Source organism: Magnolia sinica, chromosome 14 (assembly GCF_029962835.1).
Source record: "Magnolia sinica isolate HGM2019 chromosome 14, MsV1, whole genome shotgun sequence".
In the NCBI taxonomy this organism is placed as follows: Eukaryota; Viridiplantae; Streptophyta; class Magnoliopsida; order Magnoliales; family Magnoliaceae; genus Magnolia; species Magnolia sinica.
The window spans coordinates 81887286-81959374 of record NC_080586.1 but is presented as its reverse complement, the minus strand read 5'-3'; the positions used below and the strand labels follow the sequence as shown (position 1 = coordinate 81959374).

General features: G+C 40.8%; 4 protein-coding genes across 7 annotated transcripts in view; 3 read left to right on the top strand and 1 right to left on the bottom strand.

Moving 5' to 3' along the window:
- LOC131224745 (uncharacterized) overlaps positions 1-1913 on the bottom strand; it is a 6632-nt gene extending 4719 nt beyond the window's left edge. Inside the window, exon 1 of one of the 2 annotated variants that reach the window (XR_009161167.1) lies at positions 1056-1910. The gene's annotated coding sequence lies outside the window, so the exon portion shown is untranslated. Of the gene's footprint in view, positions 1-1055 lie in introns of both variants that reach the window. The other variant, XM_058220071.1, reaches the window with a different exon arrangement.
- A 1508-nt stretch (positions 1914-3421) lies between these two features.
- On the top strand, positions 3422-21068 carry LOC131224744 (glycerol-3-phosphate 2-O-acyltransferase 4-like). 2 transcript variants are annotated; one of them, XM_058220070.1, is made up of 2 exons: positions 3422-4064; positions 20167-21068. In XM_058220070.1, exons 1-2 carry the CDS (start codon positions 3438-3440, stop codon positions 21052-21054), a joined length of 1515 nt encoding a protein of 504 aa, XP_058076053.1. In that variant the 5' UTR covers positions 3422-3437; the 3' UTR covers positions 21055-21068. The 2 variants fall into 2 exon arrangements, with proteins under 2 accessions (XP_058076053.1, XP_058076052.1); XM_058220069.1 differs by lacking the exon at positions 20167-21068 and adding an exon at positions 4714-5606.
- A 14312-nt stretch (positions 21069-35380) lies between these two features.
- On the top strand, positions 35381-36303 carry LOC131225084 (glycerol-3-phosphate 2-O-acyltransferase 6-like). Its single transcript, XM_058220505.1, has one exon. The coding sequence runs from the start codon at positions 35381-35383 to the stop codon at positions 36287-36289; it is 909 nt and encodes a 302-aa protein (XP_058076488.1). The 3' UTR covers positions 36290-36303.
- A 28810-nt stretch (positions 36304-65113) lies between these two features.
- LOC131224743 (probable glycerol-3-phosphate acyltransferase 8) lies at positions 65114-68996 on the top strand. Of its 2 annotated transcripts, none has more exons than XM_058220068.1 (2): positions 65114-65761; positions 67867-68996. In XM_058220068.1, the coding sequence occupies exons 1-2, from the start codon at positions 65144-65146 to the stop codon at positions 68752-68754; spliced, it is 1506 nt and encodes a 501-aa protein (XP_058076051.1). In that variant the 5' UTR covers positions 65114-65143; the 3' UTR covers positions 68755-68996. The 2 variants fall into 2 exon arrangements, with proteins under 2 accessions (XP_058076051.1, XP_058076050.1); XM_058220067.1 differs by having other exon boundaries at positions 67864-68996.
- The last annotated feature ends 3093 nt before the right edge of the window (positions 68997-72089 follow it).

Below are 72089 nucleotides of genomic sequence, written 5' to 3'. Positions count from 1 at the left end.
CATTTTAAGTCGGAAAGCCCTCATAATGTCTTCGAGCTTTCTAATTCCAATTTCCCCCTCATCCTTAGGCGTAGTCATCAAATTCCAAGCCTTCTAGTGAGATGTCTATTTTCCTTCAGACCAACCCCAAAAAAAGTTTGCCATGTGCCTCTCAATAGACTTAAGCACCTGCACATGAATATGAACCGCCGCCATAAAATGAATCGGAATACTTGATAAAACGTTTTACCCACCTAAAGATCTGCTCCAGAGAACACTCCAGATTAAAGGCCATAACATGATAAAGATGTGCAAAGTTTGATCCGATGAGCGTTCCAGGAAGAAAAATCTCCCATGAGCATTTTATCGAACAGTATGTGTGCATCATTAATCTAACAACATTTTACATACATATCAATCAAAGAGGTCCCAACATACAGATCAAACATGAGTTATCAAGTACATGAAAGAAAAAAGTCACAAAGGTGAGGAACTCAATCTAGCAAGTGTAATGTGTCTATGAAATCAACTAATCTAGATCAAGAACTAATAGAACAAACTATCATAAAACTAAAAAGGAAAAAACTAAAGGAAAAATATACTCCAAAAAATCCACATGGAAGAAGCATCAACTAATAATTCCATATCTATACCATTTTATAACTAAAAAAATAAGAAAAAATATACTCCCAAAAATCCACATCAAGAAAATGCGACATATCTCAAACTCTAATACTATAAAAGAAAGAACATTTCTTGCCAACCCAAATCAGCATCGACAGCTTCACATAGACAAAATCATGCCAAGATTATAAATAAATAAAAAATCACCGATTAGAAAAATGGAAACAGAGATGGGTTTTGAAGAAGATCTCCTCTCTTGCTCAGTCGTACCCAGAATCTAAACTTTGGTAACCTTCTCGTCGACGTTCAAGCTCCGAGTTGCGAACTTGACCCCAATCGTCGAACTGAACTCATTCTTAGTGAACCTCGAGAGCAGATTTGACTTCCTAACTCCTGAATCACCGATTAGAATGACAAAAAGATAGGAAAGATAGCGGAATTACACAAAATACCTTGGTAGATCTTCCACAGGCCGCTAGAAAGATGACATTGTTGAGTTCGTTGATGCCAATATAGAACTCGACGGATGCAACCATTTTGCTTTTCATCATTCTTAGAACCCCATAACCGGAAAACCCTAGACTACAAATGGAGAGATAGATAGAGCTTTTGTAGAAATGAAGCTGTTGTTGTAATGGTATAAATGGTTAGGGAGAGAGGTGGCTTGAAGGAGGATGGATATTTCATCAGAGCATGAAGAGGGTTTTTCGATGGAAATGGAAATAAGAGAGGAAAAAACCATAAAAATCGCTAGGAAAGAGAGATCCGGAGTTTTTTCATGATTTTGGGGGTTTTTTGGTAGTGTAGGGACAGTTTAAAACCATTCACATCAGGAACGGCTTAATCCCATTCCTAAACCAAAGATGCAACCGTTCCTAATCAGCGATTTTCGGGTAGTGTGAGATGACAATCAAATAATGTGTAAGTACTATCATTGCATTTCTATCCTACCTATTTAAATACAAAATATGGCATGATGAGAATTCTAAATTAGCATATGAGCCATTCGTTTCAGATGCGAGACACATTAGAAGACTAGATATGTAGATCACTATGCCACGTGTCTGGTAGAAAAATTGCTCCACTGTTTGGCAGTTCTTCACCAATTATCTCCTTTCCCTCACCAGCTCAGCCCAATCCACTAGGTGGGTGAGATCCCTGACTATGGGCCCACCGTGACGTATATGCCTTGTATCCATGCCACGTTTTGGAAACTTATTTTAGGGCATAGATCCAAAAAATGAAGCAGATCTGAACTCAGGTGGAGCATAATACAAGAAAGTTGTCGTGGGTCACAAAAGTCTTGAATCAAAGTGTTATTTATTTAGTCTCTTCATCCAGAACTTGGTGATCTTATCAACAGGTTGGATGGCATTTGAACATTCCAGTGGCCTCATAAAGTTTTTAATGGTGGGGATTCAATCACAACTGTTTCTGTGGTGTTAACCGTGGGAATCAATATTACTGCTGCTTTCTGTAGTGTGGTCCATTTCAGCACTGTAACTGTTTCATATTTGTTCTAACATACTAAAATGATCTGAAAAAATAGTTGAACGGAGTTGATAAAATCCATATATTACGGTGGACCCCACAGAGCCCCTGGACGTATTATCGTCCACGCATGGGCAGGACGCATTCCGAATCCAAATTCTAAGAATGTTGTCATGCGGAAAGGTGATTGTCTTTTTTCACTGCAGGCTACCGGACGCGGATTTCCTGCCAAAGTCTTTTAGTAGTAAGTTTCTGGGCTGAGATGTTAGGGGGGCCACCGTGATGTTTGTAAGAAATTCACACCATCCATCCATCTTGAGAGCTAATTTTAGTACTTGTGACTAAAATTAAGTGGATCGAAAACTCAAGTGGGCAGGTGGGCTGCATGAGATGGTCAGTGACTACCATTTGAAACGTTAGTATGACCACAAAGTTTCATATCAGCTAAGTTTACGGTGTTTTCACTTCATCCAGTGGATCACCTTATAAACGGTTTGGATAGCATATAAACATCAAAGCAGATCCAAAGAAGGTTTAAATGGTAGGAAACTCTTTCCCAGGTTTTCCCCTCGTATGGCCACGTTGAGTTATGAATCCATCTGACTTTTGGTATCACGTGTTAAATTGATCTGGGAAAACGTATGGACGGTGTGGATTTTTCAAAAACATCAAGGTGGGCTCAACATAGCATCCCATAAACTTCCTGAGAAAGACTTTCGGAGTAAATCCGCGTCCCAGGCTACCTCTGTCAACGTCAGATTCCTATGAACCGTTGCAAATTTTCAGGTGCTTTTATCTATTGGCCCATCCTAATTGGACGCGGATTCCGGGAATTTCGCAGGAGGTTCCTTTGCTTGGATGCTAGTTAGGCCACAGTGATATTTGTGACCCGGAGTAGCTTTACTGGGCTCACCTTGATGTTTATATAACATCCAAACCATTTACAATGTCATTCTCACTGGGAATAAGTGAAACAAAAAATATTTAGGCTGATATTAAACTTTTGGGTCCACACAAATGTTTCAACCGTGGTCACTCAATCCCCACGTTTCCCTTTTGTGTATCCCACTTGAGTTTTTTTATCCATCTCATTTTTATTGTAGTTTACTAAAATTATCTCACAAAACGTATGGACAGGTTGGATTTTTCAAAAACATCACAGTGGACCCCACATTGCATCCCAACAGAGGAACTTATTGCGAAAGCCTTTTGCAGGATATCCGCGTCCTAATAGGATGGTACGACCCTTCTGTCCCTATAAAAGCTGCTGTGTCGAAACTCAGTGCTAGTGTTTTTCCCCCCTCCGCCACTCTTCATACGCACACATACACAACACTACAACAATGCCCCCCTGCGTCCCCAACAACTCCTCCATGGCCTCCTGCAGTCCCATCTTCCAAGAAATCCAGACCGTTGTAGCTGATCTTGATGGCGGTCTCCTCATCTCTCCGAATCCCTTCCCTTATTTCATGCTCATCGCCATCGAGGCCGGCAGCCTCCTTCGCGGCCTCCTCCTCCTCCTCCTCTCTCCTCTCATCCACCTACTCTACACGTTCGTATCCGAACCAACAGCAATCCAGCTCATGATCTTCATATCCATGTTTGGATTGAAGATCCGAGACATTAGGACGACCGCACGTGCCGTCCTGCCAAGATTCTATGCGGCGGATGTCCGCGAAGACAGCCGGCAGGCATTCAGTGGCATGTACGGTAGGAGGATTGTTGTGACATCGATCCCGACGGTCATGGTTGAGCCATTCGCGACGGACTTTCTTGGTGCTGATAGAGTGCTGGGAACAGAGATCGACGTACATCCTAAGTCTTTGCGGGCTACGGGGTTCGTTAAAACTCCAGGTGTGTTGGCGGGAAGATGGAAGAAGTCGGCAATTAAGCAAGAGTTCGGCGAGGAATCCCCGGATTTGGGGATTGGATGTGGAGCGTCTGATCATGATTTTGTGTCCCTATGCAAGGTTTGTTCTTTTCTACTCATCTGTTTGTATTCCACTCACTTCAAAACTTGTTGACTCGGTCCCAACTCAATCTAACTCGCTGACACTAGCTAGTGTTTGGTGCTCTGTGGGCCCCACTATAAATTATGTATTTTATCCATGCCGTACATCCTTTTTTTACAGATAATTTTAGGTCTTAGTATAAAAAACGAGAGGGATATAAATCTCAGGTGGACCACACCACAGGAAAACAGTAGTGATTCGATGTCCACCATTAAAATCCTCATAATGCCCATTGTATTGTTTATTTGACATCCAATCTATTGATTAGGTCATACAGACCTAGATCAATGGAAAAAAATAAAGATCATCTTGATCCAAAACTTTTATGTCCCCCAAGAAGTTTTTAATGGTGGACGTTCAATTAACACTGTTTCGTGTAATGTGGTCTACTTGAGATTAGAATATACCTTATTTTTTGATCTTATACGATAAAATGATCTAAAAAATTAAATAGATGGACAGCCTGGAGGAAACACATGCATCATGGTAGGGCCCACAGAGAAACGAGCCCTCATTGTGTAATTGTTACATATTTATAAATACATGCAGTCGTAGCTCCGAAATATTTCTCACAGCTGACTTACATATGTCTACATGGTCCAACCAGGAGGGCTACATTGTGCACCCGGACAACAGTTCAGCCATTCCTGTCAATCCAGACGACCTCAATCTCCGTCTCATCTTTCACGATGGCCTTCTAGTTCAAAGGCCCACCTATCTCAACGCCATCATCACCTACCTATGGAATCCCCTCGGTTTCATCCTAGCCATCATCCGAATCTTTTTCCTAGTACCACTTCCCCTATCCATCATGCACCGTTTATCCAGCTTCTTTGGCCTCAAGCTTATAACCCGCGGCCTACCTCCACCACCACCCTCCTCAGGCCCTCCTGGCTTTCTCTATGTTTGCAATCACCGCACAGCCATCGATCCTCTCGTCATCTCAGTTGCCCTCAAACGCAAGATTTCATGTGTAACTTACAGTCTAGGCCATTTCTCTGAGCTCATGTCCCCCATACGCACGTTCCGATTATCACGTGATCGTGGAACTGTCACTGCTCGCATCTCAGCTCTCCTCAAAGAAGGCGATCTCATCATTTGCCCTGAGGGTACCACATGCCGTCAACCCTTCTTGCTTCGCTTCAGCGCCTTGTTTGCAGAACTAAGCGACCGGATCGTGCCGGTGGCAGTCAACATCAGGCAGGGCATGTTCTTTGGATCGACAGCCAGGGGATGGAAGTCCATGGACCCGTTCTTATTGTTCATGAACCCTAGACCTACGTTTGAGATCACGTTCCTGGACCCGATGCCAACCGAGATGACGTGTACGGGTGGAAGGCCATCGATCGACGTGGCGAATCATGTGCAGAGGATGTTGGGTTGCACACTAGGGTTTGAGTGCACCACACTGACTAGGAAGGATAAGTACATGATGCTAGCGGGCCATGCTGGAGTGGTGGACCATTCATCTAAAATGGAGCCCACCAAGAGCCAGTGAACACTTTGATTATATTAGAGGGTGATTGTGTTTACTTGAAGAATGTATATACTGTTTATAGTAATTTAGAATATATTGTAAGAGTGAATTTTTTTACAATTAATATGGATTGTTCAATTTCCTAGCAATCAATTGGATCACTGGGATGATGTGTTCAAAGCCATTCTTAAGTAAAACATGCAACCAAAAGTGGCCACTTGATGGATGGTCCGGATTGGATGGTTAGGATGATCTGATTCAGTAAATTCTTGTGGAACACATACAATTAATGGTGAGGTTGACATGGTGCATGATTGGATAGATAGGTCGTCTGATTAAAGCAATTCCTGAGAAGGACTAGTAATCAAAAGTGAGACCCATGTAATGGATGGTCCAAAATGATTACCAGATTCACTATGCTATAAACAATATGGACTGTCGGTGATGGTTAATTAGTGTTGTCTAATTGAAACGATGCATGAGAAACCAATGAAATCAAAGGTGTGGCCAACTTAATTGATGGTCCATTTTGATGATTATTATACCCATGTTACTACGAAGTAACAATATGGGTTGAGGCTAAAATTGAAGCATATCCAAATCTCAAGTGGACGCACCACAAGAAACAGTGGGGAAAATGATGTCCACCGTTGAAATTTTCCTAGGGCCCACAGTGATGTTTATTTGTCATCCAACCTGTTCGTAAGGTCACACGCGGAAAATAAAAATACCAGCTTAGGTGATCACACAGACATGAGTAAAAGGAAAACAAAAAATATCAGCTTGATCCAAAACTTTTGTGACCCCTAAGATTTTAATGGTATGTGTTCATTTCACACCGTCTCCTCTAGTGTGGTTCACTTGAGCTTTTGATAGTCTTCGATTTTAAGCTCATACGTTAAAATAAGCTAGTAAAACGGACTGGTGAATGGATATAAGACACATAGCTTATGGCGGGCCCCACAGAGTTTGCTCAGAGTTACCTAGTAAGCAATCCGATTTCATTATCCTAACAGTTGATCAGATGGTTAGGATGATCCAATCCAATCATTTTTTAGGAACTCATCAAATCAAATGTGGAGCCCACATGGTGACGGTCGGGTCCAACTCAATTTGGTTTCCCAGATCGATTGGGTCAGGCTAGCAAGGTTTCGGATCGGGTCGAGTTGAGTTCGGGTTAGGTTCTTGAAAAAACGGATCGAGTAGAGTTGGACCCAATCCGATCCGACTCAACTCGATGCCACCTCTAATGGATGGGATGAAGCCGAGAGGGATCCATAGGAAGGTGATGATGGCATTGAGATAGGTAGGCCTTTGAACTAGACAGCCATCGTGGAAGATGAGGCGGAGATTGAAGTGGTCTGAATTGACGGGAACGGCTAAACTGTCCGGGTGCACAATGTAGCCGTCCTGGTTGGACCATGTAGACATAAGTCAGCTGTGAGAAATATTTCATGACCTATTACTACAAGTAGTTATAAATCTTTTGTGTGCCCCAGTTTGTAGTTGTGGGGTCATGGTTGGTTTTTCCAAGACACTAATCTTAGTGCCCTATGGAAACGTCCGGGCAGGGCTCTATGGGACCCACCGTGATGTAAGTGTTTTATCTATGCCGTTCATCACTTTTCTCGGATCATTTTAAGGTTTCTTCCCAAAAAAGAGGCAGGTCCACACGTCCAGTGGACCACACCAAAGGAAGCTACTTTGATAGTAACATCCGTGCCGTTGAAACCTTTCTAAGGGCTGCAGTGATGTTTTTTTTACCATCCAACCTATTCATGAGATCTTGTAGACGTGGATGAAGTGAAAACACAAATATAGTCTTAATCCGAAACTTCTCCAGCTCTCAAGAAGTTTTTAATGGTGGAAGTTCAATCCCCACTCTGTGGTTCAATTCAACCTTCGACCTGCCTCATTTTTTGAATAGTATCTTAGAATGATAAGAGGAAAACGATGAACCACGCGGATAAAACACTTACATCATGGTGGGCCCCACAGATCCCTGCCCGGACGGTAATTCTTCCGGGCTAGGGTAGGACGCAATCAAGTCCCATGGAAACGGATTAGTTACTCACCCTGCCATGGCTAGTGGTCGGTGTTCCGTGGACCCCACCATGATGTATTTCTTTCATCCACTCCGTCCACCCATTCTTCCATTTCATTTATGCTATGAACCCAAAAAATGAGGTTGATCCAAATCTCAAGTGAACCGCACGGTATTTATTGAACACCCACCATTAAAAACTTCTTAGGGGCCACGAAAGTTTTTGATCGAGCTAATATTTGTGCTTTCTCATCATTGAGGTCTATGTGACCTAATTAACAGATTGGATGGAAAATAAATATTACAGTGTACCCATTGAAATCAAAATCGCCTTATTTCTTGCCGTGCTATCATAATTATGCAGAGGGGTAAAGTATGTCCTCTCTTGCTATCATTAGGCGGAGGCGTAAAATGGACTTTTGGGTGAGAGAAACTGAAGCTTTTAGGGCGCGTTTGGGCAGCGGGATTAGAAGGGATTAAGTGGGATGGGATTCATCTGGTCCTGTGCCAATTCCACTCCATGTTTGGGAGGAATGGAAAAGCTTGGAATTAGATTAGATGGAATTGCATTGGGTCCGTCCTAATTTCACTTAATGTTAGCAAGTTGTGTAGGTTCCACCATGATGTGTGGCCTATATCGACACTGTCGATCCATTTTTCGAGATTATTTTAGAGCATGGGCCAAAAAATCAGGTAAATCTAAAGCTTAAGTGGACCCCACCATAGAAAGCGACGGGGATTGAATACTTACCATTGAAAACTTCTTTGAGACTACATAAGTTTTGGATATACCCATTTTTAGGCCCATGCCATAAAATGAGGTTACAAAACAAATGAACGGTTTAGATATAACACGTGTGTTATTCTTAGTATTTCAAATGATGGTTGGTATATCCATTTAATGTACTACCGTATTACCAACAAAGCATAGCATTAATCTTACCCCGTGGCAACATAGGACAATCCCCGCCATGGGTAATAATTATGTTTTTTGAATCCCATCCCACCGCCCAAACACGCCCTAAATGAAATTGCATTTGGCCCCATGTAATTCCATCCCGCATTTGGACAAGATGGGAAAGGTTGGGATTAGGTGAATTGGAATTGCGTTTACCTCCATGGAATTGCATTTGATCTCATACAGGAATTATATGGATTTTGATATTCACTATCACATGTAGGCCTTACATTGATGCATGCTTTTATCCATGTCGCCCATCCATGTAGGCCTTACATTGATGCATGCATTTATCCATGTCACCCATCCATATACACCATTTACTCGTGACATTCTGGTTATATATATGTGTACCAGTGAATGACATTCATTGTGAATTTGATCCGTTGATTACAATTTTATATTCCACCAAACATGATTTTGCTTAAACCAGAGTTTTCCATAGCAAAAATTTTATTCCTAACATGGGATTGGATGGCTACGATACCATGGTATTTCCATACATGCAATCATTGTGCAATAGTGATGTTAATCCCATCTAATGCAATTCAATACTATTCAATTTCAATGACCAAACACAGGCCTAAGTGACTCAAAGTCTATTAAGCTATTATTTCACTGTAGTTTTAAAAATGCAGCTTCTGATATGAAAATAATCTAAAAGCAAGTACTTATTTGTCAGTGGTTCAAAACAAAGGTGGCAAGATGACAATAATTATAATTATTAAATTGTCAAGTCAAGTTAGCGAGTCAACCCAACCTCAGGTGGATATGAATCCAGTCCAAACAGTTAGATATGCCACACACAAATTTAGGTATGGGCAAAAAAATCAGACCGATCAGTGATTCAGGTGGGCCACATGAAGGGAAACAGTTTGGAGGGTCATTGTTGCCTTATACATTGTTTTTAAGATGTGGTCCATCAGATGGGTTGTTTTTCAGTGCTCGCCTATAGCTAAATGGTTGGAGTGGATGTTTGACATACATGATGGTACCCGAGAGGGCTAAACCACCCATTCCATAAATGATGTTTACTTGGATTGAAAGCTAGCCTCCCCGTAGTAGTGGAAAAGCCCTGCAGGCACACCATGGTGCATCTGTTTTATCAACGCTGCAATTTTTTCAGATCATTTTACGGAACTACCCCAAAAAATGAGGAAGATCTAAATCTCAGGTGGACCACATCACACGAAGCAGTAGTGATTGAATACCTACCATTCAACTATTCCTAGAGCGTATTGTAAATTTTACTTGCCATAAAACCTGAGGATAAGGTCATACAAACATGGATGAATGGAAAACAAAAATATAACCTTGATCCAAAACTTTTGGGCCTGAAGTTTTTAATGGTGAGCCTTGGTGCACTATTGTTTCCTATGGCATGGTACACTTGAAATTTAGATCTGCCTCCTCTTTTTAGTCATGTTGATAGTGAGCTAATAAAGTGGATGGACGACGTTGATAAAACATATGCATTACGTATTACGGTGCGCTCGCAGAGCAAGTTAGTGAATGGTGCTACCTAGAAGGCATTTTGGTAATGGGGTTGTTTAGCTCGGTGGGCCCAACACCATGTATTTCAAACATCCACTTCAATCATTAGGTGGGTGACCTAACTTTAGTTGTAGGGCTAAATAACTAATGATTTAGGTAGATTAGGCTATTAAAAATTAGGCACCACTCTCGCCCTCTAAATTGCCTCCCTTTTTGTGGCACAGTTGTATTATGGATAGGGTTTTATTTTTGGAACCTAGGTTCATACTTTAGCATGTCATGTAATGGTTGGAGCGGATTACACGTAATCATCACCATTGTGTCTAAATTTTATTTTTATTTTTTTATAAAAAAAAAGAGAAAAAAAAGTCATGGATAGATGTCTCCTCCAACTGGTTCCTTACCAAGCTGAATTTTGGGCCCTACTGTTATAAAGTGCCTCGCCTGATGATCGGAGTAGATTTTACTCGTCGTGGTGAGCTCTACATCAGCCGGGCACACTTTAAGACCCTATATAAGGTCTATATGGTGAGAACCCGCATTGTTCAAATTTCATCCCGTCCATCCATTCATTTTGCTACCTCATGTTAAGACATGAGCTCATAATTGAGATAGATCTAAAATTCAAGTGGGACATATGACATAAAACAGTGCGGATTGAATACCCACCCTTGAAACATTCACTGGGCGCTAGCTAATCTATTCAGTTTTCAGTTCATCCAAGTGGGAATGACCTCACGGACATTTTGGATGGAAACGGATTGGCTACTCCCCCCGCCACCCGCCAATGGCTGGTGGTGGGTGCTATGTGGGCCGCACCATGATGTATGTGTTTCATCCATGCTGTCTGTTTATTTTTCTAGATCATTTTATGGTATGAGACCAAAAAATGAAGTATATCCTAATCTCAAGTGAACCACATCACAAGAAATAGTGTTGAATGAATGTCCTCTATTAAAAACTTTTTGGGGCGATAAAAGTTTTGGAGTAAGCTGATCTTTGTCTTCTCCCTTCATCAGGGCCTATATGACCTAATCAACAGATTGGATGTGAAACAAACAGTACAGTGGGCCTTAGGAGGATTTTAATGGTGGATATCCCATCGTTGTTTTCATGTGGTGTGTTCCACCTGAGATTGATATCCCTCTCATTTTTGAGATCATGGATGAATGGAATGGATGAAACACATACATCATGGTGGGGCCCACAGAGCACCACCAGCCACGGGGCTGGTGGCAGGGGAGTAGCCAATCCGACCGTTTCTATTTTGGATGGCATATAAATGTCATGGTCTGACACCCGAGAAGATGATATTAGCATTTTCCTCACCACCTTTTTTCCATCGTACGGCCCATTGAGTTTTGGATCTACCTCATTTTATGTACTGATGTACTAACATGAGCAGGAAAAATGGATGGACCGGTGGATTTGTCATAGACATCATGGTGGCGCCACCTAAACTTCATGCGGTCCGGTTGATGTGTCCATTCATAAGAGATTTGCCAATCACACGCGCGTAGACAAGACAGCTAATGCCCATGCAAAGTCATATGCCAACATAGCAAACACGTGCAATATTTAAGCCATCCATCAGAAAGATACCACCATCGCTCACCTACTGAATGGACCACCTTTGTCTTTGGACACCAACATCTATGCTGTGAGGTCGACCCGATGTATGGCTTGGATATTTCACCTGTCTACTGAGCTGGCATATGTGGCTGCTTGTGCATTGGTTGACCCGACCACGACCGAATATCTTACCAGATCAAACGGACCCACACCCGTTAAAATCGACTCTGTGGCTCAACCAAACCCAACTGGTTGACAGCGTCATTCAGCAACTTGGAAAGCTGCCGATAGCAACTCTAAATAAAAGCATGCTCAGCCAAATCCATCGTTGTTGCCTGACAAGCACGATCTCAGTCATTAATTGCTGTGTCCTGAGAAAGAGGTGAAAGATAACGACCACTATCAACTCAGGCCATCAATAGCTTTGAATAATATAGCCAGACAACATACCATGCAAACTCAAAATTTTAAAGCTCATGAAACCTAAACCCTAAGGTGGTACTCTTCTATAAATTATTTCTTCAAAATCCAAGTGTGGCCTAAGGCTCAAAAATCGATTTGTGATTCAAGTGGGCTACACCAAGAGACATAGTTTGGAAGGTGAGTGTCCCCAGTACACTTTCCAATCATGTGATCCACTTAGCCACCAACACAGTTTTTCATCCTAAGTTCTAAAATTAGGTAACTGACCTGCTGATTTGAGTGGATTTCAAAAATTCATGATGGTGGAGCCCACCCCAACTACATCATCCTTTCCTTCAAATTTAGGCTGAAGTCTTTACATGGACTGCATTTGTACAGTGAGGCAGTCACCACTCACCATCATTTACTGTGGTGCTAAGAGTGGAGCCCGTCCTGACATACGGGTCTTATCTACGCCATCCATAGATTTCTCCAGCTGATTTTAGGGCATGATCCCAACATTGAAGTATTTCCAAACCCCAACTGTACCACACCACAAAACGGCCATTGATAATGACCTATGTTCACCATTGAAACCATCATAGGGCGCACAGTACTGATATTTATTTGTCACCCAAACTTTTCGTCAAGTCACACATACCTAGATAAATGGAAAACACAAATATCGACTTGATCCAAAGCTTTTGTGGCCCCCAGAAGATTTCAATGGTAGGTGTTTGATTTCTATTGTTTTGTTTGGTGTGGTCCACTTGAGCTCAGGAAATGCTTCAATCCCAAAATGAGCTGGAGAAATTTATGGAAGGCATGTATAAAACACATACATCATGGTGGCCCCATAGACTCTTCACACCAAGTCGAAGGGGGTAGCCACAACCCTCTACAATAAAAGTCCCGGCTTGGGTCCCACCATCATGTATTTTTAAAATCCACTCCAACCAATAGATCAGTGACCTAATTTTTAAACCTGCAGATGAAAAACCAGCCTCACACGTGTTTCATATAGTCTGCACAATTTATTTATTTTTTTAAATGTGTGTATAATGTTACAACATTCACCCTCCAAACTGTTTCCCTTAGTCCGGTCCACTCAAATTACAAATAGGGCTGATATTTAGGCCTTGGGCCCAATATGGGATGATGCATTTGGCGGTCACTAGTATTTCACATAAACATTGTAGTGGAGCTCACTTTAACCGGCCAGTTACTAACCATAAATAGACATTTACAGCCCAGTGCACTGGAGACCATGGCACTCTACGTGTACACACCCCTCAGGGTAAGCTTCCCATGAGGTCAAGATCTGTGGGCCCTACTGTGATCTATGTCAGATATCGTTACCATCCATTTAATGAGTCCCTCCTAGACTATGGGATATCCCAAAAATCAATTGTATCTTGAAGTCAAGTGGGCCACAGCACCTAAAACCATGTAAACCCACAAGTTCCGAATATAGGTGAAAGTGTGACCCTACACACAATAAATGGCCAGAATGTCATAACCATATTTTAGTGGGCCCTATAACTGATCATGATGGTTTCCATGGATGGGTATCTACTTTCAACTATTGTAAATGATTTGGTCCATGTAAATCATAGATTGGCCTGAGTTTTAGGCATGTGGCCTACCATGGATGGGTGCATCTAAATAGATGAGGTGGATAACTGACATAGATCAAAGTGGGGCAACATACCTCGACTTGATAGGAAGCTTTTATGAGGTCGAACACTTCATATAAAACCTTCAAGAGAGGAGAAAATTACCACTGTAGACCCCACCTTTTACCACCGTCTTTTATAAAAAATCCAAAACTTACCTTCCCAACTCACACCTTGCACGCACGAGCAAAGCATTTGAGGACGAAAATACCCCTGCTTTCGTAGTGATATTTCGTTTGTTAGGACCTATAGCTACGGATTATAACCGTAGCTATAGATAAAGTAAGCATGAGTATTGCTGTCCTAAAATGCTCTGTACGTACATGCAAGGTCTAAGTTGGGAAGTTCAGTTTTGGATCCTTCGTAAAAGATGCTGGATAAAAGGTGGGGCTTACAGTGGTAATTTTCTCTTAAGAGTTTTCACTCTCTGTCTTCGTACTCTTAGAAAGTCCACACATGCTAGAATTACCCTCCACATGATCACATCATAATTCGGTCTCACCAGCATGCTCAGCCCCCACATTCAAGTTGAGTCTACCCATTTTGTTTTTCTTTCATCCTGACCATAGGTGTTGGACCTCGGTCCAAGTTACAGTGAACCACACCTGTTACATGATGGGCCTGACTGTGGAATATGGGTGTTATACCTTGGAGGATCCCATAAATGACCCTCAAAACAATGGTTAAATGAGATGTGCCATTTTCTAATTAAAATAATAAAATTATCAAAAGGTTGAAATACTCTAACATGAGAGATATCCAGGTATCCTCCATCCATAATGAGGCCTATCATATAAACGGCTTGGATCATTGGAACACGATCCTAGATCCAACGGCTACAGCTACACGTAAAAATTTGCATTACATAGGGTTATAATGTAGAAAACCTCCATGGATGATCTATCCATCTACCAAAGTATGCAATAATAAGACATGACAATGAAAAGATATGATGGGCCCCACATATAGCTTAACATCAGACAAGTGGCACATATGGTTGAGTGATCTGTTCCATTGATCTGGTGAGGCCCCAACATCTGGCATTGGCCTAAAAATGAGGTAGATCCAAAACTTATGTGGCCCCAAAGAAGTTTTGAATGGTAAGTATTCAATCCCCGTTGCTTTCTTTGGTGGGGTCCACTTGAGCTTTAGATTTACCTGATTTTTTGGCCCATGCTCTAAAATAATCTCGAAAAATGGGTGGACGGTGTGGATATAGCCTACACATCATGGTGGGACCTACACAACTTGCTAACATTGAGTGAAATTGGCACGAGACCCAATGCAATTCCATCTAATCTAATTCCAAGCTTTTCCATTCTTCCTAAACATGGAGTTTCTTCTCAAACATGGAGTGGAACTGGCACAGGACCAGATGAATCCCATCCCACCGAATCCCTTCTAATCCCACTGCCCAAACAGGCCCTGAGGGATTACAAAAGAAAATAGCTTGGGTGAGGGCTTCATTCCTAAAAGCTTTGTGCAATGTAGTTTATCATAGGCCCTCAGATCAAATCCATCTGTTGAAATGGTGGTACTCTATTGATTCACTGGGCCAAGAATCAGGTTAATCTAATGGTTAGATGGGCCACTGTTTTGAAAAGAAATGTGTACGTCTTTGAAATATTTGGCTGAGGTTTTCTAACCCATCTAACTGTTTCTAATACTGGGGCCCACATATTGAGTGAACCAGATTGATTTTTGGTAAAACACGGACAAGGTTGGCAGAATCTGAAGACGTAGAAGTGCTGAGATGTCGAGTGCACAGTAAATCACATCTACAAGCAGAACCTCCCTTCTACAAGCTTCCTCTCTCTCTCTCTCTCTCTCTCTCTCTCTCTCTCACACACACACACCTTTGATAGCCCTAAACCCTTTAGCAAACCCTTACATAGCTTTAGGAAACCCTCTTGCATTCACTAGAAAAATCCTATGAACTCCTATTTATAGTTTAGGCAACTCCTTTCCGCACCATGGCGAAAGTCGCCTCAAATTTACACTATCCACATAAAATGCGGACATGAATCTATGTAACCTCGACTGGTCGAGCGGACTCCTCGACTGGTTAAGCAGCATGGAAGAATAAACTCAATTTGTCGCTAGACTTTGAGTCGAGCATCACTCGACAGGTCGAGCGACGAGGAGAAAATCTCCATCAAAACTCTCCCTTTTCGACTCAGGAGGAATTCACACTTTTCAAGCTAGCCCGGTTTCTACAAACCTCAAATTTGCCCTTCAGCAAAGCCTTGATCATCATGTCTGACCCATTATCGTCCATGTGGACCTTCTCAAGCTGTAACATCTTCTATTCCAAAGTATTCTTGATCCAGTGATACCGAATCTCTATGTGCTTCGACATAGAGTGTTAACTTGGATTCTTACTCAAGTATATATCACTTTTACTATCGCAATAAACCACGTGTTATTCTTGCTTCAGGTTAAGTTCCTGTAGGAACCTCTTTATCCAAAGCATCTCTTTACATGCCTCTGTAACTGAAATGTACTCGGCCTCTGCCGTCGACAATGTTACGACCTTCTGTAGCTTGATCTTCCAAGAGACCACTCTCCCTGCAAACGTGAACATGAACCCCGATGTACACTTTCTAGAGTCCATGTCACCTGCCATATCTGCATTTGTGTAGCCCTCTAACATAAGTTTTCTGTTACCATAGCATAGGCTCAACCTGAATGAGCCTCTTAGATACCGTAGTATTCATTTCACCGTATCATAGGTATGGTTTTTATGTAAGGATTTCATCTCCTCTTGCATAACTTTCAACCACTCCCCCTTATGCTCATTGGTTAGGGTTTCAGAATAATCTTCTGACTCTCCCCCATCAGTGAGCATAATGTACTCATGCGGCGAGTACCTATTGGACAAATGTCTGTCCCTAAATGACCTTCTCAACTGTGGCTCAAGAGGTGAATCAAGTAGGGGCTACTCCCCCTAACCATCTTCTGTAGGAACTTCCTCGTCCTCTGCACCTTACTGTACTTCCCCATCATCAAGCACCACGGGAGGAATAACTGGATCCATGTCTTCTAGCTCACCTGGACTAGGCTAGTTCTTCTCTGGCTTATCAATGTCTTCTATACACTGATCTTCAAAGAAAACCATATCTCTGCTCCTGATGAGCTTCTTCTCGGTCGGATTAGTCAGTAACCAAACTTTTCGTCACCGTACCACAAGAGCACGCACTGCCTGATTTTCATATCGAGCTTGGACCTCTCGTCCTTTTGTACGTGAACGGATGCCCTACATCCAAACACCCAGAGATTACTGTACAATGGATCCTTTCCAGTACACACGTTCTTGGGTACTTCTCCATTCAATGGGGCTGATGGAGACCTGTTTATCAAATATATTGTCATGTTCATTGCTTCTCCCCAGAACGTCTTGGGCAACTTTGAATGGGATAACATGCATCTGATTCTCTCAACAATGGTGCGATTCATTCGCTCAGCTACACCATTATGTAGGGGAGTCTTGGGAATTGTCTGTTCATGCCGTATACCTAGGGACTTACAATACTCATGAAAGTCACCGATGTATTCACCACCATTGTCAGTACAGATACACTTCAATGATCTACCTGTCTCTCTCTCCACTAGAGCTGTACACGAGTCGAGTCGAGTCGAGTATCGCCCTACTCGTACTCTGCTCTTAACGCGCGAGTGCTGCTCGTACTCGGCTCTACTCGGCCAACGAGTATGGACTCCCTGCTCGTACTTTACTCGCCCGACTATGAGCCGAGTACGAGTAGTAAATGAGTCAAGTCGAGTCCGAGTTTTCGAGGTGAGTTCGAGTACGAGCAGAAATCGAGTTGAGTAGAGTGTGAGTTTTCGAGGTGAGCTCAAGTCAATTGGAATTCGAAGTTAAACTAAACAATAAAATATATAAAATGCACATAATTTATAATTAAAAAACTTCGATAATTACATTAGCATATTTACATTACATTGTTCACTTCAAAATGACAATTTATTACTAATAACCTCCATAAGATGAGTGTCTTCTTGTATTGTTATCTGATCCATCGAAATTGCTATCTATTTTTTCATATATAAATTGGTTCACTTCCTCTGAGTCAGAAGGCGAAGAGATTTTTCCTTCGTGCTCTTCTACACTTTGAACTAGATTTTTTAACTTATTTTATGTGAAGAATTGTATGTAGTACCCAATGCCTTATAAAATTCACCGAGACGAGTCAGAAATTTGAATTTGTTACTCTTTTTCTTCTTCTTGTTTGTCGTACTCTAGTAACTCGACCCTGCTTCAACATTGGGTTGTCTATGACTCGAATATCGCTGAAGTCTAGAAACGTCTTTCATACTGCGTTTTAAGGCGAGTTGGAATTGTTCTTCCTCCAAAGCTTTTAATCTGGCTTCCTCCTCTACATCTTCAGTGGATGTCATTCGTGTACTAAATCCAGAAGCAAAAGGTTTGGATGGAGTGGAAGGTTTTCTATTCGAATCTAACAGAGCTTAAAAAAGAATTTGGACATCCTTGAGGGCATTGGGGCATGGTTTTGCATCACCACCTCGACATGACAAGTATAAGCGAAAGCGATTAGTCTTGTTTACTGTTAAGGGTCAAATATTGCATATCAAACCCCAGTTATTACCTGCTTTTACGAACATAATATTGTTTAATGTCTTATTTTAATCGTGTTTGTGGTGCAAGGTGAATTTAGGAAGCTTGGACTGAAAATGATGCTGAATGCATGGAATTGACGTTCCGAAGCTACCAAGGCAAGGGACGGACCCCAAGGGACTGAGATCGATGGATTTACATGCTAGAGATCCGAGAAAATCGAGAAACTGAAGCTCAAGTGGCCAGAAATTGGTCCAGAATGTAAGATTATAGGGTTCCCACCATCTGGTTGGCTCGAAACTTCATACATGGCCTGAGGACCATAAATTAACCGTACACGTCGAATTTCAGCCATTCGATCCCTGTGAAAGTGACCTAGTGGACAGATCATCTCATAAACCATTGATTTTGGGCCCGCCTGATATCTGGATATGCTTCAAAATTGGTATCAATAGTTTAAATGAGATGAGAAAAAGGATGGACGGATCAGATCTCTCAAAAGCAGCGCAGTGGATCCCACCTATGTTGGGTGTGCATGGTGCACAAGGGTACACCCATGTGCACTAAACAAGAGACCAGGTCAAACTGACGTTGACCCGATCTCTTTCAAAAAAGGAAAGAGGCATTTTTGGCTGCGAAACAGAGATCATGAATGATGTTTCGTGGGCCTCCAAGATCCATGTTCTGGATGATTGGGACCGTCAATCAGGCTTGAAAGGGCCCTATGATCATGGCCTAGGTGACGAAATCACAGAAGGCAGTGAATAACAGTTATTAATCTTCCAAACACAAGATAGATGATGGAACTATTTGATTCCATGGGCCACACCGAATTCGATCGGACACTGACCATGTCCGAATGGTTTTTCGAAGAGAACGCAATGGACGGAGTGGATTAATATTAGGATATACCTTATTTCTTGAGCTCATACCATATATATATATATATATATATATATATATATATATATATATATATATATATATATATATATATATATATATATATATAGGGGAAAAGGTACTGTGTGCTCAACCTCACGATAAGCTCCCATGAGGTGAGCTGTGTAGGCCCCACCGTAATGCGTGTCGACCATCAACACTGTGCATTTGATGGGTCCCCTCTAAATTATGGGATATCCAAAAATCAGGCATATACGGAACTCAGGTGGGCCATACCATCTACAATCATGTGAAGACACCATTAAAACATATAAAAGCACTTGGTGGGGCCCACCCGCGTTTTGAATGCTGCTGAAACTTTGTATGAACCCTCATCCAAGTGGGACACACATAATGGATGGGCTGGATTTGCAAACCACATTTCGGTGGGCCCAAAAAATGATTATGAATGTTTTAATGGTGCACAGCCCCTCCCCACTTTTGTATGTGGTGTGGCCCACAAAAGTCACAGATTGACTTTATTTTTGAGACCTAGGCCCACGATGCAATGGTGCATCTGATTGATGGGGTAGATGTTTGAAACGCATCACGGTGGGGCCCACACAGCTTGACCTCATGGGACGTTCCCATCAGCTCGAGCGCTAGTACCTTTTCCCTATATATATATATATATATATATATATATATATATATATATATATATATATATATATATAGATGGACAGCATACATGAAACACATACATCATGGTGGGGTGGGGCCCACATAGCACCGACCACTGAACATTGGCTAGTGGCAGGGTAACTAGCTAGTCACGCTCTCACACAAAAGAAATAAGCCCTCATCGTGTGATTGTTACATATTTGATTATAACTACCTGTAGTGGTAGCTCACGAAATATTTCTCACAGCTTACTTACATGTCTACATGGTCCAACCAGGAGGGCTACATTGTGCACCCGGACAATTCAGCCGTCCCTGTCAATCCAGACCACCTCAATCTCCGTCTCATCTTCCACGATGGCCGCCTAGTTCAAAGGCCCACCTATCTCAACGCCATCATCAACTACCTATGGATTCCCCTCGGTTTCATCCTAGCCATCATCCGAATCTTTTTCCTAGTACCACTTCCCCTATCCATCATGCCCCGTTTATCCAGCTTCTTCGGCCTCAAGCTTATAACCCGCGGCCTACCTCCACCACCACCCTCCTCAGGCTCTCCTGGCTTTCTCTATGTATGCAATCACCGCACAGCAATCGATCCTCTCGTCATCTCAGTTGCCCTCAAACGCAAGATTTCATGTGTAACTTACAGCCTAGGCCATTTCTCTGAGCTCATGTCCCCCATACGTACGTTCCGATTATCACGTGATCGTGCAACTGACACTGCTCGCATCTCAGCTCTCCTCAAAGAAGGCGATCTCATCATTTGCCCTGAGGGTACCACATGCCGTCAACCCTTCTTGCTTCGCTTCAGCGCCTTGTTTGCAGAACTAAGCGACCGGATCGTGCCGGTGGCAGTCAACATCAGGCAGGGCATGTTCTTTGGATCGACAGCCAGGGGATGGGAGTCCATGGACCCGTTCTTCTTGTTCATGAACCCTAGACCTACGTTTGAGATCACGTTCCTGGACCCGATGCCAACCGAGATGACGTGTACTGGTGGAAGGCCATCGATCGACGTGGCGAATCATGTGCAGAGGATGTTGGGTTGCACACTAGGGTTTGAGTCCACCACATTGACTAGGAAGGATAAGTACATGATGCTAACGGGCCATGCTGGAGTGGTGGACCATTCATCTAAAATGGAGCCCACCAAGAGTCAGTGAACACTTTGATTATATTAGAGGGTGATTGTGTTTACTTGAAGAATGTATATACTGTTTATAGTAATTTAGAATATATTTTAAGAGTGAATTTTTTTACAATTAATATGGATTGTTCAATTTCCTAGCAATCAATTGGATCACTGGGATGATGTGGTCAAAGCCATTCCTGAGTAAAACATGCAACCAAAAGTGGCCACTTGATGGATGGTCCGGATTGGATGGTTAGGATGATCTGATTGAGTAAATTCTTGTAGAACACATACAATTAATGGTGAGGTTGACATGGTGCATGGTTGGACAGATAGGTCGTCTGATTAAAGCAATTCCTGAGAAGTACTAGTAATCAAAAGTGAGACCCATGTAATGGATGGTCCAAATTGATTACCAGATTCACTATACTATAAACAATATATATGGACGGTCGGTGACGGTTAGTGTGGTCTAATTGAAACGATTCATGAGAAACCCATGCAATCAAAGGTGGGGCCAACTTAATTGATGGTCCAGAGTAACAATATGGGTTGAGCCTAAAATTGAAGCATATCTAAATCTCAAGTGGACCCACCACAAGAAACAGTGGGGAAAATGATGTCCACCGTTGGAATCTTCCTAGGGCCCACAGTGATGTTTATTTGTCATCCAACTTGTTCATAAGGTTACACCGTGAATAAAAGGGAAATAAAAATATCAGCTTGATACAAAACTTTTGTAACCCCTAAGATTTTAATGGCAGGTGTTCAATTCACAGTCTCCATTAGTGTGGTCCACTTGAGCTTTGGGTATGCTTCGATTTTGGGCACATACCTTCAAATAAGCTGGTAAAACGGACAGGTGAATGGACATAAGACACAACTTATGATGGGCCCCACAGAGTTTGCTCAAAGTTACCCAGTACACAATCCGATTTCATTATCCTAACAGTTGATCAGATAGTTAGGATTTGATCCGATCAAATCATTTTAGGAAGTCATTAAATCAAATGTGGAGCCCACATGGTGGCGGTCCGGATGGATGATTGGAGCCATGTTCCTGCGAACGGTGTAGGACGTTTATAAGCTTGAGACCGCGAGTAATAAGCTTCGGGCTGAAGAAGCTCGACAAATGGTGCATGATGTATATGGGAAGCGGAACTAGGGGATGCGGATTGCGTCCTACCCCCGCCCGGACGGTAACCGTCCGGGAAGGGCTCTGTGGGGCCCACCATGATGTAAGTGTTTCATCCACCCGTTCATAATTTACCGTCCGGGCAGGGCTCTGTGGGGCCCACTGTGATGTAATTGTTTCATCCACCCGTTCATAATATTTATCGGATTATTTTAATGTATGATCCAAAAAGTGAGGCAGGTCCAGGACGTAAGTGGACCACAAAGTGGGGATTGAACGTCCACCACTAAAAATTTCATGGGAGCTGGAGAAATTTCGGATCAAGCAGATATTTGTTTTTTCACTGTGGCCCTTAGAAAGGTTTCAACGGTAGGTGTCATTATCACTGCAGCTTCCTTTGGTGTGGTACACTGGAGCTATGGACGTGCTTCATTTTTAGGACTATATCTTAAAATGATCTGATAAAATCGATGAACGGCGTAGATAAAACACTTACATCACAGTGGGCCCCACAGATCCCTGCCCCGCATACTGAGTAAACTCTGTGGGTTCCACCGTGATTTAAATATTTTATCTACTCCGTCCATCCATTTTATCAGATAATTTGAGGGCTTGACTCCAAAAATGAAATATATCCAAATATAGAGTGGACCTCACCATGGGAAACAGTGTGAATTGAAATTCGTTGAAAATTTCTTGGGGCCCACAGAAGTTTTGGATCAAGCCGATCTTTGTGTTTTGCCCTCCATCTATGTCTTTGTGATCTTATGAACAGGTTGGATGACAAATAAACATTACTGTAGACCCTAGCAAGGTTTCAACGGTGGAAGTCATTATTCCCACTGTTTCCTTTGGTGTGGTACACTTAAGCTTGGCATATTTATATTTTGTACTCAACCACTAAAATGATATGGAAAAATGGATGGACGGCGTTGATAGCCCACACGCATTCATATAGGCCAACTGAGTTTACTCAGTACAATAAAAGGGTACTGAGTAACTCAGTACGCAATCCGATTTTGGTGATTATGGCGTTGAGATAGGTGGGCCTTTGAACTAGACGGCCATCGTGGAAGATGAGATGGAGATTGAGCTGGTCTGGATTGATGGGAACGGCTGACTGTCTGGGTGCACAATGTAGCCCTTGTGGTTGAACCATGTAGACATTAGTCAGCTGTGAGAAATATTTCCTGGGCTATTACTATAGGTAGTTATAAATTTTTTGTGTGCCCCAGTTTGTTTTTGTGGGCCTGGTTGGTTTATCCAAGACACTAATCTTACGGCCCTATGGAAACGGATGGGCTACTCACCCTGGTCGGTGCTCTGTGGGTCCCACCATGATGTATTTGTTTCGTCTTTTCCTCCACTCATTCTTCCGGATCATTTTATAGTACAAGCCCAAAAATGAGGTTGATCCAAATCTCAAGTGGACCGCACGGTTTTATTGAACGCCAACCGTTAAAAACTTCTTAGAGGCCACAAAAAGTTTTGGATCAAGCTAATATTTGTGCTTTCTGTTCATCGAAGCCTATGTGACCTTATTAATAGATTGGATGGAAAATAAATATCACAGTGGACCCCATTGAAATCAAAATCACCATATTTCTTGTCGTGCTATCATAATTATGCAGAGGGGTAAAGTATGTCCTCTCTTGCTATAGTCTATTTGACCTAATTAATAGATTCGTTGGAAAATAAATATCACAGTGCACCCCATTGAAATCAAAATCACCATATTTCTTGTCTTGCTATCATAATTATGCGGAGGGGTAAGGTATGTCCTCTCTTGCTATCATTAGGCGGAGGAGTAAAATGGACTTTTAGTGAGAAAAACTGAAGCTTTTGGCGCAAAGTATTAGATGAGATTAGGTGGGATAGAATTGCATTTGGTCCCCTACAATTCCATCCAGCATTTGGACAGGATGGGAAAGGTTGGGATTACGTGGAATTGCATTTAGTCCCATGGAATTACATTTGATCTTATGCAGGAATTCCGTGGATTTTGATATTCACTACACATGTGGGCTTTACATTGATGCATGCACTTATCCATGTTGTCCATCCATATACACCATTTACTCATGACATTCTGGTTATATATGTGTACAAGTGAACGACATCCATTGTGAATTTGATCCGTTGATTACAATTCTATAGTCCACAGAACATGATTTTGCTTAAACCAGTGTTCTCCATACATGGGATTGGATGGCTACAATACCATGGTATTTCCATACATACAATCATTGTGCAATAGTGATGTTAATCCCATCTAATGCAATTCAATACTATTCAATTCCAATGACCAAACACAGACCTAAGTGACTCAAAGTCTATTAAGCTATTATTTCACAGTAGTTTTAAAAAGGCAGGTTCTGATATTAAAATAATCTAAAAGCAAGTACTTATTTGTCAGTGGTTCAAAATATAGGTGGCAAGATGACAATAATTATAATTATTAAATGTCAAGTCAAGTTAGCGTGTCAACCCAACCTCTGGTGGATATGAATCCAGTTCAAACTGTTAGATATGCCACACACAAATTTAGGTATGGGCCAAAAAAATCACACCGATCCATGATTCAGGTGGGCCACATGAAGGGAAACAGTTTGGAGGGTCATTGTTGCGTTATACATTGTTTTTAACATGTGGTCCATCTATGGGTTGTTTTTCAGTGCTCACATAAATGGTTGGAGTGGATGTTTGACATAGATGATAGTACCCAGGCGGGCTATACTTGGATTGAAAGCTAGCCTCCTCGTAGTACTTCGGTGGAAAAGCCCTGGAGGCACACCAAGGTGTATCTGTTTCATCAACGCTGCAATCTTTTCAGATCATTTTACGGAACTAGCCCAAAAAATGAGGAAGACCCAAATCTCAGGTGGACCACATCACACGAACCAGTAGTGATTGAATGCCTACCAATCAAATATTCCTAGAGCATATTGTAATTTCTATTTGCCATAAAACCTGTGGATAAGGTCATATAGATATGGATGAATGGGAAACACAAATATAACCTTGATCCAAAACTTTTGGGCCCCCAATGAAGTTTTTAATGGTGGGCCTTGGTGCACTATTGTTTCTTATGGTATGGTCCACTTGAGATTTAGATCTGCCTCCTCTTTTTAGTCATGTTGATAGTGAGCTAATAAAGTGGATGGATGACGTAGATAAAACATATGCATTACACATTACGGTGCGCTCACAGAGCAAGTTAGTGAATGGTGCTACCTAGAAGGCATTTTGGTAATGGGGTTGTTTAGCTCGGTGGGCCCAACACATGTATTTCAAACATCCACTTCAATCATTAGGTGGGTGACCTAAATTTAGTTGTAGGGCTGAATAACTAATGATTTAGGTAGATTATGCAATTAAAAATTAGGCACCACTTTCCTCCTCTAAATTGCCTCCCTTTGTGTGGCACAATTGTATTATGGATAGGGTTTTATTTTTGGAACCTAGGTTTATATTTTAGCATGTCATGTAATGGTTGGAGCGGATTACATGTAATCATCACCATTGTGTCTAAATTTTATTTTTATTTTAAAAAAAAAAAAAGGAGAAAAAAAAGTTATGGATAGATGTCTCCTCCAACTGGTGCCTTACCAAGCTGAATTTTGGGCCCTACTGTTATAAAGTGCCTCGCCTGATGATTGGAGTAGATTTTACTCGTCGTGGGGAGCTCTACATCAGCCGGGCACACTTTAAGACCCTATATAAGGTCTATATGGTGAGAACCCCGCATTGTTCAAATTTCATCCCGTCCATCCATTCATTTTGCTAGCTCATGTTAAGACATGAGCTCATAATTGAGGTAGATCTAAAATTCAAGTGGGACATATGACATAAAACAGCACGGATTGAATACCCACCCTTGAAACATTCACTAGGCGCTAGCTAATCTATTCAGTTTTCAGTTCATCCAAGTGGGAATGACCTCACGGACATTTTGGATGGAAACGGATCGGCTACTCCCCTGCCACCCGCCGATGGCTGGTGGTGGGTGCTATGTGGGCCGCACCATGATGTATGTGTTTCATCCATGCCGTCTGTTTATTTTTCTAGATCATTTTATGGTATGAGACAAAAAAATGAAGTATATCCTAATCTCAAGTGAACCACATCACAAGAAATAGTGTTGAATGAATGTCCACTATTAAAAACTTTTTGGGGCGATAAAAGTTTTGGAGTAAGCTGATCTTTGTCTTCTCCCTTCATCAGGGCCTATATGACCTAATCAACAGATTGGATGTGAAACAAACAGTACAGTGGGCCTTAGGAGGATTTTAATGGTGGATATCCCATCGTTGTTTTCATGTGGTGTGTTCCACCTGAGATTTATATCCCTCTCATTTTTGGGATCATGGATGAATGGAATGGATGAAACACATACATCATGGTGGGGCCCACAGAGCACCACCAGCCACGGAGCTGGTGGCAGGGGAGTAGCCAATCCGACCGTTTCTATTTTGGATGACATATAAATGTCATGGTCTGACACCCGAGAAGATGTTCCCTCACCACCTTTTTTCCATCGTACGGCCCATTGAGTTTTGAATCTACCTCATTTTATGTACTAATGTATTAACATGAGCAGGAAAAATGGATGGACCGGTGGATTTGTCATAGACATCATGGTGGCGCCACCTAAACTTCATGCGGTCCGGTTGATGTGTCCATTCATAAGAGATTTGCCAATCACACGCGCGTAGACAAGACAGCTAATGCACATGCAAAGTCATATGCCAACATAGCAAACACGTGCAATATTTAAGCCATCCATCAGAAAGATACCACCATCGCTCACCTACTGAATGGACCACCTTTGTCTTTGGACACCAACATCTATGCTGTGAGGTCGACCCGATGTATGGCTTGGATATTTCACCTGTCTACTGAGCTGGCATATGTGGCTGCTTGTGCATTGGTTGACCCGACCACGACCGAATATCTTACCAGATCAAACGGACCCACACCCGTTAAAATCGACTCTGTGGCTCAACCAAACCCAACTGGTTGACAGCGTCAATCAGCAACTTGGAAAGCTGCCGATAGCAACTCTAAATAAAAGCATGCTCAGCCAAATCCATCGTTGTTGCCTGACAAGCACGATCTCAGTCATTAATTGCTGTGTCCTGAGAAAGAGGTGAAAGATAACGACCACTATCAACTCAGGCCATCAATAGCTTCGAATAATATAGCCAGACAACATACCATGCAAACTCAAAATTTTAAAGCTCATGAAACCTAAACCCTAGGGTGGTACTCTTCTATAAATTATTTCTTCAAAATCCAAGTGTGGCCTAAGGCTCAAAAATCGATTTGTGTTTCAAGTGGGCTACACCAAGAGACAGTTTGGAAGGTGAGTGTCCCCAGTACACTTTCCAATCATGTGATCCACTTAGCCACCAACACAGTTTTTCATCCTAAGTTCTAAAATTAGGTAACTGACATGCTGATTTGAGTGGATTTCAAAAATTCATGATGGTAGAGCCCACCCCAACTACATCATCCTTTCCTTCAAATTTAGGCTGAAGTCTTTACATGGACTGCATTTGTACAGTGAGGCAGTCACCACTCACCATCATTTACCGTGGTGCTAAGAGTGGAGCCCGTCCTGACATACGGGTCTTATCTACGCCATCCATAGATTTCTCCAGCTGATTTTAGGGCATGATCCCAACATTGAAGTATTTCCAAACCCCAACTGTACCACACCACAAAACGGCCATTGATAACGACCTATGTTCACCATTGAAACCATCATAGGGCGCACAGTACTGATATTTATTTGTCACCCAAACTTTTCGTCAAGTCACACATACCTAGATGAATGGAAAACACAAATATCGACTTGATCCAAAGCTTTTGTGGCCCCCAGAAGATTTCAATGGTAGGTGTTTGATTTCTATTGTTTTGTTTGGTGTGGTCCACTTGAGCTCAGGAAATGCTTCAATCCCAAAATGAGCTGGAGAAATTTATGGACGGCATGTATAAAACACATACATCATGGTGGCCCCATAGACTCTTCACACCAAGTCGAAGGGGGTAGCCACAACCCTCTACAATAAAAGTCCTGGCTTGGGTCCCACCATCATGTATTTTTAAAATCCACTCCAACCAATAGATCAGTGACCTAATTTTTAAACCTGCAGATGAAAAACCAGCCTCACACGTGATTCATATAGTCTGCACAATTTATTTATTTTTTTAAATGTGTGTATAATGTTACAACATTCACCCTCCAAACTGTTTCCCTTAGTCCGGCCCACTCAAATTACAAATAGGGCTGATATTTAGGCCTTGGGCCCAATATGGGATGATGCATTTGGCAGTCACTAGTATTTCACATAAACATTGTAGTGGAGCTCACTTTAACCGGCCAGTTACTAACCATAAATAGACATTTACAGCACAGTGCACTGGAGACCATGGCACTCTACGTGTACACACCCCTCAGGGTAAGCTTCCCATGAGGTCAAGATCTGTGGGCCCTACTGTGATCTATGTCAGATATCGTTACCATCCATTTAATGAGTCCCTCCTAGACTATGGGTATTCCCAAAAATCAATTGTATCTTGAAGTCAAGTGGGCCACAGCACCTAAAACCATGTAAACCCACAAGTTCCGAATATAGGTGAAAGTGTGACCCTACACACAATAAATGGCCAGAATGTCATAACCATATTTTAGTAGGCCCTATAACTGATCATGATGGTTTCCATGGATGGGTATCTACTTTCAACTATTGTAAATGATTTGGTCCATGTAAATCATAGATTGGCCTGAGTTTTAGGCATGTGGCCTACCATGGATGGGTGCATCTAAATAGATGAGGTGGATAACTGACATAGATCAAAGTGGGGCAACATACCTCGACTTGATAGGAAGCTTTTATGAGGTCGAACACTTCATATAAAACCTTTAAGAGAGGAGAAAATTACCACTGTAGACCCCACCTTTTACCACCGTCTTTTATAAAAAATCCAAAACTTACCTTCCCAACTCACACCTTGCACGTACGAGCAAAGCATTTGAGGACGAAAATACCCATGCTTTCGATGTGATATTTCGTTTCTTAGGACCTATAGCTACGGATTATAACCGTAGCTATAGATCAAGTAAGCACGAGTATTGTTGTCCTAAAATGCTCTGTCCGTACATGCAAGGTCTAAGTTGGGAAGTTCAGTTTTGGATCCTTCGTAAAAGATGCTGGATAAAAGGTGGGGCTTACAGTGGTAATTTTCTCTTAAGAGTTTTCACTCTCTGTCTTCGTACTCTTAGAAAGTCCACACATGCTAGAATTACCCTCCACATGATCACATCATAATTCGGTCTCACCAGCATGCTCAGCCCCCACATTCAAGTTGAGTCTACCCATTTTGTTTTTCTTTCATCCTGACCATAGGTATTGGACCTCGGTCCAAGTTACAGTGAACCACACCTGTTATATAATGGGCCTGACTGTGGAATATGGGTGTTATACCTTGGAGGATCCCATAAATGACCCTCAAAACAATGGTTAAATGAGATGTGCCATTTTCTAATTAAAATAATAAAATTATCAAAAGGTTGAAATACTCTAACATGAGAGATATCCAGGTATCCTCCATCCATAATGAGGCCTATCATATAAACGGCTTGGATCATTGGAACACGATCCTAGATCCAACGGCTACGGCTACACGTAAAAATTTGCATTACATAGGGTTATAATGTAGAAAACCTCCATGGATGATCTATCCATCTACCAAAGTATGCAATAATAAGACATGACAATGAAAAGATATGATGGGCCCCACATATAGCTTAACATCAGACAAGTGGCACATATGGTTGAGTGATCTGTTCCATTGATCTGGTGAGGCCCCAACATCTGGCATTGGCCTAAAAATGAGGTAGATCCAAAACTTATGTGGTCCCAAAGAAGTTTTGAATGGTAAGTATTCAATCCCTGTTGCTTTCTTTGGTGGGGTCCACTTGAGCTTTAGATTTACTTGATTTTTTGGCCCATGCTCTAAAATAATCTCGAAAAATGGGTGGACGGTGTGGATATAGCCTACACATCATGGTGGGACCTACACAACTTGCTAACATTGAGTGAAATTGGCACAGGACCCAATGCAATTCCATCTAATCTAATTCCAAGCTTTTCCATTCTTCCCAAACATGGAGTTTCTTCTCAAACATGGAGTGGAACTGGCACCAGGACCAGATGAATCCCATCCCACCGAATCCCTTCTAATCCCACTGCCCAAACAGGCCCTGAAGGATTACAAAAGAAAATAGCTTGGGTGAGGGCTTCATTCCTAAAAGCTTTGTGCAATGTAGTTTATCATAGGCCCTCAGATAAAATCCATCTGTTGAAATGGTGGTACTGTATTGATTCACTGGGCCAAGAATCAGGTTAATCTAATGGTTAGATGGGCCACGGTTTTGAAAAGAAATGTGTACGTCTTTGAAATATTTGGCTGAGGTTTTCTAACCCATCTAACTGTTTCTAATACTGGGGCCCACATATTGAGTGAACCAGATTGATTTTTGGTAAAACACGGACAAGGTTGGCAGAATCTGAAGACGTAGAAGCGCTGAGATGTCGAGTGCACAGTAAATCACATCTACAAGCAGAACCTCCCTTCTACAAGCTTCCTCTCTCTCTCTCTCTCTCTCACACACACACACACACACACACACACACACCCACACCTTTGATAGCCCTAAACCCTTTAGCAAACCCTTACATAGCTTTAGGAAACCCTCTTGCATTCACTAGAAAAATCCTATGAACTCCTATTTATAGTTTAGGCAACTCCTTTCCGCACCATGGCGAAAGCCGCCTCAAATTTACACAATCCACATAAAATGCGGACATGAATCTATGTAACCTCGACTGCTCGAGCGGACTCCTCGACTGGTTGAGCAGCATAGAAGAATAAACTCAATTTGTCGCTAGACTTTGAGTCGAGCACCACTCGACAGGTCGAGCGACGAGGAGAAAATCTCCATCAAAACTCTCCCTTTTCGACTCAGGAGGAATTCACACTTTTCAAGCTAGCCCGGTTTCTACAAACCTCAAATTTGCCCTTCAGCAAAGCCTTGATCATCATGTCTGACCCATTATCGTCCGTGTGGACCTTCTCAAGCTGTAACATCTTCTATTCCAAAGTATTCTTGATCCAGTGATACCGAATCTCTATGTGCTTCGACATAGAGTGTTAACTTGGATTCTTGCTCAAGTATATAGCACTTTTACTATCGCAATAAACCACGTGTTATTCTTGCTTCAGGTTAAGTTCCTGTAGGAACCTCTTTATCCAAAACATCTCTTTACATGCCTCTGTAACTGAAATGTACTCGGCCTCTGCCGTCGACAATGTTACGACCTTCTGTAGCTTGATCTTCCAAGAGACCACTCCCCCTACAAACGTGAACATGAACCCCGATGTACACTTTCTGGAGTCCATGTCACCTGCCATATCTGCATTTGTGTAGCCCTCTAACATAGGTTTTCTGTTACCAAAGCATAGGCTCAACCTGAATGAGCCTCTTAGATACCGTAGTATCCATTTCACTGTATCATAGGTATGGTTCTTATGTAAGGATTTCATCTCCTCTTGCATAACTTTCAACCACTCCCCCTTATGCTCATCGGTTAGGGTTTCAGAATAATCTTCTGACTCTCCCCCATCAGTGAGCATAATGTACTCATGCGGCGAGTACCTATTGGACAAATGTCTGTCCCTAAATGACCTTCTCAACTGTGGCTCAAGAGGTGAATCAAGTGGGGGCTACTCCCCCTATCCATCTTCTGTAGGAACTTCCTCGTCCTCTGCACCTTACTGTACTTCCCCATCATCAAGCACCACGGGAGGAATAACTGGATCCATGTCTTCTAGCTCACCTAAACTAGGCTAGTTCTTCTCTGGCTTATCAATGTCTTCTATACACTGATCTTCAAAGAAAACCATATCTCTGCTCCTGATGAGCTTCTTCTCGGTCGGATTAGTCAGTAACCAAACTTTTCGTCACCGTACCACAAGAGCACGCACTGCCTGATTTTCATATCGAGCTTGGACCTCTCGTCCTTTTGTGCGTGAACGGATGCCCTACATCCAAACACCCAGAGATTACTGTACGATGGATCCTTTCCAGTACACACGTTCTTGGGTACTTCTCCATTCAATGGGGCTGATGGAGACATGTTTATCAAATATATTGTCATGTTTATTGCTTCTCTCCAGAACGTCTTGGGCAACTTTGCATGGGATAACATGCATCTGATTCTCTCAACAATGGTGCGATTCATTCGCTCAACCACACCATTATGTAGGGGAGTCTTGGGAACTGTCTGTTCATGCCGTATACCTAGGGACTTACAATACTCATGAAAGTCACCGATGTATTCACCACCATTGTCAGTACAGATACACTTCAATGATCTACCTGTCTCTCTCTCCACTAGAGCTGTACACGAGTCGAGTCGAGTCGAGTATCGCTCTACTCGTACTCTGCTCTTAACGCCCGAGTGCTGCTCGTACTCGGCTCTACTCGGCCAACGAGTATGGACTCCCTGCTCGTACTTTACTCGCCCGAGTATGAGCCGAGTACGAGTAGTAAATGAGTCAAGTCGAGTCCGAGTTTTCGAGGTGAGTTCGAGTACGGGCAGAAATCGAGTTGAATAGAGTGTGAGTTTTCGAGGTGAGTTCAAGTCAATTGGAATTCAAAGTTAAACTAAACAATAAAATATATAAAATGCACATAATTTATAATTAAAAAACTTCGATAATTACATTAGCATATTTACATTACATTGTTCACTTCAAAATGACAATTTATTACTAATAACCTCCATAAGATGAGTGTCTTCTTGTATTGCCATCTGATCCATCGGAATTGCTATCTATTTTTTCATATATAAATTGGTTCACTTCCTCTGAGTCAGAAGGCGAAGAGATTTTTCCTTCGTGCTCTTCTACACTTTGAACTAGATTTTTTAACTTGTTTTATGTGAAGAATTGTATGTAGTACCCAATGCCCTATAAAATTCACCGAGACGAGTCAGAAATTTGAATTTGTTACTCTTCTTCTTCTTCTTGTTTGTCGTACTCTAGTAACTCGACCCTGCATCAACATTGGGTTGTCTATGACTCGAATATCGCTGAAGTCTAGAAACGTCTTTCATACTGCGTTTTAAGGCGAGTTGGAATTGTTCTTCCTCCAAAGCTTTTAATCTGGCTTCCTCCTCTGCATCTTCGGTGGATGTCATCCGTGTACTAGATCCAGAAGCAAAAGGTTTGGATGGAGTGGAAGGTTTTCTATTCGAATCTAACAGAGCTTAAAAAAGAATTTGGACATCCTTGGGGGCATTGGGGCATGGTTTTGCATCACCACCTCGACATGACAAGTATAAGCGAAAGCGATTAGTCTTGTTTACTGTTAAGGGTCAAATATTGCATATCAGACTCCAGTTATTACCTGCTTTTACGAACATGATATTGTTTAATGTCTTATTTTAATCGTGTTTGTGGTGCAAGGTGAATTTAGGAAGCTTGGACTGAAAATGATGCTGAATGCATGGAATTGACGTTCCGAAGCTACCAAGGCAAGGGACGGACCCCAAGGGACTGAGATCGATGGATTTACATGCCAGAGATCCGAGAAAATCGAGAAACTGAAGCTCAAGTGGCCCGAAATTGGTCCAGAATGCAAGATCATAGGGTTCCCACCATCTAGTTGGCTCGAAACTTCATACATGGCCTGAGGACCATAAATTAACCGTACACGTCGAATTTCAGCCATTCGATCCCTGTGAAAGTGACCTAGTGGACAGATCATCTCATAAACCATTGATTTTGGGCCCGCCTGATATCTGGATATGCTTCAAAATTAGTATCAATAGTTTAAATGAGATGAGAAAAAGGATGGACAGATCAGATCTCTCAAAAGCAGCACAGTGGATCCCACCTATGTTGGGTGTGCATGGTGCACAAGGGTACACCCATGTGCACTAAACAAGAGACCAGGTCAAACTGACGTTGACCCGATCTCTTTCAAAAAAGGAAAGAGGCATTTTCTGCTGCGAAACAGACATCATGAATGATGTTTCGTGGGCCTCCAAGATCCATGTTCTGGATGATTGGGACCGTCAATCAGGCTTGAAAGGGCCCTATGATCATGGCCTAGGTGACGAAATCACATAAGGCAGTGAATAACAGTTATTAATCTTCCAAACACAAGATAGATGATGAAACTATTTGATTCCATGGGCCACACCGAATTCGATCGAACACTCACCATGTCCGAATGGTTTTTCGAAGAGAACGCAATGGACGGAGTGGATTAATATTAGGATATACCTTATTTCTTGAGCTCATACCATTATATATATATATATATATATATAGGGGAAAAGGTACTGTGTGCTCGACCTCACGATAAGCTCCCATGATGTGAGCTGTGTAGGCCCCACCGTAATGCGTGTCGACCATCAACACTGTGCATTTGATGGGTCCCCTCTAAATTATGGGATATCCAAAAAATCAGGCATATACGGAACTCAGGTGGGCCATACCATCTACAATCATGTGAAGACACCATTAAAACATATAAAAGCACTTGGTGGGGCCCACCTGCGTTTTGAATGCTGCTGAAACTTTGTACGAACCCTCATCCAAGTGGGACACACATAATGGATGGGCTGGATTTGCAAACCACATCTCGGTGGGCCCAAAAAATGATTATGAATGTTTTAATGGTGCACAGCCCCTCCCCACTTTTGTATGTGGTGTGGCCCACAAAAGTCACAGATTGACTTTATTTTTGAGACCTAGGCACACGATGCAATGGTGCATCTGATTGATGGGGTAGATGTTTGAAACGCATCACAGTGGGGCCCACACAGCTTGACCTCATTGGACATTCCCATCAGCTCGAGCGCTAGTACCTTTTCCCTATATATATATATATATATATATATATATATATATATATATATATATATATATATATATATATAGATGGACAGCATACATGAAACACATACATCATGGTGGGGTGGGGCCCACATAGCACCGACCACTGAACATTGGCTAGTGGCAGGGTAACTAGCTAGTCACGCTCTCACACAAAAGAAATAAGCCCTCATCGTGTGATTGTTACATATTTGATTATAACTACCTGTAGTAGTAGCTCACGAAATATTTCTCACAGCTTACTTACATGTCTACATGGTCCAACCAGGAGGGCTACATTGTGCACCCGGACAATTCAGCCGTCCCTGTCAATCCAGACAACCTCAATCTCCGTCTCATCTTGCACGATGGCCGTCTAGTTCAAAGGCCCACCTATCTCAACGCCATCATCAACTACCTATGGATTCCCCTCGGTTTCATCCTAGCCATCATCCGAATCTTTTTCCTAGTACCACTTCCCCTATCCATCATGCCCCGTTTATCCAGCTTCTTCGGCCTCAAGCTTATAACCCGCGGCCTACCTCCACCACCACCCTCCTCAGGCTCTCCTGGCTTTCTCTATGTATGCAATCACCGCACAGCAATCGATCCTCTCGTCATCTCAGTTGCCCTCAAACGCAAGATTTCATGTGTAACTTACAGCCTAGGCCATTTCTCTGAGCTCATGTCCCCCATACGTACGTTCCGATTATCACGTGATCGTGCAACTGACACTGCTCGCATCTCAGCTCTCCTCAAAGAAGGCGATCTCATCATTTGCCCTGAGGGTACCACATGCCGTCAACCCTTCTTGCTTCGCTTCAGCGCCTTGTTTGCAGAACTAAGCGACCGGATCGTGCCGGTGGCAGTCAACATCAGGCAGGGCATGTTCTTTGGATCGACAGCCAGGGGATGGGAGTCCATGGACCCGTTCTTCTTGTTCATGAACCCTAGACCTACGTTTGAGATCACGTTCCTGGACCCGATGCCAACCGAGATGACGTGTACTGGTGGAAGGCCATCGATCGACGTGGCGAATCATGTGCAGAGGATGTTGGGTTGCACACTAGGGTTTGAGTCCACCACATTGACTAGGAAGGATAAGTACATGATGCTAACGGGCCATGCTGGAGTGGTGGACCATTCATCTAAAATGGAGCCCACCAAGAGTCAGTGAACACTTTGATTATATTAGAGGGTGATTGTGTTTACTTGAAGAATGTATATACTGTTTATAGTAATTTAGAATATATTTTAAGAGTGAATTTTTTTACAATTAATATGGATTGTTCAATTTCCTAGCAATCAATTGGATCACTGGGATGATGTGGTCAAAGCCATTCCTGAGTAAAACATGCAACCAAAAGTGGCCACTTGATGGATGGTCCGGATTGGATGTTTAGGATGATCTGATTGAGTAAATTCTTGTAGAACACATACAATTAATGGTGAGGTTGACATGGTGCATGGTTGGACAGATAGGTCGTCTGATTAAAGCAATTCCTGAGAAGTACTAGTAATCAAAAGTGAGACCCATGTAATGGATGGTCCAAATTGATTACCAGATTCACTATACTATAAACAATATATATGGACGGTTGGTGACGGTTAGTGTGGTCTAATTGAAACGATTCATGAGAAACCCATGCAATCAAAGGTGGGGCAAACTTAATTGATGGTCCAGAGTAACGATATGAGTTGAGCTTAAAATTGAAGCATATCTAAATCTCAAGTGGACCCACCACAGGAAACAGTGGGGAAAATGATGTCCACCATTGGAAACTTCCTAAGGCCCACGTTGATGTTTGTTTGTCATCCAACTTGTTCATAAGGTCACATGGTATGAATAAAGGGAAAATAAAAATATCTGCTTGATCCAAAACATTTGTAACCCCTCAGATTTTAATGGTTGGTGTTCAATCCACAGAGTCTCCATTAGTGTGGTCCACTTGAGCTTTGGGTATGCTTCGATTTTGGGCTCATACCTTAAAATAAGCTGGTAAAACGGATAGATGAATGGATATAAGACACATAACTTATGGTGGGCCCCACAGAGTTTGCTCAAAGTTACCCAGTACTTAATCCGATTTCATTATCCTAAGAGTTGATCAGATGGTTAGGATATGATCCAATCAAATCAGTTTTTAGGAAGTCATTAAATCAAATGTGGAGCCCACATGGTGGCGGTCCGGATGGATGATTGGAGCCATGTTCCTGCGAACGGTGTAGGACGTTTATAAGCTTGAGACCGCGAGTTATAAGCTTCGGGCTGAAGAAGCTGGACAAATGGTGCGTGATGTATATGGGAAGCGGAACTAGGGGACGCGGATTGCGTCCTACCCCCGCCCGGACGGTAACCGTCCGGGAAGGGCTCTGTGGGGCCCACCATGATGTAAGTGTTTCATCCACCCGTTCATAATTTACCGTCCGGGCAGGGCTCTGTGGGGCCCACTGTGATGTAATTGTTTCATCCACCCGTTCATAATATTTATCGGATTATTTTAATGTATGATCCAAAAAGTGAGGCAGGTCCAGGACGTAAGTGGACCACAAAGTGGGGATTGAACGTCCACCACTAAAAATTTCATGGGAGCTGGAGAAATTTCGGATCAAGCAGATATTTGTTTTTTCACGGTGGCCCTTAGAAAGGTTTCAACGGTAGGTGTCATTATCACTGCATCTTCCTTTGGTGTGGTCCACTGGAGCTATGGACCTGCTTCATTTTTAGGGTTATACCTTAAAATGATCTAATAAAATCGATGAACGGCGTAGATAAAACACTTACATCATGGTGGGCCCCACAGATCCCTACCCTGCATACTGAGTAAACTCTGTGTGTTCCACTGTGATTTAAATATTTTATCTACTCCGTCCATCCGTTTTATCAGAAAATTTGAGGGCTTGACCCCAAAAATGAAATATATCCAAATATAGATTGGACCTCACCATAGGAAACAGTGTGAATTGAAATTCTACCGTGGAAAATTTCTTGGGGCCCACAGAAGTTTTGGATCAAGCCGATATTTGTGTTTTGCCCTCCATCTATGTCTTTGTGATCTTATGAACAGGTTGGATGACAAATAAACATTATTGTAGACCCTAGCAAGGTTTCAACGGTAGAAGTCATTGTTCCCACTGTTTCCTATGGTGTGGTACACTTAAGCTTGGCATATTTATATTTTGTACTCAACCACTAAAATGATATGGAAAAGCGGATGGACGGCGTTGATAGCCCACACGCATTCACATAGGCCAACTGACTTTACTCAGTACAATAAAAGGGTACTGAGTAACTCAGTAGGCAATCCGATTTCGGTGATGATGGCGTTGAGATAGGTGGGCCTTTGAACTACACGGCCACCGTGGAAGATGAGATGGAGATTGAGGTGGTCTGGATTGACGGGAACGGCTGAACTGTCCGGGTGCACAATGTAGCCCTCCTGGTTGAACCATGTAGACATTAGTCAGCTGTGAGAAATATTTCCTGAGCTATTACTACACGTAGTTATAAATTTTTTGTGTGCCCCAGTTTGTATTTGTGGGCGTGTTTGGTTTATCCAAGACACTAATCTTGCGGCCCTATGGAAACGGATGGGCTACTCACCCTGGTCGGTGCTCTGTGGGCCCCACCATGATGTATTTGTTTCGTCTATTCCTCCACTCATTCTTCCAGATCATTTTATAGTACAAGCCCAAAAATGAGGTTGATCCAAATCTCAAGTGGACCGCACAGTTTTATTAAACGCCAACTGTTAAAAACTTCCTAGAGGCCACAAAAAGTTTTGGATCAAGCTAATATTTGTGCTTTCTCTTCATCGAAGTCTATGTGACCTGATTAATAGATTGGATAGAAAATAAATATCACAGTGGACCCCAGTGAAATCAAAATCACCATATTTCTTGTCGTGCTATCATAATTATGCAGAGGGGTAAAGTATGTCCTCTCTTGCTATAGTCTATTTGACCTAATTAATAGATCCGATGAAAAATAAATATCACAGTGCACCCCATTGAAATCAAAATCACCATATTTCTTGTCTTGCTATCATAATTATGCGGAGGGGTAAGGTATGTCCTCTCTTGCTATCATTAGGCGGAGGAGTAAAATGGACTTTTAGTGAGAAAAGCTGAAGCTTTTGGCGCAAAGTATTAGATGAGATTAGGTGGGATAGAATTGCATTTGGTCCCATACAATTCCATCCAGCATTTGGACAGGATAGGAAAGGTTGGGATTAGGTGGAATGGAATTGCATTTAGTCCCATGAAATTACATTTGATCTCATGCAGGAGTTCGGTGGTTTTTGATATTCACTACACATGTGGGCTTTACATTGATGCATGCACTTATCCATGTCATCCATCCATATACACCATTTACTCGTGACATTCGGTTATATATATGTACAACTGAAGGACATCCGTTGTGAATTTGATCCGTTGATTACAATTCTATAGTCCACAGAACATGATTTTGCTTAAACTGGCGTTTTCCATAGCAAAAAATTTATTCCAAACATGGGATTGGATGGCTACAATACCATGGTATCTCCGTACATGCAATCATTGTGCAATAGTGATGTTAATCCCATCTAATGCAATTCAATACTATTCAATTCCAATGACCAAACACAAGCCTAAGTGACTCAAAGTCTATTAAGCTATTATTTCACTGTAGTTTTAAAAAGGCAGGTTCTGATATTAAAATAACCTAAAAGCAAGTACTTACTTGTCAGTGGTTCAAAATATAGGTGGCAAGATGACAATAATTATAATTATTAAATTGTCAAGTCAAGTTAGCGAGTCAACCCAACCTCAGGTGGATATGAATCCAGTTCAAACTGTTAGATATGCCACACACAAATTTAGGTATGGGGCAAAAAAATCACACCAATCCGTGATTCAGGTGGGCCACATGAAGAGAAACAGTTTGGAGGGTCATTGTTGCCTTATACATTGTTTTTAACATGTGGTCCATCAGATGGGTTGTTTTTCAGTGCTCACCTAAATGGTTGGAGTGGATGTTTGACATAGATGATAGTACCCAGGAGGGCTAAACCACCCGTTCCATAAATGATGTTTACTTGGATTGAAAGCTAGCCTCCTCGTAGTACTTCGGTGGAAAAGCCCTGCAGGCACACCATGGTGTATCTGTTTCATCAACGCTGCAATCTTTTCAGATCATTTTACCGAACTAGCCCAAAAAATGAGGAAGACCCAAATCTCAGGTGGACCACATCACACGAAACAGTAGTGATTGAATGCCTACCGATCAAATATTCCTAGAGCATATTGTAATTTCTATTTGCCATAAAACCTGTGGATAAGGTCATATAGATATGGATGAATGGAAAACACAAATATAACCTTGATCCAAACTTTTGGGCCCCCAATGAAGTTTTTAATGGTGGGCCTTGGTGCACTATTGTTTCCTATGGTATGGTCCACTTGAGATTTATATCTGCCTCCTCTTTTTAGTCATGTTGATAGTGAGCTAATAAAGTGGATGAATGACGTAGATAAAACATATGCATTACACATTACGGTGCGCTCACAGAGCAAGTTAGTGAATGGTGCTACCTAGAAGGCATTTTGGTAATGGGGTTGTTTAGCTCGGTGGGCCCAACACATGTATTTCAAACATCCACTTCAATCATTAGGTGGGTGACCTAAATTTAGTTGTAGGGCTGAATAACTAATGATTTAGGTAGATTATGCAATTAAAAATTAGGCACCACTTTCCTCCTCTAAATTGCCTCCCTTTGTGTGGCACAATTGTATTATGGATAGGGTTTTATTTTTGGAACCTAGGTTTATATTTTAGCATGTCATGTAATGGTTGGAGCGGATTACATGTAATCATCACCATTGTGTCTAAATTTTATTTTTATTTTAAAAAAAAAAAAAAGGAGAAAAAAAAGTTATGGATAGATGTCTCCTCCAACTGGTGCCTTACCAAGCTGAATTTTGGGCCCTACTGTTATAAAGTGCCTCGCCTGATGATTGGAGTAGATTTTACTCGTCGTGGTGAGCTCTACATCAGCCGGGCACACTTTAAGACCCTATATAAGGTCTATATGGTGAGAACCCGCATTGTTCAAATTTCATCCCGTCCATCCATTCATTTTGCTAGCTCATGTTAAGGCATGAGCTCATAATTGAGGTAGATCTAAAATTCAAGTGGGACATATGACATAAAACAGCGCGGATTGAATACCCACCCTTGAAACATTCACTAGGCGCTAGCTAATCTATTCAGTTTTCAGTTCATCCAAGTGGGAATGACCTCACGGACATTTTGGATGGAAACGGATCGGCTACTCCCCTGCCACCCGCCGATGGCTGGTGGTGGGTGCTATGTGGGCCGCACCATGATGTATGTGTTTCATCCATGCCGTCTGTTTATTTTTCTAGATCATTTTATGGTATGAGACAAAAAATGAAGTATATCCTAATCTCAAGTGAACCACATCACAAGAAATAGTGTTGAATGAATGTCCACTATTAAAAACTTTTTGGGGCGATAAAAGTTTTGGAGTAAGCTGATCTTTGTCTTCTCCCTTCATCAGGGCCTATATGACCTAATCAACAGATTGGATGTGAAACAAACAGTACAATGGGCCTTAGGAGGATTTTAATGGTGGATATCCCATCGTTGTTTTCATGTGGTGTGTTCCACCTGAGATTGATATCCCTCTCATTTTTGAGATCATGGATGAATGGAATGGATGAAACACATACATCATGGTGGGGCCCACAGAGCACCACCAGCCACGGGGCTGGTGGCAGGGGAGTAGCCAATCCGACCGTTTCTATTTTGGATGGCATATAAATGTCATGGTCTGACACCCGAGAAGATGATATTAGCATTTCCCTCACCACCTTTTTTCCATCGTACGGCCCATTGAGTTTTGGATCTACCTCATTTTATGTACTGATGTATTAACATGAGCAGGAAAAATGGATGGACCGGTGGATTTGTCATAAACATCATGGTGGCGCCACCTAAGCTTCATGCGGTCCGGATGATGTGTCCATTCATAAGAGATTTGCCAATCACACGCGCGTAGACAAGACAGCTAATGCACATGCAAAGTCATATGCCAACATAGCAAACACGTGCAATATTTAAGCCATCCATCAGAAAGATACCACCATCGCTCACCTACTGAATGGACCACCTTTGTCTTTGGACACCAACATCTATGCTGTGAGGTCGACCCGATGTATGGCTTGGATATTTCACCTGTCTACTGAGCTGGCATATGTGGCTGCTTGTGCATTGGTTGACCCGACCACGACCGAATATCTTACCAGATCAAACGGACCCACACCCGTTAAAATCGACTCTGTGGCTCAACCAAACCCAACTGGTTGACAGCGTCATTCAGCAACTTGGAAAGCTGCCGATAGCAACTCTAAATAAAAGCATGCTCAGCCAAATCCATCGTTGTTGCCTGACAAGCACGATCTCAGTCATTAATTGCTGTGTCCTGAGAAAGAGGTGAAAGATAACGACCACTATCAACTCAGGCCATCAATAGCTTCGAATAATATAGCCAGACAACATACCATGCAAACTCAAAAATTTAAAGCTCATGAAACCTAAACCCTAGGGTGGTACTCTTCTATAAATTATTTCTTCAAAATCCAAGTGTGGCCTAAGGCTCAAAAATCGATTTGTGATTCAAGTGGGCTACACGAAGAGACATAGTTTGGAAGGTGAGTGTCCCCAGTACACTTTCCAATCATGTGATCCACTTAGCCACCAACATAGTTTTTCATCCTAAGTTCTAAAATTAGGTAACTGACCTGCTGATTTGAGTGGATTTCAAAAATTCATGATGGTAGAGCCCACCCCAACTACATCATCCTTTCCTTCAAATTTAGGCTGAAGTCTTTACATGGACTGCATTTGTACAGTGAGGCAGTCACCACTCACCATCATTTACTGTGGTGCTAAGAGTGGAGCCCGTCCTGACATACGGGTCTTATCTACGCCATCCATAGATTTCTCCAGCTGATTTTAGGGCATGATCCCAACATTGAAGTATTTCCAAACCCCAACTGTACCACACCACAAAACGGCCATTGATAATGACCTATGTTCACCATTGAAACCATCATAGGGCGCACAGTACTGATATTTATTTGTCACCCAAACTTTTCGTCAAGTCACACATACCTAGATGAATGGAAAACACAAATATCGACTTGATCCAAAGCTTTTGTGGCCCCCAGAAGATTTCAATGGTAGGTGTTTGATTTCTATTGTTTTGTTTGGTGTGGTCCACTTGAGCTCAGGAAATGCTTCAATCCCAAAATGAGCTGGAGAAATTTATGGACGGCATGTATAAAACACATACATCATGGTGGTCCCATAGACTCTTCACACCAAGTCGAAGGGGGTAGCCACAACCCTCTACAATAAAAGTCCCGGCTTGGGTCCCACCATCATGTATTTTTAAAATCTACTCCAACCAATAGATCAGTGACCTAATTTTTAAACCTGCAGATGAAAAACCAGCCTCATACCTGATTCATATAGTCTGCACAATTTATTTTATTTTTTTTAAATGTGCGTGTAATGTTACAACATTCATCCTCCAAACTATTTCCCTTAGTATGGTCCACTCAAATTACAAATAGGGTTGATATTTAGGCCTTGGGCCCAATATGGGATGATGCATTTGGCGGTCACGAGTATTTCACATAAACATTGTAGTGGAGCTCACTTTAACAGGCCGGTTACTAACCATAAATAGACATTTACAGCCCGGTGCACCGGAGACCATGGCACTCTACGTGTACACACCCCTCAGGGTAAGCTACCCCTGAGGTCAAGATCTGTGGGCCCTACTGTGATCTATGTCAGATATCAATACCATGCATTTGATCATGAGTCCCTTCTAGGCCATGGGATATCCCAAAAATCAATTGTATGTCGAAGTCAAGTGGACCACAGCACCTAAAACCATGTAAACCCACAAGTTTTGAATATAGGTGAAAGTGTGACCCTACACACAATAAATGGCCAGAATGTCATAACCATATTTTAGTGGGCCCTATAACTGATCATGATGGTTTCCATGGATGGGTATCTACTCTCAACTATTGTCAATGATATGGTCCATGTAAATCATAGATTGGCCTGAGTTTTAGGCATGTGGCCTACCATGGATGGGTGCATCTAAATAGATGAAGTGGATAACTGACATAGATCAAAGTGGGGCCACATAGCTCGGCTTGATAGGAAGCTTCTATGAGGTCGAATACTTCGTAAAAAACCTTTAAGAGAGGAGAAAATTACTACTGTAGACCCTACCTTTTATCCAGCGTCTTTTATGGAAGATCGAAAACTTACCTTTCCAACGTAGACCTTACATGTACGGACAGATTATTTGATGATGAAATTACCCTATAGCTACGGATTATAACCGTAGCTATAGATAGCGTAAGCAGGAGGTAAGCATGAGTATTGTCGTCCTCAAATGCATTGTCCGTACATGCAAGGTCTAAGTTGGGAAGTTAAGTTTTGGATTCTTGATAGAAGATGCTGGATAAAAGGTGGGGTTTACAGAGGTATTTCACATGAACAGTGGTAGAAAGTCTACGCATGCTAGAATTCCCGTCCACATGATCACATCATAGTTCGGTCTCACCAGCATGCTCAGCCCCCACATTCAAGTTGAGTCTACCCATTATGTTTTTCTTTCATCCTGACCATACGTGTTGGACCTCGGTCCAAGTTACAGTGATCACACCTGTTACATGATGGGCCTGCCTGTGGAATATGGGTGTTATACCTTGGAGGATCCCATTAATGGCCCCCAAAACAATGGTTAAATGAGATGTGCCATTTTCTAATTAAAATAGTAAAATTATCAAAAGGTTGAAATACTCTAACATGAGAGATATCCAGGTATCCTCGATCCATAATGAGGCCCATCATATAAACAGCTTGGATCATTGGAACACGATCCTAGATCCAACGGCTACAGCTGCACGTAAAAATTTGCATTACATAGGGTAATAATGTAACCTCCAAGAATGATATATCCATTATCCAAGTATGCAATAATAAGACATGACAATGAAAAGATATGATGGGCCCCACATATAGCTTAACATCAGACAAGTGGCGCATATGGTTGAGTGATCTGTTCCACTGGTGAGCCCCCAACATGGATTGGCATTGGCAAAATAAAATAAAATAAAATAAATTCCTTCCAAGCAGTATAATCAATTAATATTTAGCCGTTGAGAAGATTAAAAAAAAAAGTAACGTGCATGGCTATTAATTGGAGAATTCATATCACCATACCTCGGGACCACGTGTCGTTCTGGTGTGATGCCAACACAATGGTGGCGTTCAATGCCAACTGACACACGACATTATTTTTCAACCGTCTGCGCAGACTCAGCCAACTCCAGCCGAGTCACTTGCCTCGCCAGACGTTTTTGTGTGAGATTTTAACATCACTTACCCTTCAAAAGAGAAGCAAAAAAGAGCAGGAACATTTGATTGCCTATGGCTTGATATATATATATATATATATATATATTTTTATATATATTTCTTTTTATATATATATATATATATATATATATATATATATATATATATATATATATAGAGAGAGAGAGAGAGAGAGAGAGAGAGAGAGAGAGAGAGAGAGAGAGAGAGAGAGAGAGAGAGGTACTATGCTCACGATAAGCTCCTGTGAGGTCGAGCTGTGTAGACCCCACCGTGATGTGTGTCGACCTTCAACACCGTGTATATGATGGGTCCCTTTTAAATTATGGGATATCCCAAAAATCAGCCATATACGGAACTCAGGTGGCCCATACCATCTAAAATCATGTGAAGACATGCCAAAAACATATAAAAGCACTTGGTGAGGCCCACCTGGGTTTTGAATGCTACTGAAACTTAGTCTAAACCCTCATCCAAGTGGGACACACATAATGGATGGGCTAGATTTGCAAACCACATCTCGGTGGACCCAAAAAATGATTATAAATGTTTTAATGGTGCACAGCCCCTCCCCACTTCTGTATGTCATGTGCCCCACACAAGTAATGGATTAACTTGATTTTTGAGACCTAGGCCCACGATGGAATGGTGCATCTGACTAATGGGGTAGATGTTCGAAACGCATCACGGTGGGGCCCACACAACTCAACCTCATGGGACGGTCTCGTGAGGTCGAGCGCATAGTACCCTTATATATATATATCATGTGTACCTTACAAAATGCTTTCAAGAAGGTTATATGTGGTCGGGCTCATGGGAACTTCCCATGAGGTCAACCTGTGTGGGCCCCACCGTGATGCATGCTGAACACCAATACTATGTATTTAATGAGTTCCCTTTAAATTATGAGATATTCCAAAAATCAGCTAGTTATAGAATTCAAGTGAGCCCAACAGATGATTATGAATGTTTTAATGGAGGATTATATGTGTGTGTGTGTGTTTATCACGAGGACATGATGGTCCTTTTTGGGAAGGTTCTTGTCTCTCTTTAGGACATATGTAACTACTATCTAGATCTTAATCAACTCAATCATCAACATATGTACAATTATGTCATTGACTCCACCTGTAGGCATCTATCAGGCTTCATTTCATAACTATCCATGGCTCAAATGATTCTAAACCAAGTATACATGATTATATGGAGATTTGAAGTTAGGTATAAAACACTGGTTATATGGAGATTTGAACTTAGGTTTTCTGTGACAAAATTCTCCACACTTACTACTGATCTGTACAAGTATTTTTCAAAAACTTTTCATATATAATATATTCAATTTTTTCTAAAAGTAAAATATTTTATTTTAAAAAAAAATCGGCAAATATTATATGTACATGCGACATCCAATCATTCCAATAGGTTAGCCCCATCATGAGGATCATATTGTGAAATATCAGTCATTCATTCACTGGGCAGACAAGTCTTGTATTTTTCTATTTAGCAATGGTTAAATATTGTTTTTTTTTTCTTACGGTGTGGACCACTTCCTAAGTAGATAGGACTGTTTTAAAAAAGGTGGGAGGGCACCACCTGTAATGTTGTTGATTTGAAGTTTCATTGGACGACAAGCATTCTGGTGGACCATAACAACCTATTTTACTACACTACCATTAAATACTGAGTCAGTCATGGAAGACTCAATAACCCAGTTCCATATGGGAAACGGATTGGCTACTCCCCCTGCCACTGGCCCGTGGTTGGTGATCAGTGCTCTGTGGGCTCACCATGATGTATGTGTTTCATCCATGCGGTTCACCAATTTTTACAGATCATTTTATGGCTTGATTCCAAAATTTAGAGGGATATAAATCTCAGGTGGACTACACCACAGGAAACAATAGTGATTGGATATCCACCATTAAAATCCTCCTAAGGCCCACTGTACTGTTTATTTGACATCCAATCTGTTGATCAGGTCATACGGACAGACCTGCATGAAGGGAAAAAACAAAGATCATCTTGATCCAAAACTTTTATGGCCTCCATAAAGTTTTTAATGGTTGGCATTCATTCAACACTGTTTCCTGTAATGTGGTCCAATTGAGATTGGTATATATCTCTCTTTTTTTTTCTCATACCATGAAATGATCTAGAAAAATAGATTGACGGCATGGATGAAACACATACATCATGGTGGGCCCCACCAGCCATTAGGTGGTGGCAGGGGTAGTAGCCAATCGGTTTCCTTCGGTATCGGACCGAGTCGGGTTCGGGAGTTCATAAACTATGACAGAACAAGCTCTTTTTGACGTGTACAATCAAACAAAGCACAGAATCGAACATCACTCAACGTCCAGCTCCTCATTCAATGAAGGAAATATATTCAACTACTCCAACTAACTCTGGTTTTGCTAATTCCACACGTGCGTGAGAGCCACACACATCCATGTTTCAGAAGTGCAGGCACACGTACGTATCGCTTCTTGGATTTTCTGGAATAAAATCAGGCCATTTAACATTTACGTGCGCCACAATGTATCTAAAAAAATGAATGGTTACAAGATATGGAACTTGTCAATTTACTTAAATGGTATTTTGTGGCCCACCTGAAGAGTGAAATTGTCTAATTTCTTGGGAATAAAATCTAAGCCATTGGTTCAAACCTCATTAAAAGCTTAGATCTCACACCAATGTTTCATATTTTTTTCGTGGCTCTTGTGTGGACGTGTACAGCTCACAAAGCATGTAGAATTAGCAAGAGAAAAGCTTTGATACTCACTGACTTAGATATTACAGTTAGAAATCACACGTGTCATACAAGTAGTCAAGTTACACGGTGGGACAGGGAAGCCAATCAATTGACCACCGTGGATTGCGTAGCAGGCCATACCATAAGGGAAGGGCAAGCAGATTGCGTGGTGTGCCGCACACCACCGACCTCCGTGGTGGTGTGTTGACGTCACCAAGTTCTGTGGGCCCCACCATGATATATGTGTTATATCCGCACTGTTCATCAACGCTAATTTATTTAGAGCTTTTTAGATAAGTCTAAATCTAATAAGCTTTTTTTTTTTTCCTCTTTACTCTAGCTCTATTTTAAATAAGCTAGTTTAGTAAAATTAGGTTTTTCAAAAAAATAAATAAATAAATAAAAATTATAAGAAATAAGTACATTTGGTTAACCATTTCAATAAGAACTTTTTATAGGAATAGTTGATGTCATTTTTAAAGATTAAAATAAATTTATTATATCAATGCCCACTACCCACCACTTGGAATCCCCATCAAAGGTGTCCATCATGTGGGCCCTACCTTTGAAGTGCGTTGTCCATCATGTAGGGCCCACTTTTGATGTCCACCAAACGCACCTTCTATGTGGATCATCCATAATGTTGGGCCACTTTGGATATGGGGTCATTCATTATGCGAGACCTTGGATGTGGATTGTCCATTAGGTGGGGCCCACTTAATGTGAACTGTCCATCATGAGAGGCCACACTTTGATGTGGGCCATCCATCATGTATGTCCCACCCCGTCCATTATATGGGCCATCATGATGTGGACCATTCATTATTTGGGGCCCCTTTCAATACAGATCATCCATCATGCGGTCCCACTTTTAATATCAACCGTCCATCATGTGGGTCTCACCTTTGATGTGGACCATCCATCTAGTGGGGCCCACTTAACATGGATGGTCCATCATGTTGGGCCATACTTTGATGTGGGTCGTCCATCATATGGGGCCCACCTTGATGTGGACCATTCATCATGTGGGGGGCACCTTTAATATGGGATGTTCATCATGTGGGCCCATCTTTGTTGTCCACCATCCATCAAGTGGGTCCAACCTTTGCTATGGATCGTCCATTATATGGGGCCCGCTTGATGTAGATAGTCTATCATGTGGGGCCACATTTTGATATTCACCATCCATGTGAGCCCACCATTAATGTTTACCATCCATCATGTGGGGCCTAACCTTCAATATGGGCCGTTCATCATGTGGGCCCACCTTTGATATCAATCTTCTATCATGTGGTCCCAACTTCAATGTCCACCATCCATCATGTGGGTCCCCACCTTTGATGTGGGATGTCCACCATCTAGTTCCATACTTTGATGTGGGGCATCCATCATGTGGGGCACAACTTAGATGTGATCATACATTACGTGAGTCCACCTTGATGTAGACCATTCATCACGTGGAGCTCCACCTTTGATATGGATTGCTCATCATGTTGGTCCAGATTGTAAAGAGGAGAGGAGGGTAAGATGGGAATTGCTTAAAAAGTTTAAGGATAAACTTGTAAAAAAATTAATAAAAAATGTATACATGTACATAAACTAAATAAACTTTAAAAAGATTTGCTAGTTTCTAAGGAGACATTCATAAGTTGCTTAAGATAAGCTATTTATTCCACGAGTAGCTTATCTTAGTTTCTACTTATTAAGAAGATAAATATGTTTGGTAGATAACATACTTTTCAGCTTTTCCTCTCTTTCCTCTCTAGTGATGTCTCTTTTAAGCATTTTATTAAAAGTAGAAAAGCTTTTAAAAATTACGTAAGTGATTATGTACTTTTAAGTAAAAAAGTTACTTATAATTGATGATAAACTAAACTTATCTGAAGTAAGTGTTAGGATTCGTCCTGCGAAATCACACAGATATGGATTTAGGATAGCAATCCAAGAGCACGCAACAATCACAAGAAACACAGAGATTTAACGTGGAAAAGCCTTGCGGAAAAAAACCATGACACAAAGCGACAAAAAATTCCACTATAAAAGCACAGATTACAAAGATAGAGGACTTATCCGGCTTAAGCAATCCGCAAACTCACATTTTCTCCACCCCTTGATACCCTAGAATCATTTTAAAAACCCTAGAAAACTTTAGAATTCCCTTGCAATATCTCCTAGTCCCATATGCATGTCTGTTTATAAGTTTAGAAAGAAACCTAAGCAAAATCGGAAACAAATTTTGCAGAATCTGCGTTTCCACAAACGAATTTGCATAAACCTTCTCTGACATCGAACTAGCTTCGATGTCATCGAAGAAGGACAAAAACTATCCAACGACCGAAGCCTACAAATACCATTAAATTCAATTTCATCAAGTTTGCTTTGATGTCATTGAGCTGACTTCGATGTCATCGAAGCTGGTGTTCACAACCCTAAGTGTAGGGTCGCGATGTAGTACTAATTTTGGTAAGACCGAGGTCGAATCCACAGGGAATGAAATTTGTACGTTTCTGAAATTAACTAGAAGTAAACTAGAAAAAGATGTGAAACTAATTCTGAAGTATTTGAGAGAGTAATTATAAATAGAGTAATTAAAATTAAGAATTTAAAGATGAGAACTATAGTGTCAAGGATCCACTTGTAGTGATCAAGGAGCCATCTTGCTTGATTCAAGTAACACAATTAGAATTGGAGTCTCATCCTATCCAATTGGAAAATATATTAATAAAACCAAATTTGAACTTCCATTGACCTAATTCTCAATGAATGAGAAATATAATTGGCAGGGATTCCATCACCAAACCATGCCCAAGAGACAATAACGAACAACATAACTTACCAATCCCATAATCTCACAGCAGAAAAATTGTGAAAATTAAGAAGTATTCTATCACCCTACTATGTCCAAGGGACGATGGTGCACAACAAGACTTAAGAAAAGAAGATACTCAAAGCTATTGCAGATCTACTATAATTTGAGTCATAATAAGTTATTAAAAACTGAAAGCATTCCTTAAATATCAAATTAGAATCCATAAAGTTCAACATAAATATGAATCAAAGTAATAGACACATCCCATCATGCTACAAGCTTCACCTCTTAGCCTTAACTAAGAGGTTTAGCCAACCAAAGACATGATTTGACCAAAGTCTTTTAAGAAAAACATGAAAACAACTAAGGAAGAAGAAAAAAACTCTTAGCGATAGCTTTTCCACCCTTTTGCTCCACCCCTTAAACCCTAGAAGATGCTTAGGAACATCCTAGGGAGTCCTATTTATAGTTGTGGAACTCCAACTTTCGCACCTAGTTGGAAAACTCTAGAAACCACCTCAAATTCACGCAGTTTGATAAAATAGACTTCACTTTGCACAGTTTTCCAAAATAGATTCACTTTGTGCAATTTTACAAAATAACCCCAGAGTTTCAAAATATATTTTTTTAGGATGATTTCAGGATTCCTTTTCTTCACTTCAAATCTTTAATTCTCTTCATTCCTTACTTAATTTTCTTAAATCTTTGGCATGTGAATTCTTCAATCTTGGTCTCCTAAGATCCATCTCTTGCCTTGGTGATTCTTGAGCATCAAATCCATGCTTTTAGCACCTTATTCAATCCAAGCTCTTAAATTCACCTTGCAACACAAACATGAGTAAAATAGAACATTAAGCATTATCATGTTCATAATACCAAGATATAAATGGGGGATAATATGCAATATTTGACCCTCAGCAGCTGGTTCGATGTCATCAAACAGTGTATCTGCAGATTTAAGACATCTGATGACAACAATAAGTCACTTAAATATTGCTTAAGTAAAAAAAAAAAAAAAAGTAACTTATTTAGTGGTATCCAAACAGTCCCTATTTAAAAGAATAAATTCTGAAATTACAGCTTTATCAAATAATTTATTTTGAAACCAAGAGCTTTTTTAAAAAAATAAGCAAATAAACTCTTATTAGATACCAAACGACTGCTAAAATCAATGTTGTGTGGCACTCATGACAAATGTACTGTCATGTGACCTAAAAACTTTACATCAATGTCACGCATCCCACATGAGTCTTCATGTGGCCTAAAAGCTCAATATATATCAATGTCATGTGGCCCACATGTGTTTTTTGATGTCCTAACATTCCATCCATCTAATGCATTAGGTGCACCATCACATTCTCAGCTTGAATCTTTTTCTTTTTTTTTTTTACACATACACACACACCCCCGCACAATCACACCATAGCGGAATTTCACCACCTATGGGTACTCAAACCCTTGACCTGGTGTTGAAACTCTTATGAGTCTACCACTGGGGCAAGAGTAAGGACCCAAAAAAGAAAGAAAATGCACCAACTAGGAATCGAATCCAATCCAAGACCTAGGTGGGCTACACCACACAGGATGGTATAAAATCATACCTAAAACCTAAAAATCAATATGTTGTATTGCCCACATGAGTTCCACACAGTACATTAGTTACACTGCCACATTTTCACCGCTAGCGTACTAGTACACTATAATGTAGCTGATTTTAGGGTGCCAACCCAAATTGAAGCATATTCAATGCTCAAGTGAACCACACCATAGGAATTCGTGTGAATTGAATGTCTACCGTTGAAATTTTATTAAGGGCAACATAAGTTTTGGATCAAGCTGATATTTGTGTTTTCCATTCATCAATGTCCATATAACCTTATGAACAAGTTCGATGACAAATAAACATCATTGTGGGCCCTTGGAAGGTTTTAAAGGTGGACTCATTATCCCCATGTTTCGTGTGGTGTGATCCACTTGAGCTTTGGATATGCTTCGATTTTGGACTCAAGCCTTAAAATAAGCTAGTAAAATTGATGGACGGGGTGGATAATAACACATTCATCACAGTTGGCTCCTCTCTCTCTCTCTCTCTCTCTCTCTCTCTCTCTCTCTCTCTCTCTCTCTCTCTCTCTCTCTCTTTGTGTGTGTGTGTACTGAGCTTCCATTTTCACAATGGATCTTTAAATCAATCCAATCCAAGACTTATGCGGGCTACATAGGGTATATTGTAACACCATCATTTTAATGTCGTGTGGCCTCATAGTCTTGTAATGTGAGTGTGTTGGAGATAATGTATTGAAAATAGTAAATAGTACTCAGAAAAAAAAAAAAAAAGGAAATAAAATAATAAAATAAAGTAAGAAAAGATTGCTTATTTGTTTAAGTCGAGGCATGATTGGGTCAGTCGGTTCGAAACTAAATATGTCATCCTAGGACTGCATCCCAAGTGTAATAGAAATCTTAGATAGTTGGCCTCCAGGATAAAATGACTATTACCCGGTCCCAACAGTGCATTCGTTGTACACGGGCTTGAACAAGTATGCATAACTTAACTAAAGTGCGTGAGTTGACTTAACAACGAATTCAATTAGTAAAACAATATTGAACTAGAGACGAATTTTGAAGAATCAGAGAGAAATCGTTGGTTTTTAATGAATGAATTCGAAAAAGGAGTAAGTTTATATATAGACCATGATTAGGTGTTTAAGACACCGTTTCAAATGAGTTAGGTTCATTGGATTTGAACCTAACCGTGCGACCACTCGAACAGTCGCGTCCCCGATTTGAAATTCACGCAAAACCAATAGATGTGAGTATACTTGTGAAGTATGGAATAAAACCGTTAGTGCAAGGGTACTCTCAGTCCTCACATAGACCCAGACCCGGACTTGGCCCGTCACGACTAGCATGCATGTCCACGATCATGGCTCGACTCAGCGCTCACGCATGTGTAGTCAATGACATAGGTTCGAGCTAATGGCATGTCTCCTTGGGTGGACGGTTGGCACGTCTCCTTAACCCCTACCAAAGAAAAAAATGTGTTCTCTCCTTAGGCTCCCTTCATTTATAATAGATCAGAGAAAGACTCATTGGTTTAAGAGATTGGCATTGACATGTCTGCACTTTACGTGAGCCATCGTGTCCAGGTACCATGTTTATTCTTTGATTTAGAAACTTGATGTTGCTGTAATCAAGGGGTTCTTAGGATGGTCCCTTAATCAAAATTGTTTTAAACATAATTCTGTTAGGCATATATATAAGTGACCCAAAAAGGTTACACTTAGTATGAGATTTATATACCATGCACCTATATTATTAGGATTTATGTCATTGAGAGTGCTCATATTTGTAATTATGTTAGTCTCACTTTGATAAATGTAATGATGATTGTCGTGGTCTCATATTAATAGTATCAATAGTCAGAATTATATAGATTACTGCCTATAATCCACTAAAGATATCTAGTAAAATTTTGAGCTCATAAAGTATGTACTAGATATGCATAATACATTGCACATATTCTAATTTCGTCAATGACCTAAGTGAGATAATGTAAGACTTATGAGCCCCACATGGCATTAGCCCACAGGGAGTGCAATTGACGATTTGGATTAATTGATCCAAAGGGCTGCATATGGGGTCCATAGAAATGGAGGGTGCATAGTGTTACAATGCCCTCATCGAGAGGCGTCAAGTGATGAAATTGATAGTGAGTCCATTGATGTTAGGATTAACTGCTGACCTAAGATATTATAAGAAGGGAGTGCAGTCTCCAAATCTCCACACATGATTGGTGTTTCCCCATCTATTATGTGTGAGGAAGAGGAGAAAGATCCAATGACATAAATCTCCATCTTCAGCAAGCTACCGATACCAAGATTCATGGAGAAAGCAGGCACACATCATTGAATCTAAATCCTTATGGAAAGAATGCATAGATTCAACTAACACAAGCATTAGTTATTTTCTTTTTCATTCTTTTTGGTCACCCAAATGTATATATAAGCCTTTTTGAGTAACAAAGTTACAGGTGGTGAGGTCTCAACTTTTTATTTTTATTTTAAAAAAAAAAAATTAGTTCTAAAATTCGCTGACTTGACTTTAAACTCAGCGAGTCAACTTGACTTAATAAGCTTTTACGCTAAGTGGGGGAAACTTGGTAATAAACTTGACTCAACTTTGACTCCAAACGACTTGATGAGTTGACTTAAAAACTCGACCAAGTTACTCTTAACCATAAATGGGGAAAGCAAGATTGAATTTCCAAATCTCCAATAGGGCTGTACACGAGCCAAGCTAGCTCGAAAAGCTCGCTCGACTTGGCTCGATCTAGCTCGACTTGACTCAACTCGAACGATGACTCAAGGCAATCCAAGCTTCATATGACCCATCTCGTTTTAAAAACAAGCCAAGTTCGAACATAGTAGAGCTTGACTCGACTTGACTCGAACCCGGCTCAGCTCAAAGCTTGAGCTCGGCTTAACTCGAATATAGATTATATTATATTATATTATATATATTATTATATTTAAAAATTTAAAAAAACTAAAACTTAAACCATACCCTACCCATCTGTCCCTTTCTTACCTAACTCGCCGTGCTTGAGCTCCTCTCTCTCTCTCTCTCTCTCTCTCTCTCTCTCTCTCTCTCTCTCTCTCTCTACCACTCGCCCGAGCTTGACTCACTATCTGCCCGACTTATCTCAGCCATACGGCCTACACTCGCCCGAGCGCGCTTCTCTCTCTATTACAACACCAACAACAAGGTACCCTCTATGGCTATATATATATATATATATATATATATATATTGAATATTTAATTTGGGGGTTGGGTCAGTTCAGTCAGGTTGCTGGGTTGAGTCAGGTACGGGTTGGGTGCTGGGTTGGGTCGGATTGGGAGCAGACTCGCCTCAACTTGATCCAATAGCTCGCCTCGAGCTCGACTCGAAAGGATTGGCAAACAAGCCAAGCTCTAATGGTAAGCTCGAGGCCGAGCTCGAGCTTGAACTCAAGGAGAGCACGGATGAGCCAAGCCAAGCTTGACCCACCTCGAATCGACTCGGCTCGATGCACATCCCTAATCTCCAACAATCCCAAGTCACTCTTAACCATATATATAGGGAGAGCAAGATTGAATTTTCAAATCTCCAACAATCGTAACCAGCATGAAAAGTGGTGTTATTGCTTAGGTTTTTGTTTTTTTATTAACCACACTAAATATAACTATTTGAAATATTTATTACTTTTAATATTTTTAATTTATAAAATATATAGTGAGTAGCAAGATGCAAATTTACCCTTGTAATTAGTTTCTTTGAGGGGCGTTTATTTTTTCAATTATATATGCAAATAGGGATAAATGGTTAATAATTATTTTTAAATGGTGTTTGTTTAAAGTGGGAAATACCTCCGTAATTATCCATTTAAAACAACACCTAAAAGTATGAAATGGAATGAGGCTTGGTATCATCAAAATTTATAGGTCCCACATTAATGTATGTATATGATCTATGCTATCCATCCATTTTATCATCTCATTATAGGGCATGATCCTAAAAAATAGGTAGATTGGAAGCTAAAGTGAACCACACCACGGAAGTAAGGGGGTTAATGACATCCACCATTCAAAATTGAAACCTTAATAGGGCTCACAAGAATTTGTCTCTATCATTTAACCTGTTCCTAAGATCACACTAACATGTATGAAGGGTATATACAAATCTTAGCTTGATCCAAAACTTTTGTGGCCTCTAAGAAGTTTTCAACATTAGGCATTTAATTCCCACCATTTCCTATGGTGTGGTCCACATGAGTTTTAGATTTGCCTCATTTTTTGGGCTCATGCCCTAAAATGAGCTTGTAGAATAGATGGACAGTGTGGATATGATACAAACATCATGATGGGCCTCACAATTTTTATACGTGGGACTTGCACGAATTCAATTCTTTGGAATGGAAAACTTTTCAAAGAAGCTCATTGTCAACATCAACTTCCAGATGATGCCCTAATTACATAGGTAATAGTCATTACCCATTTACCAATAAATACATGTGTGTGTGTATATATATATATATATATATATATATATATATATATATATATATATAAACGAACACCCCTAAGGGAGAGAATTTCGAACATTTAAAAGGATATGGGATGACATTTTAAATTAAGTCAATGGTATTTTGATAATTGAAAATTGTAGCTTCTATCCAACATGCATTTCACATATCTCCCCCCGGAGGCCTATATTAGATCTTAGTACTCTCAAGCAATTTGAAAATTTTACTCTTAACTTAGTAATACAAAGAGACTTTCATTTGAGAGTCCAAATGCGCCAAGTCCGGTTGCGTCAATTTTGGGGAATCAGACCTAACCTACTTAAAATCAGGTTAGAATTTTTAGATCCAAACCCAAAATTAAATGTTAGGACAGTTGGAGTATAAACTAAGCCATTAATGCAATGGGTCTATATATGTCCTCTTTTATCCATATTTGACCCATTTATAAGTTAAATATAGAAATTACTATTGAGTTTTTACACAGATAATATTCCATGACATCCAAGTAGTGGCGGTTATCAATTTTAATGGTAAAAATTAAAATGCCTGTAAGTTAAAATTCAGTCAGTAAACTCAAATGATTAGCATCAAATAGTGTGATTTTTGGAAACATTCTCCATCCATTATGACGCCCAATATTTGCACGGTCCAAATTATCACAAGTGGAAGTGTAATCATGTTTTGGAAATAGGTGGTGAACTATTGCTATAGTCTAGTTTAAAAGAAAACATAAAGCCACACAACTTACTACCTTTTCTTGGGTCTGGGTTGCGTTTAGGCCGGCTCCACTTTAGTATGACCCAAACAAGGCTCATTTAAAAATTAAGTTTGGTTGGGTTGATTTTGAGAGAGCCGAAGCCAAATGCATTTAGTAATTTGAGTCAAACTTTTGGACCCAGACCCACTGGGTGTTGAGTTCAGCCCAACAACCCATCAGATTGACCCATTACTTTATCTCATGTTCAAATGTTAACCCAAAAGTGAGGCATATTGGAGCTTTGAGGGGGCCACAACATGGATATATAGAGTAAAAGATGGGTATCTAAAACCATTTCCATGCCCTATTCTCTCTGTCTATGTGCAGGACACACCTGCAGTCTCTTTCCCCTACTCTTTTCATGTATCTCCTGTCTCTCGCCTTTTTCTCTTCATGTGCATCTTACATCCCATAACCCCAAATCCCAATTATAATAAGTTAAGATTTTTACACAAAAATTCCTCCTTAATCTAGATTCTACCAAATAATGCCTTCACAAATGAAAATTACTAAGTGGTGCTTCTGAAGCTGTGAAATTATGAAAATGCCTTATTTATTTTCTTTCTTTAGAAAGTGTTGAAATCAAGAATTATGGGGCCCAATTATCATGCATATGACATCCCCCACACGAGAACCACACTACACCACCCAAAAACATCCAAATTCAATTGTAACCCATCCAGTGATTTGGTGGGCACAATTTTCTTCTTTCGTTTTTTTTTTTTTTCGGGGGGTGATCACCATGTTTAGGTGCATATGTTAGACAGGTTGAATATCATACCTATGATTATCAATTGCATTGCTTTTTAAAGGGAAACAAAAATAATAATAATAATGTCATGTTTGGGTGCATGTGTTAGATGGGTTGGACGTCATACACATACCATGGGGCCTATAATTCTAGGCTGGATTTCATTTTAAAGTAAAAAAAAAAAAATTAATTGGGTGCATTTGGATATATAATTATCTCCCTTACAAAGCAATTCAATGCACAGAGACATTATTTCTTGAAATCCAAAATCTAGCCTAAAAAATCCAACTTCTAGTAAGGGAAAAACATTCATACTCTTGTAGAGGGTAATGCTTCATACAAACACACAACTCCTGCAACAGTTGCACGTTTGTACCGTGCGCCCGGATAAGACCCAATTGAGACGAGTCACAACCAAAAAATAAATACATTGGGCAGATTGTCCGAACCCTTGGTCGGGCATTTAATTGGCGGTTGAATGAAAACGAGTGGCTGATCTGTTTCACAAACCGATACCAAGATATTATAGTCTTATCAGTCAGTTCTTCGAGCACATGAGTAGGTTTGCTCAAGACTCAGATTGGGCGGCAATCCCTCCAGAACTGGGTACTAATCGGTGGGTGTGGGCCCTGCGTTTATGTATGTGTTCCATCGACGCCATCCATCCATTTTTCCAGCTCATTTTAAGGTATGAACCCAAAAACGAGGTAGATCCAAATCTCAGGTGGACCACACGACAATAAATAGTGCTGATTGAACACCCACCGTTAAAAATCTCCTAGGGCCCACTCTAATGTTCATTTACCGTCCAACCTGTTGATAAAGTCACTCAATCTTGGATGAAGGAAAAACACAAATATCAGCTTGATCCAAAACTTTTATTAGCCCCAAGAAGTTTTTAACGGTGGCGTTCAATAACACTTTTTTCGGATCTGTCTCATTTTTTCGGATCATGTCTTTAAAATGATCCGGAAAAATGGATGGACGGTGTGGATAAAACACATATATCACCCAATGTCTATACTAGGCAATCCGAGCTCGAAAGGATGAAGTTTGCTAATTCCACACACGTGTAAATCCGTACACCTGCTAACGCAGGCATATGTGCAAATATGAAATACATTCGTGAAAGCTTTAAAAAAATGCCTGGATTTCTGCCTTAAAAATTTAGATAATTGCACTATTCAGGTGGACTACAACATGCAAAATTAAGTTATAACTTTCAAAACATCTCTTTCTAGCCAATTATTTTTTTAGATATGCTTTGGCCCACCTAAATGGTGGAATCACATGAGTTTATTGTAGAAGATCATAAAGAAAACAGTAGGTAGTCATTCACAGCATGGTTCAAAAACTCGTGGATTCAACTTGAAACTCGGCCATGCTACCTAAAACAGGTGGGATTTGAAGCTGAGTTGCTCGAAAACTCGTTCTGAAGAATGACTAGATCCTGAATCAACGAGAAGGGTTGTTGAGCCAACACACAAACTCGGTCGGCCAATGGGACTCGGGAAGATTTGGCTGAGTCACTCACTTGAGTCATGCTGTTTAACTGCAAAAGAAAATATTGAAGGGGGTGGTTTGAAACGACAACTTGAGGCCGTTGGAATGTCCAAACAGTGGCCCAACAAATAAAAATCTCATTAGTGGGATCACGTACGTGAAGTGCGTTTTAAGAAGAATGATTGGTTCGGATCACGTGATGTGCGTTTTAAGGAGAATGATTGATTCGACTAAGTACTTTTTGCACTGGTGCATAACTATTGGACCATCCAAATTGTGTGGATGGAGGATATCTATAAAAGTCCCTTGATTAAGAAATCATACCTATCCAATTAATGGCTAATAAATGCATGATTAAAAGTAAAATATTGAGTGATTCGGTGTCTAGTGTTGAAAATAAACTACCATTCTTTTAAGTCTGTATTTTTCCAGTGCTACATAAAATGATAGGTGGAAGCTGACGGTTAATTATCATGTAGCAAAATATCAAACCGTGAGAGTAATCATAGCCACTGATTGGAGGACTCTTGCCGATGAAGAGCAGATCGTGGACATTTTCATGGGAAGACCCAATCATAGGTGAAAGTGATGTGGACCATCAAAACCTTAAAACAGGCGTATCTCACGGACTATAATAATTTTTTCGATATATCATATATGATATTGGAGTAGGAGAAGCTACTTTAGCCAACCAACCCTGCTGCCCATGCCAGATTTGAGAGATTCCATCAGATCGACCATGAAAAGTTCATTTTATTTTCATTTTTACTATAAATAGTAAGTTGTAGTTTGATCATTATTTTTTATCCTTTGGGTTATAGGAGTCATGCCTAACACGAAAGGGTTTAGAAAAACCAGAAGAATAACATGGTTAGGCCAAATTGGACACTTATTAGTTCTAGCCGAAAACCAAGAAGTCCATTAGGAATGGTGACTATCTATGAATAGCGTTTGAGTCTAAAACTTTGTCCTAAGTTTGAGTTCATTATTTAAAGAATTATATTTTCTTCTTTTTTTTCATCAATTAATTAATTTCAAATATTTTAGAATTTATTTTTATTTTTAATCCCTTGTGGATTTGAGGAATCTCTATAAGGAGTCCAGAGAACTCCGTGGATTCGGAGTAATTATTCCTTGAGGAAGACGGTAATCGCCCTCATCACATCCTTCCTTCTATCAATTGCAAACCAAAGTTGGTTAGGAAGAAGTCCAATATCCATAGATTTCGATGGGTAAAAGTCCTTTGATGGCTGGGCATATATTGTGATTTTCCATGCAATCCACATTGATAGTAGGGTCAAACAATGAAGAGCTCGGATCTCATGCATGTATGATACCAGTCCAAGACTAAGTGCCTGGTGACTAACTCGGCAATATTAGCATTTGGCACTCGACAGTTTTGATGAGGAATGGTTAACATGTACCTGAAGCTAATTTAAGTAGAGCTGAAGGCAAGAGAATGTAACAGTTAAACGAGCGAGAGCTTAATGCAAGAGACAAGCAATTGAGGTGAATGTAAGTTGAGTTTGTTACTACTACGACACAATGGAAATGCTTGCCAGTAACATTGGGTTAGGCCAATTCTCTGTAACCTACTACCACACAATGAAGTGCTTGGCAGTAACATTGGATTAGGCCAAATGTCCATAACCTTTGACTTAGCTTAATGAAAAAGTATCCCATGTGCATGTTAGATATGAAATGATGACTTTACTCTTTTTTCACGTAAAGCTTCCTCACTCATGAACGCAACACATTTTCAATGGACCACGTCAGGATTACCTAAAATTTCTAGGATATAGGCAATCCAAGTATGTCCATTTCTAGGTTACAGGCAATCCGAGTATGTCCATGAGTACCCCACCATAAAGAGGAGGGAGGATTGCGTCCTACCACCGCTGTCTCCAGCTGAGAATGGGCAGGAGCTTTGAGTGGCCACCATGATGTATGGGTCTTATCCACACCGTCTATTGATTCATTTTTTTCCTTATCATTTTAGTTTATAAGCCCAAAATGAGGCAGATCCCAGGCTCAACTGGATCACATCACAGAAAGCAGTGGTGATAATGATTCTCACTGTTGAAACTTTTCTAAGGCCCACCATGATATTTATTTGCCATCTAACCTATTCATAAAGTTACATAGACCTGGATGAAAAGAAAACACAAATATCAGCTCCATCCAAAACTCTTATGGCCCTCAAGAAGTTTTCAGCTGTAAGAGTTTAATCCCCATTGTGTAGTCCACTTGAGACTTGGATCTACCTCATTTGTGAACTTATACCCTAAAATGATACGAAAAAAATGAATGGACGGTGTGGGTAAGACTCATGCATCACAGTGACCACTCGAAGCTCCTGCCTGTTCCCAGTCGTAGACGGGCAGGGTAGGACACAATCCGCGTACCCATAAAGACCACTTGATGCAAGAGGCAGGCTGGTCAACTTATTATCTGAGCTACGACTCAAAATCAAACTGGTAGAGGTCCATTTTTCTACAGTGTGGCCCAGCTCAGGATTGGATAGAACTGAATATTCCACAGATATTCCTTTTTGTGGATTTACAGCAGGAGCTGATACTGTGGAACCAGATGAAGAGAGCCATCTCTCCACATGACATGGGGCAAGGTGGCGTGCAACTCACACATGCCCATATGCAGGGCCCTTGGCATGGATGGTTTATGATTAAAAATTCATTCCTAGTGATAGTTTTATCCATATAATATGCTGCTATTAAAGTATCCATGGAAGAAAAAAATAAATTTGTTACCAGTCTAATGGGCACTGACATAAACTCAAAAATAAAGGTAATGAATATTATCTCAAGGTTTTTATTTTTAATGCAAAACGGTGCATGAGTGACCTTAGCAATACATCACATCAGGATGCCATGTTCGGAGGAGAGATCGTGATATCATGCTATGCTATGGCCTGTACAGCTCTAGGGTTCATGGTGTCATGCACATGTGCCCTTGAATAGTGTAATTGACTATAATAACAAAAATACTAGTCACTTGATGTGACTTAATGAATATGTGTCTTGTATGTATGATGTTAGATGTAATCTTTCACATCATATTTAAAATTAGGATGCTGGTTCAATCCATCGGCGAGCCACTGAACTCTATAAATTTATGATTATAAAGCCCACCATGATGTATGTCTTTTTTATTCATGTTATCCATCTGTTTACCAGCTCATTTTGGAACAACAATCCCTTGTAACCCTAGATGCAGCCCAATAAAAATGCACCATATATGCATTACACATGGGCTTAGCAGTCACTTTGGAGATTTGTTAGCATGAAATGGTGATTTTCTCTTCTTATTCTTGTTTTTCAATTTGGCCCGTTTGGCACATGCAGGCCGATCATTTTCATTACGCCATGTTAGGGTTACATGGGATTTACAATTCAAGTCAACAACGGAAGGTCCACTGTGCCAAGTGCCCCATTGTGAAGATCACTTGATGTGCAAGGTAGGCAGATCAACTCATCAGCTGATCATCAGCCACGTGCCGGAGGTTCATTAATTATTTTCTACAGTGTGGCCCACCTGAGGAGGGGATAGGCTTGCTTACTTCACACGATTTCTTTTTGTGGTTTCACAGAGGGAGATGATACGGTCAGCCAGAAAGAGAACCATCTCACCATGTGATCACGTGACGCAAGGTGCATGATGTGCATATATAACTAGTTTGCCCCTATGGGAGGCCCTAGCATGGATGCTTCTTGGCTAAAAATTACTTTTATTGGAAAATCCTATCCATCTAATATAGCCATAGCCATTAATTAAAGTGACTGAAAACTTAATACATAAATGAAAAAAAAAAAATAGTTACCTCAAGAGTCCTATTTTAACATTTGAGCCATCCATTTTGAACTATATGAGCGTACCCGAGATTTAAGGTAATACATCGAATATGCCTATTAAAATAAAAAATGATAATTTTTTATTATTATTATTATTATTATTATTATGACCCATATTTAACACGTGCATATAATTTATTTTGATAAACTTATGATAACAATATTCATAATAATTTTTTATTTTATCTTATCAATTGGTTAGATGGTACAATTCTTCCATCCCTATTCAAGGAGCAAGTTGAGTGTTTTGTAGGTAACCAGTTAGCAGATGTTGCCCTGACTGTGGAGCCCATATTTTTATTTTTATTTTTATTGAAATCCCAGCCACCCCTCTTTTTTTTCCATTTTTTCGGAAGGAGAATATCATTTCATATAGGAAGTCAAGAACATGAGACTGAGCTGCCTGCTGGATGAAAAATCCCAGCAGGGGCCGAGGGTAAAAAAACAACCAACAAATCTGCACAAAAAGTATACTATGTACACTCTCTCAGGGACCCCAGCCCTACTTTATCCAAGATCGACTGTGGAGCCCATCTTGTTATATGTACTATTTATCCATTAGGTCGAGTTTTTTCAGCTCATTTTAGGGTACGATCCCAAAATGACGCAGATCAAAATATTAAGTGGACCACACAGTACGGATTAAATTCCCACCATTAAAAACCTTTGGGTGGCTACAAAAGTTTTGGATCTAAGCTGATATTTGTGTTTTCTCTTCATCCAGGTCTGTGTGACCTGATCAACAGGTTGGATGGTAAATAAACATTACAGTAGGCCCTAGGAAGTTTCTAGTAGTGGACATTCAATCACCACCGTTTCCTGTGGTGTGGTCCACTTGAGATTTGTATCTCCGTCACTTTTGTGACAATGCACTAAAATGAGCTGGAAAAACTGCTAGACGTCGTGGAAATACAACACATACATGCAGGCGGGCCCCACAGTCCACTAACCTGTTACCCCCATGTTCAAGCTGCTCTATTTAAACTCAAAGCCGGAGTTTCTCCCACCCCACACCTCTTCATACATACAAACACATCCACAAAACCACAACAATGCCACCATGCGACCCCAACTACACCTCCTGCGCTCCCATCGTCCAAGACATCCAAACCGTTGTAGCTGATCTTGATGGCGGTCTCCTCATCTCTCGAAATCCCTTCCCTTATTTCATGCTCATCGCCATCGAGGCCGGCAGCCTCCTTCGCGGCCTCCTCCTCCTCCTCCTCTCTCCTCTCATCCACCTACTCTACACGTTCGTATCCGAACCAACAGCAATCCAGCTCATGATCTTCATATCCATGTTTGGATTGAAGATCCGAGACATTAGGACGACCGCACGTGCCGTCCTGCCAAGATTCTATGCGGCGGATGTCCGCGAGGACAGCTGGCGGGAATTCAGTAGCGTGTGTGGTAGGAGGATTGCTGTGACGGCAATCCCAACGGTGATGGTTGAGCCGTTCGTTAGGGATTTTCTTGGTGGGGATGGAGTGCTGGGAACGGAAATCGACGTGAATCCTAGATCCGGGCGGGCAACTGGGTTTGTTAAAATGCCAGGTGTTTTGGCGGGAAAATTGAAGAAGTTGGCGATTAAGCAAGAGTTCGGCGACGAATCGCCGGATTTGGGGATTGGATGTGAGGCGTCTGATCATGATTTTGTGTCCCTCTGCAAGGTTTGCTCTTTTCTACTCATCTCTTCGTAGGCTACTGACTTCAAAATCTGTCGACTCGGTCCCGACTCAATCAGACTTAGGCCGAGTCACTCAACCGAGTCAATCGAACCCGACTCTACAAATGTCTAAATATAATTTTATATTATTTATATTACACAAATGATTTTAAATATGACTAAATAATTTAATTATTAAATGGCCGAGTTGAGTCAGTGAGTCAACCCAACTCGGGATATCAAATGGAGTTGAGTTTTTGCAGGCCATGATGTAGGGATATGTTCACACTGTCCATAAGGTGATGCCTTCAAGTTCATATGTATCAATTATGACTAACAAAATACAGGTGAGCCTCACTACAATATGCAGTTGGATGGCGATACCGACCATTAAAACTTTCCTGATTGTGTGGGGGGACTTAGATCTGTTTTTTGTATACGCTATATATCTAATCCATACGTTGAGATGAGCCCCACCAAGATGAATCGGCACCTGGGCCACACCGAGGTTATAGGCATCATTTTTTAAGGTGTGGTCTATTCGTTATAACAATTCAAACTTTTTGCAACCAGTCAACTCATCATTAATAACCCCCACATGGTTGCAAAAGCATAAATGCACATGATGGAATTATTGAATGAAATGGTTCATTTATTCATACAATTAGGAGAGCCAAACCTTTTAAAGGTCAAAAGTGGTGACCTATTGTTGATTCAAAATGTTCATTTATTCATATAACTAAGAGCTAAGTTTTGGTGCAAAAGTCACTCGAATGGGGTGATCTTAAGTTTCAGATCAATAGCATGAAAATGGACAGTCAAGATTGATTGGAGGAGCAAAATAAGTTCAATCATCATATTTTATTTTAATTTTTTCTAATGCAACAGACAGTCCAGTCATCATATGAAAACATCTACTAAATAGATCCTACTTTGTATTTCTTATCATCCTCAAGTACCAGTTTGATTTGATGATTTTAATCACGTGATGATTTATGAGTTATCCGCTGGGTTGTGCAAGCCAGATTTGCAAAATACTCCTGGATCGACGGTCGTTCTCTTATTTTAATTTCATTTTTATTATAAATAGTAAGTTTTAGTTTGATTATAACTCTTCATCCGTCGAGCTTTAGGAGTTGCGTCAAACATGAAAAGAGCTTAGAATAATTAGGAGAACGGTTTGGTGAAGCCAAATAGGACACTTACTATTTTTGGCAGAAAACCTTGCGCACTAGTAGACATCATATTAATAGTAAGTTTACTATTTATAGTAAATTGTGGATTCTAAGAGTTTTAGTTGTAGTTTGATTCTAATTTCTTTCCCATTGCTTGAAAACCCTATTTAAAGGGTTGTGAACTCGTTTTTATTCGTTAATTAATCAATTTCAAATTTATTAGAATTTATTTCTATTTTCTGCTTTCTTTTCTCGTAGATTTGAAAATTATCAGTGTGGAGTCTAGAGAAGTTCCGTGGATTCAAAATATTTATCCTTTCGAGGAAGACCATGCTCGACCTCACGTCCTTCCTTACGTCACCGGTTCATAGATGAATAAATGAATGAACCCTTCAAATCAACAATAGGTCACTTGGTTTACATTTTTCATTATCAATCAAAGGCAGACTTATTCCTTAAGCTAATTAACATAAGAAGCTCAGTTTCCTGTTTATGACTGAGCATGGAACTTTCTTACAATGCACTGAGTTTGTACTGTGGGGCGTGGTTGGTTTATCCAAGCCATTGATCCGAAGGTTCCACCGTTGATGTATCATGCCCTAAAAATCTCCTGAATTGGTGCATCGTTCCTCTGGATAGGGTATTTATTCCTTGAGCTAACCATAGTTGCATGGTTAATTTTATTTTTTTTATAAAAAAAAAATGCACCAACAAGCCACATTGAATCGAGAAAATACTAATGATTCAGTAGTGAAAGCATGGTCCATCCGTGATGCGGCCATCAGATTAGTGGCTTGGATAAACCAACTATGGGCCCCACAAATACAAACTCGGCCACAAAAGGAATTCACCAGTGTAGTTGGACAGATTTTTAACCACATGCTGTAGTTCATGAAATAATCTTACAACTGACTTATGTATATGCAACCAGAAGGGTTATAATATTGTCCACCAGGGCAGTTCAGCCGTTCCTGTCCATCAGGACCCCCTCAATCGCCGCATCATCTTCCACGACGGCCGTCTAGTTCAACGGCCCACCTCTCTCAATGCCATCATCACCTTCCTCTGGATCCCCCTAGGCTTCATACTAGCCGTCGTCCGAATCTTTTTCCACATCCCACTTCCCATCTACATGGTGCACCGTTCGGCTCGCATTTTCGGCGTCAACATTATAATTCATGGCCAGCCTCCACCGCCGCCCTCCCCGGGCTCTCCTGGTTTCATCTACGTGTGCAACCACCGCACAGCCATTGATCCTCTCATCATTGCGATCGCCCTCGGACGCAAGGTCTCGTGTGTCACTTACAGCCTAGGCCACTTCTCTGAGCTCGTGTCCCCCATACCAACAGTCCCATTAACAAGAGATCGTGCAACTGATGCAGCTCGCATCTCAGCCCTCCTCAGTGATGGCGATCTTGTAATTTGCCCTGAGGGTACCACATGTCGTGAACCGTTCTTGCTACGGTTCAGTGCCTTGTTCGCCGAACTGAGTGACCGGATCGTGCCGGTAGCGGTCAATACTGCCCCAAGCATGTTCTATGGATCAACAGTTAGGGGGTGGAAGTCGATGGACCCGTTCTTCGTCTTCATGAACCCTAGGCCCATTTTTGAAATCACTTTCCTGGACCCTATGCCAACTGAGATGACATGTACCGGCGGGAGGACCGCGATAGAAGTCGCGAATCATGTGCAAAGGTTGTTGGGGTGCACACTAGGGTTTGAGTGCACCACATTGACTAGGAAGGATAAGTACATGATGCTAGCAGGCCACACTGGGGTGGTGGACAACTCATCTAAAATGGAGCCCAGCAAGAGTCAGTGAGCTCTTGTCTCAATATACATTTCGAAATGAACTTTTGAAAATTTGGTTTTGGCATAATGTGAGAAGTAATGGGCGTACGGTTGTTGGTAGTGATCCCGTGCGCACCCAAGTCGAGCCCACGGAAAATATTGATAAGATGATATTGGAATATTGAATAGGCTTAGAGGGGTGTTTTGTTCATTTGAAGAATATCTACTTTGTTGATTGTAATGTAACATATATATTAAGTGTTCGTTTGGCTATATCAAACCTCATTAAACTTCTACAATCAATAGCAATCAATTGGATGGTTGGGAAGAAGCGGTCAAAGCAATTCTTGTGTAAAAAATGCAACCGAAAGTGGCCCATTTGATGGATGGTCCAGATTATGACTACACCCATTTTCTATAAGAAACTTGGATCATCCATTTTCCTAGCAAACTGATTGGATGTCTAGAATGATCTGATCGGAAAAAAGAAAAAAAATAAAATAAAATCTTCAGGTTGACATCGTGCGTGTTCCAAATTAATCAATTGATTGTATGGTTAGATTGTCTGATTAAAGTAATTCTTGAGAATCACATGTAATCAAAAGTGGGACCCACATGATGGATGGTCCATATTGATGATTAATGTATCAGCCATTATCCTAAAAGTTGATTGGATGGTTAGAACGGTCCAATCAATTCATTCTTTAGTGAACTCATTAAATCAAAAGTGGGCCCACATGAAGACAATCCATATTGATTATTCTACCCATGCCATATTCCTGAAAATAATCGTAGAACGTTTATGTTCCTAACAATCAATTTTGAACGTTAGGAAGTCCTCTCAAAGTAAATCCGGAGGAAGACGTGCAAATCAAAAGTGGACCTTACAATTAATACCAGTTGAATTAATATCGACCTTGGTTGTTGAATAGGTACGGCTATCAACGGACCTAATTACTAGTTAGTACTAGATTTTGAATCGGTCAAATTGCATTTACCTGGCCGAGCCTATTCAAAAAAGCCAGATCAAAGCCTCGAGTGAAAACACGTGCCATCCAAGCCTTTTTAGAGCCAACCATGATGCTTATATACATCTAACTCCATCTAGGTGTGGCCCCACCGTACTGACAAATCTCCTCCTCTGCAGTTTCTAGGCATGGTAATTTCTTTGGAGATTTTCTGATTTTGGCATTTCTCTGGTGACAGTATCAGGTGAATCTTGTAAAAATAAAATATTAAAATATATTTGCTATAAATTAATAAACAATTTTAAAACTTTAAAATATGCATAAAAATGAATTAATATTTAAAAGTTAAAATATTTTTTTGATATATAAAATCATGATAACTCTGCTATAAAATGGCAGAAATTAATAGGTATCAATATTTTAAAAATCTCACAATATTATAAAAATTAATGAATTTTCTAAGAAAATAACTCAAAATTTTTAAAATATGCTTTGAATGTATTGTTGCAATGGAGAGTACAGCCCTTACGGTGGGGCCCACCTTGATGTATGTATTATGTATTCACGCCATCCATCCATTTTTTTCATATTATTGAGGCATTATTTCAAAAAAGTGGATCCAATTATCACGGGGACCATACCATAAGAAATAGCAGTGATTGACCATTAATGAGCCACAAAAGTTTTGGATCAAGTTGATATTTGTTTTTTCCCTTCAACCAGTCTTACATAACCTTATCAACTGATTACATGGCAAATAAACACTACAAAAAGATTAAGGTGTGCCCTAAGAAGTTTTTAATGGTAGGACAATTAATCGCCATTGTTTTTTATAGTATGGTCCACTTGATAATTGGATCTGCTTCAATTTTCGAATAATAACCTAAAATGATTAGAAAAAACAGATGGACAGCATGAATACATAATATATACATCAAGGCGGCCTCACAATGACCCCATAGTAAGGCTGCACTATGTTGGGTGACGCCAGGGTCTCACTTAATCAGCTCTCGTTGCAATGAGCCCAACTTTAGATGGATGAAAGAAATAAAGAACCATTGAATATGGAAACAGTATCTAGTTAAAAGTCTAACAAGTAAATGTTAGTACACCAGAGGTTGGAGTTGTCCAATCAATCTTTTTTTTTCAGGCAATACCCATCAAACCGGTTGTCTCACCATTTGAAGAGGCCTGAATTAAGTTATTTAAAAAATCTCACAATATTATCATGATAATGAATTTTCCAACAAGATACTTCTGGATTTTCAAAATCTCCATCCTATTGCTGCAATGGGCCCCACCATATATAGGTGAATCATTAGAAAATTAGTGCACGGTTGAGTGAAATAACTACTAGTCAGATCCCACAAACAAATGTCAATGAATAAGAGATTGGAGTTGTCTAATCAATCATTTTTTGAACTATACTGTCAATGAGCAGCCCGAATTAAGTTACCACAATATCATCATGATAATGAATTTTCAACAAAATATTGTAGATGGATCATAAAAGAAATAATGCACCGTTGAGTGAAAATAATAGCCTGTGACCCGGGCGCAAAGCTGTGTGGGGTCCACAGAGATGTTGGTGACAAATCCACTCTGTCCATCTATTTTGAAAGACCATAATAGGACAGTATGCTAAAAACCATTCAGATCTAAAACTCAGGTGGGCCATACCAACAAAACAGTGGGAACAGTAATTAATGACCACCGTTGAAACCTACCTAGAGCTGACCATGATGTTTATATGCCATCCAAACCGTTCATAGAATGATTACCATCCAGATAAACTGTAGGAACAAATATCATCATGACACAAAACTTTTGTCACTGCCAGGCGTTCAATCCCCACTGTTTTGTGTGGAATGGCCCATTTTAGTTTTGGATCTGCCTTATTTTTAGAATCATATCTTTTTGTTGTCTTTCAAAACAGTTGGAAGGAGTGGATTTTTCGTCGAACATCTCTATGGGCCCCACAGCTCCGAGCACAGTGATACATCTCTGTCACCCGGGGTCACAGGCAATCCGCTCCCTCTGTAATGGCCATCCATGATAGCTACTTTGAAAAGGAAAGGGCTGGAATGTGCCTACTTTGAAAGGGAAAGACTAAGCTTCCATGGGCACCTGCCCAATCGTGGCCCTTGGGATCTCCATATTGTGGCCCACCAGATTAAAAATCTCATCTCTGTGATGATGATGTGAATCGTTCTTTTAGCCATTCATTTTCAAGACATTGGTAGCATGATTATGAACGTCGTGTGTTCGTTCTCACCATTTTGAAAATTGCAGTGACTTGTCCTTCTCAGCTGTTGCACTGATGTACAACCATGCATCCAAACTATTCAAATTGTGGGTTTACCATTGCAGATGGATCATTTTTCAAAAATCACACCCA

Coding starts and splice junctions, on each gene's coding strand:
- LOC131225084 (XM_058220505.1), top strand. CDS start 35,381: ATGTCTACATGGTCCAACCAGGAGGGCTACATTGTGCACCCGGACAAT.
- LOC131224743 (XM_058220067.1), top strand. CDS start 65,144: ATGCCACCATGCGACCCCAACTACACCTCCTGCGCTCCCATCGTCCAA. Junction 65,762..67,863: donor ATTTTGTGTCCCTCTGCAAG/GTTTGCTCTTTT, acceptor ATATGCAACCAG/AAGGGTTATAATATTGTCCA.
- LOC131224744 (XM_058220069.1), top strand. CDS start 3,438: ATGCCCCCCTGCGTCCCCAACAACTCCTCCATGGCCTCCTGCAGTCCC. Junction 4,065..4,713: donor ATTTTGTGTCCCTATGCAAG/GTTTGTTCTTTT, acceptor TGGTCCAACCAG/GAGGGCTACATTGTGCACCC.